Raw genomic sequence first — 72,089 nt, forward strand, 5'->3', positions numbered from 1 at the left:
CCGGGGAGGTCGCAAAAACTCCACAGTTCAGTCAAAGTAATGCCGCTGTTTAGCTCTCACACACCGCAGTCTTTTAGCGGAACACACGGCCCACCTCACATCAGCTGTAGCGGACGATGCAGTCAAGCACAGTACTTCTCTAGCCAGCAACGGGGCTCGCAGGGGCTCCACAGACCTCCCTCCGACTTCCTTCTTCGGGGTGGTTCCCGCCCACAGCTTCAGCTCCCGGGTCAACAAGGAGGGGCTGACTCGCTAGTCCCGCCCAATGCAGGCTGGCCTTCCCCGCCCCGGCGCACCACCTCACCTTCGGTCCACGCAGGAGGCGCTCTTCGCAGATGGGGCTCGGAGACGTCCGAGCTCCTCGCGGTAGGCGCTATTCACGAAGGGGGCACTTCAGGGGGAATCACGATCGCGGCGACGTCACTCTCGCCTAGCGACTCGCTTCCACAGCCGCTTCAGCCACCGGGGGGGGGGGAAGAGGCACTCGAACTTGGCCACAGTCTTTTGGGGAATTCAAGGCGGTCGCTGGGCAGGCGCTACAGGCGCTAGGTCACCGCCCACGCTGTTGACTGGAACGCCAGTCACATCCAACGCCAGCAACCTTAGCTGCACTATTGCCTTTGTCACCAGCTGCCTTAGGGGTCAACAGGGCAGGTGTCAATCTGGTGTCAGTCTAGAACTCCTTCCTTGTCGAGGTCAAATCAGGAATCAGGAATCAACTAAAATGGCCGCCAGGGACTGGACCTTATATAGCCAGTGCCCTGGGGTGCTAGCACGAGCCAGGAGGTTCTAGAACCTTCTCTGGGTAGGCCCATGACATGGCACTTTTGAGGTACTTTCTGGTCCTTCAGAGCCACCATCCTGGGGTTCTGGAGCAGCCATTTTGTGTTCCTGAGGAAACTAAAGGGATTCCTGTCAGGAATGCGCGCCAAGCAAAAGGGCGCCAAAACCTCAAAAGGCCAGCGTTCATGTAGGCTCCAATGGGAGTCACTCACATGAGGGAATTATGTGTCCACCATTTTAAGTTTGAACACACACACAGGTTGTCAACCTCAGTTTCCAGGCTCACAGGTTTCGCCAGGTGCCTTGTACATAGGTGCCAGAAACCTCGTGAGTAACTGAGTGTCAAGGAACATCTAGCCCCATGAGACAATCACACAAAAAGTCCTGGTAGACAAAAATAAAAAGCGACAAATTTTTGGAGGTACAGGAGAACAAAATAAATCATAGTGGTGAGGGGACTCTCAGAAGCAGACGGGTCCAACAGGAGCGTATTCCAAAGTCTGGGTGCAAGGAAGCGAAAGGACCTTCCGCCCCATCTGGCCTTGGCTATACGGGGGACAGCGAGCAAGTTTTTACTGGAAGAGCAGAGTGTTCTACCAGGGATGTAATGGGCCACCAGGGCACGAATAGCCTCCAGTCCAGATTCATTGAGGGCACGGCTAATAGGGCATAAAGCCTTGAAATTAATCCTTGCCTGCATGGGAAGCCAGTGCAGGTATTTTTTGATGGTGGTGCCCGAGGAACGTTTAGGGGCGCCGACAACAAACCGGGCAGCCGCATATTGCACAGTCTGGAGGCGCTGGATCAGACCATTGCTAATGCCAAGGTATAGGGCATTGCAATAGTCCAGTCTGTAGGTAATGACCGCTATTGCTACCTGTTTGCGTGCCTCAGTGGAAAGATAATGAGTGATTTTTCTTAAAATCCTCAGGGCATTGCAACAGGTGGACACAGTCCTACTGACCTGCTTGTCTAGGGAGAGGGAGGTGTCCAATATGACCCCAAGGTTGCGGGCAGAAAAGGTCGGCAGAGGACAGGCCCCAAGGACAGACGGCCACCAGTCCATGGACCAGGTCTCACTTTTGCCCCCAAAAATGAGGACCTCCGTTTTCTCCCCGTTCAGCTTAAGGAAGTTCTTGACCATCCATCCGGCGACCGCCTCCATACAGTTTTTAAAATTAAGCGCAGTTATGCTCGCAGATTGAGAGATGGAAGCCATAATCTGCGTGTCGTCGGCGTAGGAGAGAACTTCCAGCCCAAAGGATCTTATAAGCCTGGCGAGAGGGGCGACATAGACGTTAAAAAGCGTCGGGCTCAGTGAGGAGCCCTGGGGGACCCCACACTTCACAGCCTTAATGGGTGCCATGTACTCGCCTAGCTTAACCCTTTGCTTCCGTTGGTCAAGGAAGGAAGCGAGGAGGTTGAGTGCAGAGCCCTTGACTCCCAGCTCACTGAGTCGGCTGACAAGAATAGTAGGGGACAGGGTGTTGAAAGCCGCCATAAGGTCGAGTAACACCAGTAAGGTGGTCTGTCCGGTGTCGACCTTAGAACGGATGCTATCGACCACCACTGTAAGTGCCGACTCAGTGCTGTGAGTCCTCCGGAAACCGTGCTGTGAGGGGTCAAGAGAGTTGGTACTGTTGAGGAAAGCACTCAAGTGGAGATTAAGATGAGTCTCCAGAAGTTTAGCAGGGGCAGGGAGAAGAGAAATGGGACGAAAGTTCTTTAATATCCCAGGGTCCAGGGTAGGTTTTTTCAATAGAGGCTTGACAGTGGCCAATTTCCAGGAGAGGGGATAGATCCCCTCTGAAATGGCCAGGTTCATAACCTCTATCAAAGGGGGCAGGATAGTCTGTCTACAGTCTTTGAGGACCTTTAAGGGACATGTGTTAGAGACATGTGCTGTACTCCAAGCACCAAAAACGCGGAAGAATTTACAATCACTACTAGGTTTCCTGAATTTCTGAAGAACATACATTCTAAATTATGCTGATAGGGTTAAACCTCTCTATGAATTAATAAAATCAGATTTCAAACAAACCAATTGGACTCAGAAACACACAGAGATTTTGAGATCATTGCAAACAGACCTGTTAACTAAAACAAAATTACAAACACGCGAAAATACACGCAATCTTGTCATCCGAGTAATCCCAGGAAAATACGGATTCACATACCTGATCTCTAATGAGGGAGAAACGGTACCTATAGCTTACAAATCACATTTGTACACTGAAGCTGAAATGAAATTCAGCTCCACAGAAAAAATTCTAACAGCAGTTAGAACTTCTGTAGCTAAAGAAAGAGCCCTAGCCCAAGGCAGGAGAATATCTGTTCTTTCAGCAGAATCAGCCCTTGAGGCATAACCAAGTCCACGTAATCTGATTAAAGTGGCCTTAGATCCAAAATGGATAGAATGGGAAAATTCTTTTGCTACAGAAGACGTGAAATACTATTTTGACCCAAAACTGAAAAACTAGATGATCTAGTACACGAACGCGAATATCCTCTGCCAGCTGAAATTCTGCCTCTAGAAAAATATACCTGCGTAATCTATATTTATCATTATTATTATTTATTTAGCGATTTATAGAGCGCCTGGTGGCCCGGAGGCATCCCCGCGCTGTGAAATTATTGGAGACCGGAGGGGAGGGGGAGGGGTACTATTTGGGGAAGAGGAAAGTTTTCAGTCTTTTACGGAAGAGGAGGTAACAGGACTCCAGACGCAGGCTGCGGGGGAGTGAGTTCCATCCTGAGGACGCTTTTACGGAAAAGCGTCGACCACCGGTGCGTACCTTCCTGAATCTAGGGACAGTGGCCAAGCGTTCGTTGTCCGAGCGCAGGAGTCTGGGGGCTTTGTAGGGGGTGACCATATCTTTCAGGACAGCGGGGCCAACACCGTTGATGAGTTTATGGGCAGTGCACAGAGCCTTGAATTCTACCCTCTGACGCACAGGAAGCCAGTGTAGGGCCTTGAGGGCGGGTCTGGCCGAGGCTCTGGGGGGGGGCTCATAATGAGCCGCGACGCCGCATTTTGGGTGCGTTGGAGTTTAGCCAAGGTGGATTCAGGGGCCCCGAGGTAGACGGCGTTGCTGTAGTCTAGCCGGGCAAGAATGAGACCTTGAACCAGTAGTTTCCTTGATAAGGGAGGAAGAAGTGGAAGGATCTTGCGGATGGATCGCATGAGCCCAAAACAGATTCCTGCTGTTTTGGCTGCCTGGGTCTTCATGGTCAGCTCAGGTTCCAGCCAGACTCCCAGTGTCTTGATTTCTTTTTTCGGGGTTGGCACCTCACCGAAAACGTCTGGCCAGGCCGAAGGGGGGATGGTTGTCCATTTCTTGCCCATGAGCATGATTTCAGTTTTCGCTCCGTTGAGCTTCAGAGAGGACTCGCTCATCCAGTTGTGAATGTCCTGGAGGCAGTTCAATAGGTTATCTGGGTGGTTGTCAAGGTGAGATAGTGAGATGACCAGTTGCGTGTCGTCCGCATAGCTCACTATTTTTATCCCGTAAGGGGCAACGACATCCTCAAGGGGGGCCATGTAAACAATAAACAGGGTGGGACTAAGCGAAGACCCCTGGGGGACTCCGCTTGAGAGTGGAAGAGGGGCAGAGTGTGAGTTGCCGTCCCAAACCTGGAATGAGCGGCCTGATAGAAAAGAGTCTATCCAAGCGAGCGCAGTGCCCATGATTCCTGCCCTGGCCAGCCGATGGAGAAGGACACAGTGGTCCACCGTATCAAAGGCTGCGCTGAGGTCCAGGAGGATCACCGCCACTGACCCTCCTGAATCCAGAATGCACCTTGCCTCCTCGATGACAGTGAGGAGTGCGGTGTCCGTGCCATGGCCAGGGCGGAATCCAGTTTGGGACCGACGCAGGAGATTGTTGGCTTCGAGGTACTGGGAAAGTTGCCCATTAACCAATTTCTCAGCCATCTTGCTAATGCATGGGAGAAGCGAGATCGGTCTGTAGTTGGCCATGTCCGCGGGGTCCAGTTGAGGTTTTTTGAGAAGAGCCTTGACAACAGCGCTCTTCCAGTTCGGAGGAACAGAGCCTTGCGAAAGAGAGATGTTGATTAGTTCCATGATAGTGGGAGCTATGCTAGGGGACACAGTTTTTAAGAATCTCACAGGGGCCGGGTCAAGAGGAGAGCCGCTTTTCATCTTGGCCAGTGTTGAAACTACTTCGTCCAGAGATATTGCTCTAAATGTGGACAGCTGGGGATGTAAGCTGTTACCCATAGGATTAGTGGCCGCCTCTTTGTCCATGTGGTTGGATGGACTAGGAGGTGGGAGGGAGGCTAGTATCCGGGCAATTTTGGAATCGAACTAGGTTGCCAGGTTGAGGTAAGATTCTCTAGCCGAGTTGGTAGAGTTTTGTATTCTGGCCTCATAGTAGGCGGCTTTAGCAAGCTTCAAGGTGGATTTATAAATTCTCACCGACCTGCGGTAGGCGTCCTTACTGGCATGGAGCCAGTCCTTTCTCCACAGTCTCTCTGCTTTTTTGCACTCTTTGCGGAGAGATCTGAGTTCAGGGCTGTACCAGGGGGCAGAGCCAATTTTCCTGTTTTTCTCCTCACGAGTTTTTATAGGGAGGATGGAGTCGAGGGAGGTGGAAATCCACTCCCTGAACTGTTTGTCGGCGGTGGCCGGGTCATCCGGAAGACTAGGGGTTGTTGAGTTTAGGGCTCTGATCCAGTCCTCCGCCGAGAGTCTGGCCCATGCCCTGTCCCTGGTATAGGTAGCTGGTTTTTGGGGTTTCCTGAATGACCCTGGTAAGTGGATAGTGACCAAGAAGTGGTCCGTCCACGGGAGGGCCGTCCACGGGAGGGACAGATTCGCACAACACTATGATGTTGAAAATAAATCCTATGATGCAGCGTGCGCGATTGTTAAAGGTCACTGGCGCTCTGGTAAATTCAAACCAATGATTACCAGACCTGAATCACTCAGCGAGCTGAAATAAGAACTTTAAAGATGGCGCTTGAAAATGCTGATCGTGAATTCCCCACACTAATAGTGTGCGATTCGTATTTCTGCATCAAATCTTATAACAGTGACATGCAGACATGGATCAAAAACGGTTACAAAGATGACACAGGTGCTACAATAAAGCATAAAAGGCTTTGGGAACAGGTAGTTCTTTTGCAGAAAGAACTACGAAGGACTCACGTGATACACGCATTGAGTCATCGATGTGATGGCGTTCAAGTTGCAGGGAATTCATTGGCTAACACAGCCACAGCGAAAGCGGTTCACCCGGCTTCCGTAGCCACTAAAAAGCGTTCAGAAAAACACATAGATAGGGAAACCATGCTGGCGGTAAAAGCCTCATTAAAAAGCCATTATGCAGCATTACCTCTCAACTATCCACTCAGTAATACATACATAATTGATGCAAACTCCGTTCCATTTGCTCGAATCCCTGGAGTGGGGGATAGGGTAATTCCAAACACAAACCGGAGAATCTTCTTACTACAAGAAGCACATATGGGGTTGGGTCTGAGGCACCAAGAGATCATGAAATCTCTGATGGAACTACAAGCGGGGTACTGGTGGCCGGGAATGAGCGTATATATCTACTATTTTGCAAACAATTGCAAGGACTGCAACAGAGAAGGCAGTTGTGAACCGGTCCAGCCTGTAGCCCAGATACCACTATTAGATAGCATCCGGTTATCAATAACGCAGAAATCCAGTCGAAGATATGCGTCCCCATAATAATTAAGACTGAATTCACTTAATAATGTAGACCCCATTACTCGGCTGACGCCAGAACTGATATAAAAGATTTGCGAGTCTTTATCGGCACATACGCAATTGGCATGCTACATTCTGATCAGGGTCCTGCGTTCAGCTCTCGAGCTTACAAAGAGGCCATGAACAGTATGGGCATTGCATTGCGGTACTCTTCTCCCTTCCATCCTGAGGGAAATGCGGTTGTTGAAAGAAAAAACCAGGACATAAAGCAATCTATAACAGCGAGGGTATTAGGTTCGGGTGATGGGTGGGTCAAACATTTAACAAGTGTCCAACGTAGTCTCAACAATCTGCCAAGAAACTCTCTAAAAGGTCTCACTCCATACGAACTATTGTTTGGAACTAGAATGCATATTCAGGACCTTGATAGTCACACTTCAGTGGTAGAAGAAAAAACTTTTGATATCAAAGATCGTTTGGCCTTTTTACAGGATTTAAATGAAACAAGAAAAAACCTGAGTAACATAAAGTTGAAACAACAGTCGACAGCACTGAAGAAAAACCACCTGTCCCAGCAAGACCTGTCTGGATTCCAAAGAATGGGGATCTGGTCAGAGAAAAGATTGCGGTAAAGAAGGAATTTGGGCCTTCTTACAGAAAAGCAGTACCTGTCTTAGCTATCAACGGAACAAGATCAGTTGTATTACCGCCACTTGCTGGTAAAAAGGAGAACCACGTTGTATCCATCGACCTGGTAAAACCACAATCATGTGGCCGATAATAAGTAGTAGGCCCAGTGGACTCCCAAGAAATAGCAGAATACCAAAATTTGCAACTATCCAAGAGGTTCAAACTGAGAGACTAATCACATTTGATAAACCTACAGTACAGAAAAAAGGACTATGCAACAAAGCCATGGAACTTGTGCCTTTTAAAACACAAATCTCACCAGTTCGTCATGAAACACCTGTCTACTACGATGTAGCCTCGGACTATGCAAATGAAACAAATAAAAATGCAAAAGAAAATGAAAATCCGGAAGCAATTCCAACAATTGACAGAACTGCATCAGGCTACTTCATCAATTTCAACAATTTTTCTAAAGATCCAAGCGAGCATGAAGAAACGCCTCCAACAAAAACTTTAAAAAACAAAGTAATTGAACTTTTTCAACAACTAAAAGAAACATATCTAATTTCACCATGGATTGAATTTCGGATTGTGTTAAGTGTACCTTTCCTCCTGCTTTGGCTCATCATGGTTCTATGTTTGGGAAAATTCATTGAGGGGAAATATAGTACAATGTACACAGCAAGTCAGAACATCAACTTGGTCCTAAAGCCACACACATCCTCTCACATCGAGAAAAGAGAACTGTCATCAGTGAACATCACAGCCATTCCAATACCCGGTGGGGTAGCATGGGACAGAACTGATTATGACATTTTTGGCCCGGTCTAGCTCTTAAAGTATCCTCACCAACTCAAGATTTCATTAACTGACTTTGTGACACCTAGTACAGTCTCTGATGACTGGGACTTTGAAAACATTAATAATATGATGTCAGATTTAGTAATGTCAGCCAAATTTACAGAACATGATTACTTACAAGGTTCATCCAATTATGAAGAGCTATACTGCTACAACCATTATGGTGATCACTATTTACATAAAACTGCTCAGCCTAAAAATGTTTTATCTTTTAACCAGTGGGAACACTGTCCAACTCCACCAAAAGGCAGTTCGAAAACATTTTTTGAGAAATTCCAATACTTCTCAGGGTTTAATAACAGTGATCCAGGAACGTTTTATTTTAAAATGTTAAATAGAACAGGAATGAAAATAATGTTGACAAATACTAAATTGATTTATTCCGAAAAATGTTATGACAAAATGTCTACAATTTTAGAAAAACACCATTGAAACAAAAACAATCTGGAGTTCCAAAGATTGGCAAGTACAAGGCCTAGAAGCACTATTTAGGGCCTGCATGATCCCAGAACAAATGATATTTTTGAATGACACTATTCAACAAACTACTTGTCTTGGACTAGCTAAGATAAAAGACTTGAATACACCGTCTATTCCGAAACCCAGACCTGATAGTGACAGCACTACTGATGTGGAGATAGACGTATCTAATATTTTACACCAAAATAGAACACATACTGATTGGAAAAAGTGGTTGATCTGGCCAACAGACACGAATAACTGTCAAGATAGATTCCTGAACAAATCACAGGGGTTCAAAATGACCAGACCAGACCCTAGATACTCCCAGAGACAACATCCAGGGATAGTTACAACATACAGTGTAGGGAAACTATGCCTTGAGTGCCTACAGAAATCCACACTGGCTGAAATTATGCAACACTTGACTTTACTTAAAGACGGTGCTGACTTGCGTGATTTCATAATGGGACCACGCAAACAGCGTCAAAAACGTTTCATAGCGGCCGGTATATACGCTGCATACAACGAAGCATGGAAAGTAATGTGAATTGAGACAGCAGAAAAAATATGAGAAATTGATCGTATAAATTTGGAAAAATCACTTTGTGGAGAAGTGTGGCTCACTGGTTAGAGGAGGCAGACCTGGAAGCAGAGGTCAGCCCGGGACCAGGGTTCAATTCCCTGCTCTGCAGGGTCTTGAGTCCTAAAATGTCCATGGACTCGACAATTCTCGCTCCGGTGCCTACTTGACTCATGGGTTCACACTCTGCGACTCTGGGCAATAGCTTGCTTAATCTCCACAATGGCCCCTCGCGGCGGGATGCCGGCTTTCACCTTGCGGATACCCTGCCGGGGTTATCTCACAGGATACCAGGACGGGTTCCTTAAGCAGTAGCTTCCTGGATAACTTGACTCCAGTGGTGGGGAGAGCCTGGGACTCACGTCTGAGTATACCCAGCACACTTGGTGTGAAAACTGCAAAAAACACAGTTGATGGACAGAATGTAGAACAATGTCATACATTCACCCCAGTACAAGGATCTGGGCCTAAATCCATCGTTTTTTTTGCACTCCACACCACCCTGGGTTAGACACTGGCTATAATTCACCCCAGTAAAAGGATCTGGGCCTAAATCCATCGTTTTTTTGCACTCCACTGGAGTCAAGCTATCCAGGCTGATGAAGGCTGATAGCCAGAAACCGGTCCTTGGATGCTTGATTCCGGTCTGGGAAAGACATGGCTTGGTAGTTCGGACTGGACTGTTCCCATGAGGCACAGGGTCAGAGCTGATTTGCATATAGCCAGTGCCTAAGCCAGGGTGGTGTGGAGTGCAAAGAAACGAACAATGGATTTAGGCCCAGATCCTTGTACTGGGGTGAATGTATGACATTGTTCTACATTCTGTCCATCAACTGTGTTTTTTGCAATTTTCACCCCGAGTGTGCTGGGTATACTCAGACGTGAGTCCTAGGCTCTCCACACCACTGGAGTCAAGCTATCCAGGCTGATGAAGGCTGATAGCCAGAAACCTGTCCTTGGATGCTTGATTCCGGTCTGGGAAAGACATGGCTTGGTAGTTCGGACTGAACTGTTCCCATGAGGCACAGGGTCAAAGCTGATTTGCATATAGCCAGTGTCTAACCCAGGGTGGTGTGGAGTGCAAAGAAACAATGGATTTAGGCCCAGATCCTTGTACTGGGGTGAATGTATGACATTGTTCTACATTCTCTCCATCAACTGTGTTTTTTGCAATTTTCACCCAGAGTGTGCTGGGTATACTCAGACGTGAGTCCCAGGCTCTCCACACCACTGGAGTCAAGCTATCCAGGTTGATGAAGGCTGATAGCCAGAAACCCGTCCTTGGATGCTTGATTCCGGTCTGGGAAAGACATGGCTTGGTAGTTCGGACTGGACTGTTCCCATGAGGCACAGGGTCAGATCTGATTTGCATAAAGCCAGTGTCTAACCCAGGGTGGTGTGGAGTGCAAAGAAACGATGGATTTAGGCCCAGATCCTTGTACTGGGGTGAATGTATGACATTGTTCTACATTATGTCCATCAACTGTGTTTTTTGCAATTTTCACCCCGAGTGTGCTGGGTATACTCAGACGTGAGTCCCAGGCTCTCCACACCCCTGGAGTCAAGCTATCCAGGCTGATGAAGGCTGATAGCCAGAAACCGGTCCTTGGATGCTTGATTCCGGTCTGGGAAAGACATGGCTTGGTAGTTCGGACTGGACTGTTCCCATGAGGCACAGGGTCAGAGCTGATTTGCATATAGCCAGTGTCTAACCCAGGGTGGTGTGGAGTACAAAGAAACGATGGATTTAGGCCCAGATCCTTGTACTGGGGTGAATGTATGACATTGTTCTACATTCTCTCCATCAACTGTGTTTTTTGCAATTTTCACCCAGAGTGTGCTGGGTATACTCAGACGTGAGTCCCAGGCTCCCCACACCACGGGAGTCAAGCTATCCAGGTTGATGAAGGCTGATAGCCAGAAACCCGTCCTTGGATGCTTGATTCCGGTCTGGGAAAGACATGGCTTGGTAGTTCGGACTGGACTGTTCCCATGAGGCACAGGGTCAGATCTGATTTGCATATAGCCAGTGTCTAACCCAGGGTGGTGTGGAGTGCAAAGAAACGATGGATTTAGGCCCAGATCCTTGTACTGGGGTGAATGTATGACATTGTTCTACATTCTGTCCATCAACTGTGTTTTTTGCAATTTTCACCCCGAGTGTGCTGGGTATACTCAGACGTGAGTCCCAGGCTCTCCACACCACTGGAGTCAAGCTATCCAGGCTGATGAAGGCTGATAGCCAGAAACCGGTCCTTGGATGCTTGATTCCGGTCTGGGAAAGCCATGGCTTGGTAGTTCGGACTGGACTGTTCCCATGAGGCACAGGGTCAGAGCTGATTTGCATATAGCCAGTGTCTAACCCAGGGTGGTGTGGAGTGCAAAGAAACGATGGATTTAGGCCCAGATTCTTGTACTGGGGTGAATGTATGACATTGTTCTACATTCTGTCCATCAACTGTGTTTTTTGCACTTTTTGACTTACTAATGTTACAACATGGTCAGTCTCAATTACGTTCTATTGTACAGCTTGGCTGGACGTTGCAAAACCTAAGTTCAGGCTACGTGCCATGGCGTTTAATCAACACAACGTCATTATTTTCTATCTTTAACCTTAATGATAAACAAACCAGTTTGGCACAAAAAGGAGCAGACTATATGATTCTGAGCATTGAAAAACTCGAGAGATTACCATTGACAATGTCAGAGAGACCTGTCTTCGAATGGATAATACATGGAACGATTACAATTCCGATAACAACTTTCCAGTTTAAATACTGTCAAGAGTATATACCAGCAGGCCAGTATGAAAGGTTGGGTAAAGAATACATGAAATCAAACTGGGATTTACCTTATACTCACAGATGTTATAGTGAAGGAAACAAGGAGGTATTTCTTAGTGGTAAAAATTGTAAAAAGTCACTAAGCGGTACACTTCTGTGTCAAGGAATTAATTTGCATGGAGCCTGCGAAGGATCTTCAAACAACCTTTCATGTCACCTGCATGACACGCCCGCAAAACAGATAGAGCCATTTTCTAGACCTTTTTCTAACAGTAGTTACATTTTAATAAGTGACCACAGCTGTTGTGGCATGCTGCCAGGAAAAGCCTATCTGACAACTATAACTTCCAGGGCCATTTGCTGTATGCAAGTATTGTATCCACACAGAAATCCAGATATGGGGGCTGCGTTATGGCCTCGGTTGAATATCTCTTCTATTCGAATTGATACTTTAAGCAGAATGAAGTCTATTCTTTTACAAACAACTGTGCCTCTAACGTCATCAAAAGAAACATATGATCTGCAAGTTGCAAGGATAGCAGCAGAGATACATACCCTTTCATCAACAAATTGCCCCGTACATTTCGTAGAAGTGTTAAGCCAAATCTTAAACATGTCTGATACAAGTGGGATCGCACATGTATTTAAGACAATATTTCGGGACTGTTAGCACCCTTTGAAACAGTTCTGGGCATCTTCCCAAATTTTGTCCATTCTGTCTTTGGCGGCCTACCCTTAATCTTGGGACTCGTGGCAGGAATTTTATTTTTGCTCCTTCTGCACCAATATGGCAAGCCAATCCACAGGCAAAACTCTAGCAACGATGGAAGAAACTATAATAGCAATACGATACCGAGACCATATAACTAAGGTCCTCGGATTGGCTCTGCAATGCTCACAGAAGGCTGTACCTGTTCGGTGCTGCTTTCCTCTCGTACCTCACCGCCACCTACTCATACCTCACCGCCACCTACTCGTAATGCTGAAGTCTCAACGAATGCCGTCATCAGAATCGGTAGCCTCTGGGGACAACACAATGCATGAGTTGTTACCGGACTTAGCAAAGTATCGATTTCCATTGGTACTGCTGATTGTAGTGTATGACAGACGTCCAACACGCATTCTTCTCCGCATAGCAGACATCGAAGCACAGGTATGATGCAATCTTGCTAGATCGGTCTGAATGAAAGAAACGAGGTTGTACTTAGATCTCTTAGCATAAGAGATCTAAGTACAACCTCGTTTCTCGGTCTGAATGAAAGAAACGAGGTTGTACTTAGATCTCTTAGGCTAAGAGATCTAAGTACAACCTCGTTTCTTTCATTCAGACCGATCTAGCAAGATTGCATCATACCTGTGCTTCGATGTCTGCTATGCGGAGAAGAATGCGTGTTGGACGTCTGTCATACACTACAATCAGCAGTACCAATGGAAATCGATACTTTGCTAAGTCCGGTAACAACTCATGCATTGTGTTGTCCCCAGAGGCTACCGATTCTGATGACGGCATTCGTTGAGACTTTAGCATTACGAGTAGGTGGCGGTGAGGTACGAGAGGAAAGCAGCACCGAACAGGTGCAGCCTTCTGTGAGCATTGCAGATCCAACCATCGATGATAGCACTCACACAGAGAACTGCGTAGTAGCAGTATTTTCAAACTTAGCCGAACTTTCACCTGATGTGGTAGACCAATTTTTTGCAGGTCTGTCTGAAATAATGTTCTCTCCAGTCAACGAGAATAACTCTTAATAAAAACAATGAGCACAGAGCGTTCCCTGAACTCTGAATTCGGGCTTCAATTTTTGATAAACAAAGCTAAAGAAAATATTTGGAAACCTTTTCCCCTGAAAGCAAAATTATTTTTGCCCATTTTTCAAAATATTTACCTTTTTTCGGCACATGATACTCTGCTTAAAGTAGAACTATTCTTAGAGAACAGAGCTTCTATTTTTAGGATACTAGAGACAATATTTTACCTCAGCCTCTAGCACATATACAGCAATTTGTATAAATATGTGATGAAATGGTCTCGACCTTCTTTTCTGTATTTATTGCCATTTCATGTGTAATTTTAGCAATTCATTCAGCTGATATATATATGCATTTATCTGAATGATGACACTGCTTGAATAGCGTACAGTACAAACACTCATTTTTCGTGTATTTACCTTATACCATTTCAAATGCGAAATATGTATTTTGGGGTGGGTCGGAAAACACACATGCATCATTGAATGTTTACTATTTTCTTAGTTTTTAGTAATGATGGACATCAATCCGTGGAGTGGGTGTTGTGTTCATATCTAGGACCCTAATTCTATATTCCAGATTTATGCCCTTGTGAGGTTCTAATCAATAATATCCTGATAAAGGCATAAGAATCAGATTCATATTCAGTAATAGCCCATGCAATGCAAAGCACAGCACGGCTACTCCCATAGACTCATAGAAAGCACAAGGCGTTCTTTAAACAAACCAAGCCTCCAGCAGCCCGGGAAAACCCCCCTTCTTTTGTTTTGATTTGAACAAGAACTTCTGAAGTCCAGAAAGAACTGTTAGTTCTTAGTGACGTCTTGTGTCCAACCTTACGTCAAATCCGGCACCTTCCAGGTATAAAATACCAACAGTTGCCTTAAGCAAGCACACGGTGGTTTGGAGCAGAGCGGCCATCTACTTGCCCGAGAGCCCAGCTGATGTGAGTGCCCACGAAAGCCGCCCCTCCTGTTTGACGCACTGAGAGAGACGCTGTCTTTTTCTCCAGTTGAGAAAATCCAGCTCCGGTGTTTCCAGCCTATCCTTGCGGGTTGCTGGAATATCGAGTCCTGAGGAAAGAGATACCAGCCCTCCCACATTCTATTACCAAGTTACAGAGCTGACTAAACCCTTAAGAGAATTCTTGATGCAGATTCTTGGCAAAATTATCTTAACCAACTTAACTTAAAACTGCTACTTACTCATCCTTTCCCATGTATTAGGCTTAGGTCAGGTACACCGGGGTAGGCTTAGTTAGAAGCGCCAGTTGAGTACGGTAGTCAATGTATTTATGTATGTATATATTTTATCCATTTTAAAGTATCATATGGCTAAGAAACCATACCACTGCTTTTACAGTATTATTTCATAATACTACTTTTACTGTATGCACTTTACTTTACTTTAAGTATTGCAATTGTGGCAATTCACTTCTCTTGCATGAGAAAGAAGACTGCTCAATAAATAACACCTTTTTATTGAAAACGCCCGTCTCTCTATTTCTCTGCACTCTGGTGAAACTAAGTATGCACTGCTGGAAACAAATTCCTATGCACACACAATGTCAATTGAAATACAAAGTATTATAATCATTCGTATGTTCAGTATAATCTTAGAAAATATTTTCCACTTCTTCTTGTATGAGCAATTTTTTCTTTTTATTGCTCAAGCAATCTCACGCCAGCCAACACGTGTTTCGTCAGAGTACAGATTGCTCTGACTCTTCAGGGCTGAAAGTAAAACAAAATATACATACTTCTGAAAATTCTGTCTTACAGTTAAGTATACTATGCACTTTTACATACAAATGGCAACATTTTGAGAGAAAAAATCTTAATGTTGTATACCAACATTTTGTGCGACACAATCACAGTAGATTCAATTACGGGGTTTAAAAACTACTGGTCCAATAAATTTACACGAATGCAAGTTTATAAACAATATTGAGTTAAATAAAATTACCACACTTGTACATTTCACTCGTGTAAGTTACATGCACATGCACATGAAAGGTGAAAAAGTGACCAAAAACACGACGCGTCATCTATACTACTATAATAAAGGAAGAACTTTGCACCTTTGAGGCGGGTAAACTCGGGAACCACAGCGCCAATCCACACACCCGATACATCATTGTAATCGTCAGGGTGTGCAGATGGACATAGGCTATATAAATAAAGAAAAATATACGTTATTTAAAAAATTGACTATATAACAAAAGTAGTCCCTTGCAAGTAGCGCCGGCCGCGACCTGCGTGGTGACATCAGGAGCGCGGGGAGGAGCGACATGCAGGAGCGGCGGACATGGCGCGGGGGAGGAGCAGTCACGAACGGCGGAATGGGGTGAGGACCAGCAGACAGGCGGGAGGAGCAGTAAGCGGCGAGGAGCGGTGGAGCGGTGAAATGAAGAGCGTGGGGGAGGAGTGGCGCCTGAGGTAAGGCTCTGGGCAGGCGGGGGTCGGGACAGGCGGGGGACGGGGCGGGTCAGGGGCCCGAGCTGCTTGACAATGTCAGGGCGGGCAGGGGGCCGAGCTGCTGCACAATGTCGGGGCGGGCGGGGGTCCGGGAAGCCTGATTGCTCACGAGGGATGTGGCGGGCAGTTGCCCGAGCTGCTTGACAATGTCAGGGCGGGCAGGGGGCCGGGCTGCTGCACAATGTCGGGGCGGGCGGGGGTCCGGGAAGCCTGATTGCTCCTGGACAAGGTCGGGACGGGCTGCTAGTTGAGCTTAATGAGCTGAAATTGTACATATTCTCGTACACACCTGCCTGTAACAGCCAAAACATATCTGAAATCGCCTAGAACAATGCATGTACATACTAATTGTAAGGCCATGCAGAAATATTGTGCTCATAAAGGTGAAGACGCAAAGATAAAGATGAGAATGTTATAGCCAACGTTAAAAAACAAACAAGAAAAGACCCTCCACCTCTGTTATTGTGTGTAATGTGAAGGATGTCAAGTAATATCTGGGCCAAACATACCTTTCTTCTAATGGTGGCGTGTGTTATAATCCCTATAAAGAATAATAAACCTAAGTAATAGTATTGATGCGACGGTGAATGATATGATCAATATCAGGATCCGAACCGATTCGTTAAAACAGCAAAACTTACCACTTGACCGGTGATAATTCCAACCCGGTAAGGGTATCGTGAGTAGTAGCTTGTAATAAAGATCTTCACTCTGTTCTTCATTGATGTAGCAATTAACCCGTTTTGGTGTGTATGGCTGCAGTTAGATGGGTTCTAGGTGTGAGGTGTTGCTCGTGCTGCGCTGATATTCTTGGTCTTCTTTGGTCTGCTTCTCTGGTCTGGTCATCCAAGATCGTCCCCAAAATATTGTAAAAGTTTTGAAGTAGGCAGCAGGACACTTCTTAGTAGTTACAGGATAGGTTTATTAAGATACAGCAGAGCAACACAACTCGCCAGCTGACCAGACCATCAACTGACAAGTGTGGAACATTCAAGTATAACATAGAATGTAGACAGGCATTCTGGAAGGCTAGTAGCAGCATAGAGTTAAGTGTGATGATAGCAGGTGGCCATGTTGGGAGGAGAACCAGTTTACTACATTCACCTATCACAGTGTAGACTGCCACTCCGCGCTCTCCAGAAAACAAAATCACCAGCTTGTCCGAGCTCTGCAGAAACTTGTGAGAGGCAAACTGCGGTTGGCTGAACTACGGAGCTGAGTGTGGTAACTTTTATTTTAAAATGGTAGCTTTGTGCCCGCCCCGTTTGGGCCCTTCTACACAAATACAGCGTTTCCCTTAAACAGACGGCGTACCGGTCTCTGCTTCCTCCCACCCTTCAACACAAATACAGCAACTGAAAACATCAAGGTATGCTCGGATCCAACACAGGCATACTGCATATCAAGTCAGCTTTTTCTTTTTATTCACACTCTGTTGTTTTATTTATTTTTAATTAAATTTGCATGCATATGTGGCCGCTCGACTTCAGTGTTATTAGCGGCACACACTTCGCAAACGCACAATGTTCACATATCACAGCGTCGTAGATGTGCTTTCAATTTTTAAAAACATCACCTGTGGTATAGTTTCATTTAAAATAAACTTGCGTCCTGTCTCTGGACCTTTGCAGTCTCTGGTTTGTTTTGTGCTCCACTTATGCCTCACTCTTGAACTCCAGTCCCTTTTCCTCTTCTACTTCTCTCCTCTGTCACGTCCTAATTTGTCTTTCTTGCTCTATCTCCCTTCAGAACATTTTCTTTTCTTTCTTCTGCTCTTCTTTTCCCCTCCACTCTTCCTTCATAATATTTTTATTTACTCCGCAATCTTACTTCTGGACACACACTCCAGTCTACAATCTCTCCAATTTCTCATTTTCTAATCTAGGATGTCTTGCTTCAGGCTCTCCCAGCCTTCACCCTCCACTCCCAAACTCTGGTCCTCCTCTTTCTCCACAGTCCCCTCATTTCAAAGCCCTCTTCCTCTGCTTGCTCCAGTCTCCCGCCCTCCAACCTCCTCAAGCTTGGAATGTCTGAAAGGAGAGTGGAGTCAAGGGATCGCATGCCCCTCACATCTCCCCTCAGTACAGTCTCTTGTGTCCTCGTGGAATTCTCGCACACCCTTATGCAGTCTCTGCCTGTTTTTGTCTTACCCCTCTCTCTCCCCACTGCTCTATTCTCTTACCTTCTTATCTCCCCTATGCAGTTTCCTCACTCTTCAGCCTCTAGCATTTTACTGGAGTCTCTGCCTTGCTCTCTCTCTTTCTTGCTCTCTCTCTCTCTCCCTCTCTCTTGCTCTCGCTCGCTCTCTTTCTCCCTCTCTCTCTCTCTCTCTCTCTCTCTCTCATTCTTCCTCTCTCTTGCTGTCTCTCTCTCCCCCTCTCTCTCACTCTCTCTCTTTCTCCCTCTCTCTCTTACTTGCTCTCTTTCTCCTTCCCTCTCCCTCCCTCTCTTTCCCTTACACCCTGCCTCCCTCCCTCTCTTGTCTATCCCTCCCTCTCAAGTCAAGTCAAAGAAGTCTTTATTCGATATTTCATCATAAAAGACATGCTACACATCAAGCTACATAACCAGTAATATATCAAAATTACACATAAATGTACAGATAAAAAAGTGTATGCAGTGTGTTAAGACAATAAATTAATATACAATTAAGAACAAGCTAATAGTAATATTAAATCACGGACATCAGACTTCATTAACATGATAAAAATCCAGTTTAAAAGAACAGTTTAAAAAAGACAATATCATTCATTAATGCAACAACTACTATTCCTACTTAACAGTTTACACAGCAGTCGAAAAAGACTTGATCAGCCTTGCCCGTAGGCTTCATGACCAGCCCTGCAATTTCGCCACTCCAATTACAACCAGTGGTGATGTATCTGTTTTTAAAATTCTACTGGCTGTTTTTGCTGAGCGTGTGCCCAGTATTTTACATACTGGGCGTAACCACTTTTGTCTTGGTGCATGGTACAAAGGGCAGACAAATAGAAGGTGACCAACTGATTTGCCCAACCCTAGCACAGTGGGCAGTCGCCTAACCCACCATGACTCCTAGACCTGGTTAGGCCCCTAAGCGGAAGAGACTCTACTCTAAGTTGATGGAATAGCTTACGGTCCATAGGCTTAGTGATGACATCCCAATAATTTTCCAGCTGGCTGACATCCTTCACTAGCACAAAGGATGCCGTAAGAGAACCATCTGCCATTATGGAATGCCTTTTACAAACGATCCACTCCCAGTACATGCTTCTCAACACTTTTTTCGTAGGAAAAGTTGCTGTGTCCGGATTGGACCACAGTTCCCCCAGCCCCATGTCATATAGGGTAGATCTTAAGTCTCTCAACCAGCCTATCTTGTGGGATCCCTGGAGAACCTTGACTTCCAGACACGCTTTCGCATCAAGTGAGAGTTCTGGCATAATCCACAGGCGCCGCCATTATGCTATGGGTCTGTATCTTGCTGTATCCTCCACTGATTGACACCCTAGATCACATAAAGCAGGGGTATACGTGGTGTGGATTGCGGTAATCCTACCGCCGCCCTAAGAAATTTGTTTTGGGCCACTTTTAAGGGATCTAAATTACTAAAACCGCATAGCTCTGCACCATACAGCACTGAAGGTAAAATATTTAAGCCATAGATTTTCATAAGTGGAGACATAGGCCTTGTAAAGGAGCTTTTATGTTCTTTAAGTAAAGCTCCACCAATTTGGGCATGCTTTAAAGCTAGAAGATCAATCTGCGGGACCCAGCTAAGATTCTCACTAAAGGTTACGCCGAGGTATGTAAATAGAGAGGTCTGCTCAATGGTGGTTCCACCCATTGTTACCCTGGCTTCAACAGAGTTCTTCCCACGTAAAACCATAAACTTGGTTTTGGATACATTTACCTCTAACTCATGTTCACGACAAACAATTCAAACCTAGACAGGGCCAACTGAAGACCCTGTCTCGTTTTCGATATTAACAGCGTATCGTCCGCAAACATAAGGAGAGGCATTTTTATCCCTGCCAGGGTTGGGGCGTCTGTGGGATGATTAGAAAAGTAATTTATGACTCCATTAATAAATAGCGAGAAAAGAGTAGGGGCCAATACACACCTTTGTCTTACACCTTTTGCCACTTCAAATCTCTCAGTCACCTCTCCGGGTTTGCCCCAGCGCACTTGTGCGAATGTTTCGGCATGTAGATTCACCAAAAACCTCACCAGTTCAGCAGGCATACCCAATTTTAGTAAAAATTCGCACAGCTTTGCCCTCGGGACAAGGTCGAAAGCAGACCTAAGATCTACAAAGGCCGCGTATAGTTTGCCCCCTCCAATAAGAACTGACTTCCAGTAAAGCAACACAAACCGGAATGCTTGGTCAATTGTGCCCACATGGCTGCGGAATCCCGCCTGCAATGGTGTCAGTATATCAAATTCGGTAATCCATAACTGGATGCGTTCCAAGACTAGGCAGGCAGTTATTTTTTGCACTGCATCTATTAGGCTGATCGGCCGATAATTGGACAGGACAGAATGGTCACCCTTCTTGTAAATCGGTAGAATTTCTGCCCCGTACCAAGAATCGGGGATCTGCGCACCAGATGCTAATGCATTAGCCAAGATAGTAATATAAGGCACCAGGAGATCCTGCTCCTGCAGAAAAAGGTCAGCAGGAATGCAGTCAGGGCCTGGAGCTTTCCCACTCGGAATAGATTTCATGATAGATTTAACCTCAGAGTGGGTAAAGATAAGCGGTTCATCAGAATCTGGGGGGGCAGAATTGCTACTGCATCATTATTCATCCTAAACTGTTTTTCAAAAAAGCTCACCCATTGCTGTTGGTCCACAAAAGAGGAGCTTGGTCGATCATCTGGGCATTTACCCCATTTAAGAAGGTGCCAGAACTGTTGCATGTTTCTACCACCACATGCCTCGGTCAGGGCCTTCCAGCATTCCTCATCCTATTTTATTTTAGCATTTTTGTGTGCTTCTTTGTAGGCAGCTCTACAGATTCGAATTTGACCAAGAGCTTTGGATTTAATTGCTAAGAACAATTCTCCTTGTGACTGCCTGCACTTCTCATCATACCAAGTAACAATTCTTGGTGTGCTTTTACTGCCCCGATTAGATATGTTCTTAGTAAATATCTTTTTAAGCCCCTGAAATAGTTCGCTGTGGACACTTGGAATTTCAGCATTAATCAAGTTCTGTGACCCACAGTTCTTTAGTACTTTCAGTGTTTGAGATACTAGGAGTCTTCTCTCTGATCTGGCTACTTCATCTACAGCCACCTTAGGCCACCTAACCCTTGTCATATCATTTTCTAAACATACCTGGGCTTGGACAGCATTCGAATCAGCACACTGGACCCCCTGGAAACTATAGTCCAGTAGGGCCAACACCAGCGGAACGTGGTCGCTTTCAGTTCTTGCCACAACTTCCATATCAACAACGGCAGACCACAGCTTCACGTCCATCAGGATGTAGTCAATACGGCTACTGTGTCTGCCGTTGTTGAAGGTAGGTCTGCCCAACCTGTCAGATTTGACCCTACCATTCGCTGCCCTTAATCCTAGATTTACGCACATTCCTTTAATGTACATAGCCGATCGTGACCACTTTTTTATGGGTAAAAATTCTAACTGGGGGATTCCCCACAACATATCTTCTGCCTCGGTGAGTATACTATTCAGAAAAGGGGGTGGTCATGGACAGAGTATCTGAATTAAGCAGAACACTCCTACCCAGTCAACAGATCAGGGCTTGATCCATCACCGTTTTTTAGCTCACTGCAAAATCCCAGCTCAGAACCTGGCTACATGCAAATTAGTCTGTCCCTGGCCCAGTGCATCATGGGAACAGGGCAGACCAAACTACCAAGCCAATTCTTTTACTGGAAAGGAAACAAGCTTCCGGGGACCGATTTCTGGCATTACAGCCGTCTTCGGCCCGGCTTGCATGAATCCTGATGGTGCAGTGAGCAAGGGACTCATGTCTGAGCATACCCTTCCACTCTTATGGTGGACAAAACGATTCAGAAAAGGGGGTGGTGATGGGCAGAGTATCTGAATTAAGCAGAACACTCCTACTCAGTCAACAGATCAGGGCTTGATCCATCACCGTATTTTAGCTCACTGCACCATCCCAGCTCAGAACCTGGCTACATGCAAATTAGTCTGTCCCTGGCCCAGTGCATCATGGGAACAGGGCAGACCAAACTACCAAGCCAATTCTTTTACTGGAAAGGAAACAAGCTTCCGGGGACCGGTTTCTGGCATTAAAGCCGTCTTCGGCCCGGCTTGCTTGAATCCTGATGGTGCAGTGAGCAAGGGACTCATATCTGAGCATACCCTTCCACGCTTATGGTGTACAAAACGATTCAGAAAAGGGGGTGGTGATGGACAGAGTATCTGAATTAAGCAGAACACTCCTACCCACTCAACAGATCAGGGCTTGATCCATCACCATTTTTTAGCTCACTGCACCATCCCAGCTCAGAACCTGGCTACATGCAAATTAGTCTGTCCCTGGCCCAGTGCATCATGGGAACAGGGCAGACCAAACTACCAAGCCAATTCTTTTACTGGAAAGGAAACAAGCTTCCGGGGACCGGTTTCTGGCATTACAGCCGTCTTTGGCCCTGCTTGCTTCAATCCTGATGGTGCAGTAAGCAAGGGACTCATGTCTGAGCATACCCTTCCACGCTTATGGTGGACAAAACGATTCAGAAAAGTGGGTGGTGATGGACAGAGTATCTGAATTAAGCAGAACACTCCTACCCAGTCAACAGATCAGGGCTTGATCCATCACGGTTGAAACGGTGTGTGGTAACGGCAAAGCAGCAGTCTTTCAGGCAGCAAGGTAAGACCCTCCCTCTCTCTCCTGTCTCTCCCTCTTTCTCTCTAGCTCTCTCTCTCTCTCACTCTTTCTCGCTCTGTCCTCTCTCTCCCTCTCCTGCTCTCTTTCTCTCACCCTATCACTCACTCTCGCCCTCTCTCTCCCTCTCTCTCTTTTTCTCTCTCTCTTCCTCTCTCTCTCTCTCACTTCCTCACTCACGCTCTCTCTCTTTGTTTTTGCTCTCTTTCTTTCCCTCTCCTGCTCTCTCTCTCTCTCTCCCTATCACTCGCTCTCGCCCTCTCTCTCTCCCTCCCTCTCTCTCTTTTTCTCTCTCTCTCTTTCTCCCTCTCTCTTCCTCTGTCTCGCTCTCTGACTCCCTCACTCTCGCTCTCTCTCTTTCTCCCTCTCTCTTTGTTTTCGCTCACTTTCTCTCTGTCTCATCCTCTCTTTCTCCCCCTGTCTCTCACTCCCCCTCCCTCTCTCGCTTTCTCTCTTTCTCCATCTCTCTTTGTGTTCGCTCTCTCTCTCTCGCCCTGTCTCCCTCTTTCTTCCTCTCTCTCTCCCCGTCTCTCACTCTATCACCCTCTTTCTCGTTCTTCTCTCTCTCTTTCTCCCTCTCTTTCTCTCTTTCTCCCTCTCGCCCTTCCTCTCTTTCTCTTTCCCTCTCGCTCTCTCTCTTTCTCCATCTCTCTGTTTTTGCTCTTCTCCCTCTCTCTCGCTCCCTCCTTAGCCCTCCCTCTCTGTCTCTTCCTCCCTCTCTCTCTCTCTCTCTCTTCCTTGCTCTCTCTTACTCCCTCACTCTCTTTCTTCCTCTCTCTATCTCTCTCTCTCTCTCTCTCTCTCTATCCCCCTCTCTCTCTCTTTCTCCCTCCCTATATTTCCTTCTCTCTTTCCTCTTTCTCCCTCCCTCTGTCTCTCCCTCTCTCTCCCTCTCTTTCACTATGCCCTCTCTCTCCCTCTCCTTCTCTCTCTCTCTCTCTCACCCTATCACTTGCTCTCGCCCTCTCTCTCTCCCTCTCTCTCTTTTTCTCTCTCTCTTTCTCCCTCTCTCTCTTCCTCTCTCTCTGCCTCACTTCCTCACTAGCGCTCCCTCTTTCTTTGTTTTTGCTCTCTTTCTTTCCCTCTCCTGCTCTCTCTCTCTCTCTCCCTATCACTTGCTCTCGCCCTCTCTCTCCCTCCCTCTCTCTCTCTTTCTCTCTCTCTCTCTTTCTCCCTCTCTCTCTTCCTCTCTCTCTCTCTCTCACTCCCTCACTCTCGCTCTCTCTCTTTCTCCCTCTCTCTTTGTTTTCACTCTCTTTCTCTCCGTCTCATCCTCTCTTTCTCCCCCTGTCTCTCTCTCTCCCACCCTCTCTCGCTCTCTCTCTTTCTCCATCTCTCTTTGTGTTCGCTCTCTCTCTCGCCCTGTCTCTCTCTTTCTTCCTCTCTCTCTCCCCCTGTCTCTCACTCTATCTCCCTCTTTCTCGTTCCTCTCTCTCTCTTTCTCCCTCTCTCTCTCTCTTTCTCCCTCTCTTCCTTCCTCTCTTTCTCTTTCCCTCTTGCTCTCTCTCTTTCTCCATCTCTCTTTGTTTTCGCTCTTCTTCCTCTCTCTTGCTCTCTCCTTAGCCCTCCCTCTCTGTCTCTTCCTCCCTCTCTCTTTCTCTTTCTTGCTCTCTCTTACTCCCTCACTCTCTTTCTTCCTCTCTCTCTCTCTCTCTCTCTCTCTCTCTCTACCCCCCTCTCTCTCTCTTTCTCCCTCCCTATATTTCCCTCTCTCTTTCCTCTTTCTCCCTCCCTCAGTCTCTCCCTCAATCTCCCTCTTTCTCCCTCTCTCTCTCTCTCTTTCTCTCTCTCTCTCTCTCTTTCTCTCTCTCTCTTGCCCTCTCTCACTCTTTCTCTCTGTAATCTCCTCTCGGTGTCTCTCTCATCCCCCCTCTTTCATCTCCTGCTGGTTCTCTCCCCTGCCTCAACTCTATCCTTGTGCACCCTTCCACCTCAATCTCTTTCTAGTCTTCTAGTCAGTGTTTGTAAACTCTCCTGTCCCTCTAATACCGCCTCACACTCTATTCTGCCTCACTTGTATCTCACTCACTCTCTGTAGTTTAAAATGTGTCTAGTCCCTGCCTCAATCACTACTCCTTACTTGGCGTCTGTCGTCTTTAATCTCGACCCTACTGACCCGCACCCCCTCTTCCACCTCTAACCTCTTTGATGTTTGGTGTCTTATTTGCAGGCTCTGCTCCTATGTGTCTTTCTCTCACCCAGCCGACCCGCACATCACCTTGCCCTCCATCTTGTGGCCTACTGTCCCCCCCATGGCCCCTTGCTGTCCTCTCCATTTCTCTCCAAGCCCTTTCTGCCTCTTGGGCCATCGCCCCCTGTTTCCTGCAGCCTCTCTCCTACCAGGCTGTTACATCTCTCCAATGCAGACACTTCCCCCCTTTGCCAATGCACTCAGCACAACTGCCTCTTATCTCCCTGCCCCCCTTCTTGCTCTACCTCTTGCCCCCACCTCTTTAGTCCACCCTCTTCTCTTACTCCCCATTCTTAGCATCCCCGCCCTCTCTCCTCCAGCTCTAGGGGACGAGGCCCCATCCCTGGCCCAGCTGCCTGTAAACAGAGGGTGTTTACCATGTGGTAAGACAGGTTTCCAAATCTCGGCACAGATAACTGCTCATTAAAAAGTGAAATATAATCACCGGGCCTGCTTCTCTGCCTCTGATAGTTTGTTTCAGTGTTTTTCCACTATGTACCTGTGCTCCAGGTCTTCACAGCTAGAGTTCTGTTCTCAGGGTGAGATTCTGTTCTTCATTATGTCTAGCTGCTTTTCTGGTCCCATCAGTAATTCCTCATTGTGAGTCCTTTTGACAGCCCTGCAGCTTTGGTTCTGTCAGTAATTCATCTTTCTAAGTCCTCCAGACAGGTCTGTAGCTGCTTCTGTGGTCCAGTCGGAAATTACAGCATTTTAAGTGCTCCAGACAGTGCTGAAATTGTGTCTCTGGTCCCAGTGGTAATTCCCCATCCTTCATCCTCTAGACAATGCTGCAGCTGTGTTTCTGTTCTTTCATCCACTACACTCCAAACCAAAACACATAGGTAAAAGACTTTTTCATTTACAATGCCGATAGCTCTAAAAATTGTGAGACTTATTGCTTTGCAAAAGCTTGTTCAGTATGCAAAAGTAAATGACCTTTTCTCCATAAAAAAATAAATCCTGTTTATTAATTTACCGACAAAAATTTCAAGTGTATGGTTACAACTTAAAGTCACAATATACAAGGCACACTTCATCTTATAGTGGTCGGACTCTTAAAATATACAGTTATTGAATTTAACATTTTGGACATTGTTCGACATGTTTCTACACCCACTTGTATTAGCTCGAGTCTGTCTCTGATTCACTCAGGAGTGGAGCACAGATGTTCCCCCTGTATGTGTTCCACCTTCCCCACACTCTTTCCCTCTTTTTGGGGCATCCTCGATGTATGTTTGCCGCCCTTTCTGCAACCATAGTGATGGAGCAGATTTCCTCTGCAGTCAGGCATTGTTTTATTTTTGTGCTTCAGACAGACTGCATTTAAATTGCCACGCACATTTTGGTGCAAGTTAAAAACATGGCACAAAAAAAAAAATATGAAAGTGAGGCCAATTCAGTCTGACATGCTTTTGCTGAATTAACATGTGTTTTTGCAATGTAGAGAAAAGTGGCCTTTTTAGCTTTGAAGATTAATAGAATGTGTTTCTCTCTTCCCAGCGCATCCCATGTAATCTAAATCCACTATTTCTGTCTAAAGAGACTTTGACTTGTTGCATATTTTGATAAATATTTTCAGTTAATAACGCCTCTTTTACTTTGTTACACATTGCATATTTATTTTGCATGTTGTACATAAATAATAGAAAAGCTGCTTTACGCTAGTAGCTTGGCTAGGTAAACATTTATAAGGAGTATTAGTATGAATTTGGGAAACATAATGGGCTGATTTACATGAAATGAACATTATCTTTTTGATTATTTTATTTTTGGGGCCTACCATTAAATGGCTGCCTGTGAAACCATCAAAAGCTATGGCTTGCTTTGAATGAGAAGGGAGCATGCGCAGACTGTGGCAGCTTTCCTCATGCCAAGAAGTGAAGGACAGCTTGAACTGTACTTTCTTCTGATTGTGCCAATGTACCAGCTAACTAAAGTATCCGTCCTACTGCGCTGAGAAAAGGAAGGAAGAATTAAAATGCAACATTTTCCCTAGTAAATGTTGCAAATGTTTATAAATGTATTATTCATGTATGCTTCTTTTGTTAAAACTGTTTTTTTTAATGCGTCAGGAAAGTGCAAACTCATGCCATCATGATTGACCAATCAACGTACAGGTTTTCCTGAAATGCAACATTTTGTGTAGTCTGCCAAAATTTTGTGTATAAAAACTGACAGGAGCTGGCTTTCTCAGCTCAGCTGGCTTCTAGGCTCATTAGGGGGTGTGTGAGCTCTTGAAGAGAAGGAACAGATTAGGCCAGACAGCCTATGGGTTAGGTACGAGAACGTCCCGGGAGATTGCTGAAGGGAGGGTTTGCGTCCGAGGAGTATCAGGGGGAGGTTTCTTGCTTCCACGTCATATCTTGGCCGCATTCCTTTGAGGTCTGGTGAAGGAGGGGCTATCTCACTCCCTGCTTGCTCTTTAGACACAGACAGATGCAGAAGAACAGCTGATTAAATAGAACTAGATGCTAAACTTTCAGTTATGCTTTACTAATTTATTAGGTCTGAAATGATTTATTTGTCTTATGCATTTATTTCTCTTTATGGGAGATTTTTGCAAACTATTTGATTTTTGATTAGCCTTGCAAGACTATTTTTCTTAGAAACTCCTTAAGAATTTTGAATGACATTTTGCGCCACATTTTCTATCCTATATGTAATGGTTATATGCAGACTGTAAAATGTTCTGTATTAATGCTATTTTTTCTGTTTTCCAAATTCTGTTAACCTGATTGATATTTTACTAATGAATAAAGGGTCAGAGAAAAATTAACTTTTGACTAGAAAATAAAACCCTTTAAATACTCAACAACTCTCTTTATTGGCTTAAAATAATAATTGCATTTTTGACTGTTCATGATTATTAAAGTCTCCTGAAGGTAATACATGGTGTGAAGGGCCCAACACCTTTTGAGCGGTAAATTAGAGGTAGCATGAGGGTTTTGCATTGAGAAATTACCAGAAGAAATTACCGCTCCATCAGTTTTTGGTAATCAGAGGATGGTTATTATTGATTAGTTTGGTGATTAATGATTATTGATTTCACCATCAACTACTCAACTAATGGATCATTGACCTTAAGAAGGGAAATAAAATAGTTGCCCAAGTTAGATAAATGTCCAAGTCCTGATTCCTGACTCCAATGCTCAGAACCTGAAGGCTGGCAAAGCAGTACTGGCAGGTGATGCAAGAAGTGGTGTGAGTATGAATAGGGTTGTGAAATGTTGTTAATATGCTAGCATGTATGTATTTTTGAAGTGTTGAAAATAGTAAGGATTTTTTACTGTTGGTGACATTTTGCTCATTTTGAATTGATGGTGTTATTGAAATATATTGGTAATTTCATAGGACATACTTTTTTGGTTATTGATTACATGTTTTAACTTTTCATGTTAAGTAAGTGTCGTGTTCTATGTTGTCTGGAACACGCAGGTATGCACACCTGTGGAATCCCGGGAAGGAATAGCGGGTGGTAAATGGAAGCCACACTGCACTGAGGTTACTCGTCTGTTGGAATAACACTGAGAAGCTGGGTAGGGCTGGCAGTGTTAAATTAGGGACTATTTTCTGTGTGAGTGATTGATAGCAAAGAGTTCGCTGGTGAAACTTTAGTCTGATATCACCTAGAAAGGGTCACACTGAAGGAGTAGCAGGTTCTTCTGAGCTTGAGTGACAGCAAAAGGGTTCGCTGGTGAAACTTTGGCCTAAGATATATCCTGAAGGATAAGGCCAAAGGAGTAGCAGGTTCTTCTGAGCTTGATTGATAGGTAAGCGGAAGGGATTTACCTGTAGTATTTGAAGAGTAAACAGAAGGTCTTACTTTGTGAAGGGTAAGCGGAATGTGTTACTCGCAGTGAATATAAATCTATCCTTTATTTAGCACAATAGACAGAGTAGCGAATGTATTTATGTTGTTACTAACAGAGTTATTGATTCAGATAAATATTGCAGTAAGATTTTGTGGAGGGTCAGTAGTAGGAGCAAAACTGACTGATATTGAGACTGACAGCTTTGGAAAAAAGAAATTGCATTGAACTATTGCAAAAATGAAATTGTTTGAAGGCTTAAAGAAGCTGTTAGGAGGTAAAGTGAAAAATTCGTTTTTTATTGGTGATGCTCCTGAAGGAACACCTGTGCATTTTATGTCTACCAATTTGGGGCAAAATACATGTATGTAGGTTCACAAATGGTGCAAGATTACTGAAAAAGAGGGTGTTTTGAGGTTTCCAAAAGATGGTACTTTTGAATTGCAAATTATTGACAAATTAAGGGAAGTGTTATGTGAAATAAAGACACCATCTAAAGCTGCACAATTTGAGGCCTTAAGCTTGTGGGAAAAGACAGCAAGAGAGAAAGCAAGTGAGGATAAAAAGGTAAAGCGCCAAATGCAGGAGAAGAGAATTAATGATGATAAAGAGCTTCAAATAAATAATGATTCAGGGGATGAAATAATGGATGCATTGTTAACTGAGTGTCCACCACTTTATGTGGTTCCCTTTAAAAATGCTGAAAATAGTGCACCAGTAAGCACTACAGTGGCTACTGCTTCTGTTGAACAGAGAGAAATACAGACTGAGAAAAATGTGCAGACATTTTATATTGACCCATTACCTGTTGATTCAGCACTGTCAGTGATACCTCCAGGTGTTACTGCTTCAAATGTGCCTGATTCAGTCCAAGAATTGCTAACTGCAGATACACAGATAATGCCTATAAAAATTATGACTGTCCCAATTAATATGGTCCCTACTGAAAAGGTTCAAAGAGCTGCAGAAGGAGTGATTATGGCAGAGTTTATTTCAGAAACTCAAAATTCACAGGTTATTGAACAGAAATTACCCCAAGCACTGAAAGGTGAGGGAAACATGGTATTTACAACATCTGCAGCCCAGGATAAAATAAATGTAATTGAAAATGTGATTTTTCAAACCTGCTTAGAGGAAACAGCAGTGAGTAAAAAGATTGAAAACATGGGAGAACATATTAACACATGCCCTGAAAAAGAGAAACAGCTTAGTGTTTTAAATTCAGCACTTGAACATGGAGAAAATAACAGTCCATGCTGTTTAAATAATGAAAATGTGAACCAGTGTCAGGAAAAAGAATTAATTTCCCTGAGTAAGGAAACAGTTGCATGTGCATTAACTACACATAATGGCCTGGCAGATTTGGCTCAAAAATATGAAATTGATGTTTCAGGAAGTTTCCCATTTCAGAAAAGTTTTAGGGTACATATGGATGATAAAGCAAATGAGAAAATGTGTTCTTCAGAAATGCCACTGCACATTGCAGAAATAAAATATATTTTTAAATGCAATGGGTTTGAGAAATTAGGAGACAAATGGGCAAGAAAACATGAGAAGAAAAAGAAACCACCAGACCTAGCAAGGAAACTGGATAAGGAAAAGAAGCCACCAGATTTAGTTGAGAAAAATAATAAGCAGAATGAGGGAGAAGCTTTTGCTTACTCATTGAGAGAAATAGTGGGAGGAGTGCATGTTCCTATGCCACAGAATAAAAGTGAACTTGCAGCATTTCTGAACACAATCCCACAATTGAGAGACAGAATTATGTTGTGGTACCCAAATGTTGATGGATTTGTTGAGATTTTAAAAGAGCTGTGCAATATTTTGGAAATGTTCTTTTACATTGCCATGCAGACTAAATTGTGGTTTGAATCTAAAGTTTTGCAAAGGCCAGGTGAGGAGACAGTGAAAAGGGTTTGCATGAATGCACCATTATTTTCTGTTGTTATGGAGGAAAATATAGCAGTGATTATTTTCCTGAAGGTTGGAGTGCCAGTAAAGGATGTTGATTGGGTACAGATTAAAAGAACACAGGATGGAAGTAAAGGTGGTTTGGTATGTGAAAATGCAGGTATGGATGTTGTACTGCTGGAAAATGTGTCCTTTTGCCATCTTTATAGCAGATTTGAGCATTGGAAGAAGAAAAATAAATGTAAACATGATGCACAAAAACATGGAGAAATGCAGATGCAAAATATGAAAGCTAAGCAAATGCAAATGTCAGTTCAGAGACAGGTACCTATGGCAGGATTTTTCCAAGCAAAGATGGTCCCACAAAATATGGAAAATGCTAAAATTAATTTAAATAAGATGTCCAGAGAAAATGTGAATTATTTCCAGAGACAAAATCAGAACCCAGTCCAACAGGTTGCTGTGTTTGAAAATGAGAGTTTTAACCCTCACAATTCTGAATTTACCAGGTCCATTGTGGAGGCAGTGGAAAGTCCAGACTTAATTTCAAGAGTTTTAAACAAAGAAATTACAAACCCAGTTTTAGAAAAATGTGCACCAAAATTAGGCCCATTTGAGGAAGATTGCAAAACTGTTGTCTGTGATTCAGGCCTAGCAGAAAAACAATTGTTTTGTAAATTAAGCGGCAGAGATTACTGTGCATCAGATAATGTTATTCTTCAGATTCCTGATGAGGATGTACATTTTGAAATGGCCCAACAAGAAACAGTTGTAGCATTATCTTCAGAAAAGACAGTTGAAAAATTACCTTCTGTTTTTGAAAAGGTAATAAACACAGAAATAAGAGAGTTCACAGAGAAGGATGCCAGATTAATAAAATATGCAGAACATGTCTTATTAGAATTAGAACCAAATGACATGTATTCAGGAACACCATCAGTTGCAGAAATTTTACAAATAAAAGGATTTTTGATGGAATTGATTGGGAGTTTGTGTAACTTTCTGATCACAGGCTCACAGAAAATAAATGGAAAGAACAGAATAGTGCAGGAGATTAAAAGCATATTTTTTCCATGTTGTCCTGTGGTACCGAATCCAGCCAATATCTTTTTTCACATTCCAGGTGCTGAAGAATGGCTTACTTTTATTGATTTTTGCAAAGTCCATGTAACAGTGCCATTGCATGAGAATAGTCAGGAGTACTGTCAAAAAGCAGATGAATATCTGGGACACAAAATTGGAAAGGGAGGTAGAAAGGTGTCACCAGAAAGGGTGGAAATGTTTTCCAAGAAAAATCCACCTCAAATTCAGAAAGAAGTCAGGACATTTTTGGGAATGGTTAGCTGCTGTAGAGAGTGGTTACCAAACCTTTCCCTAGTGGCTAAGCCTTTACTGAGGCTGACACATGAGGATGTGTCTGATCCGCTTCCATTGGACAACAATTGCACAAAAGCATTCCTAGAGTTGAAAGAGAAAGAATGTTGCGCCCCAGCACTAGGAATGAAAGTTTATTTAAAGGAAAATACACCAATTTGCAGTGAGAGGGAGGGTTGCACTCTCTCATTGCCTATTCAAAAAGATGACTGTGTTCAAAGGTCTGTGATGTATTGCCCAATGACCTTTGACCCTAACCTCACAGAAATGTCAGCAAATGATTTGGTTTGTGATGAAAATGAATATGAGTGTCTAAATATCATGAAAATATGCATAAAGCCAAATTCAGACTTTAAGGATGAACACCTGAGTCAGCCCAGCAATGTCCATTTTGTAGATGGCCCATGTTTGAAAGGTGACACATTAAAAGCAGCACATGCTGTGCTCCTTATACATTATGTTGTCAAAGCTTCATGGCTTTTAGTAATTTCCCCAGCCCAAAATTCGAAATTGATTGCCCTTACCATAACATGCAGTATATCTGCTCAAACGAGAGTCACTGTTGTCATGGGAGAGAGAAATGCTTATTCAGTTGCACAAATTTGTGTTCTGTTAGCATATACATTCCATGGAATCTTCACAGGTGAATTAAAAGAGGCTCAAGAAAAGGTTTTTGAAGCAGCACAACAGGGTTGTATCAGAACTGTTTTTGAGAAAAGTGACAACTGCATAGTGGCAAAAGTGTTATTGCAAAGACTGATGCCCAGGTATAGATTGCCAGTTTCTCTGAAATCAGATTATAATGTGGTCTCAAAGATAATGAGTGCAGAACAACAGATTGGACAAGGAATGGATTGCAGCTATCTGCCTGAAGTGTCAAGCATAATAAAGCAACACAATGGCAGCACTGAGTTACCTTTTGCAAAAGACGGTGTCTCACCAACACCAAAGTGGCTTGAAAATGCATATGCAAATGCACTTGTGGAAAACACTGAGGAGAACACTAGCCATTGCTGTGTAGGTCAGGTTGATGTACAGTGTGCAGTTTCTCACCAGATTGCAGCTGCTACACAAGATCTGCATAATGGATGGTGCAACGGCTTTGGTCTGAGAGATGCAGTGGTGAATCATCTGAATCTGATCAAAGTGAAGATAAGAGTGAAAGGCATTGGTTGAAAAAGTGCAAGAGATTGATGGTGCTCTGTCAGAGTTTCTCAGCACCTAAGTAGTCTAATTTGCATTGAAAAAGGTACAGAATGCCAATGAGCCATTCTGATGGCAAGCTGATGACAAAGAGAAAAGAAATGCTGAAACTGTCCTGTTGAATTCCTTTTTTATTATTTTAGTTACTTATTTTAAAGAAGACTGTTTCAAGAAGCTACTTACAGAACTCTGCACTAAAACATTTGAGCTTGGCTATATATGATCTGATTACAGATAGACTTGTGTTTGCCTTAGAAATAGATGTAAAATTGTTATATGCTCAGCTTTTGCAATTAAAAAGAAAAAGAAAAAAAAAGTCACTTTTGAAAATGAAATGTGTGATTAATTATAAATCATTTTATTATGATTTGAATTATCAGAAGGGTGGATTGATGGAGCAGATTTCCTCTGCAGTCAGGCATTGTTTTATTTTTGTGCTTCAGACAGACTGCATTTAAATTGCCACGCACATTTTGGTGCAAGTTAAAAACATGGCACAAAAAAAAAATATGAAAGTGAGGCCAATTCAGTCTGACATGCTTTTGCTGAATTAACATGTGTTTTTGCAATGTAGAGAAAAGTGGCCTTTTTAGCTTTGAAGATTAATAGAATGTGTTTCTCTCTTCCCAGCGCATCCCATGTAATCTAAATCCACTATTTCTGTCTAAAGAGACTTTGACTTGTTGCATATTTTGATAAATATTTTCAGTTAATAACGCCTCTTTTACTTTGTTACACATTGCATATTTATTTTGCATGTTGTACATAAATAATAGAAAAGCTGCTTTACGCTAGTAGCTTGGCTAGGTAAACATTTATAAGGAGTATTAGTATGAATTTGGGAAACATAATGGGCTGATTTACATGAAATTAACATTATCTTTTTGATTATTTTATTTTTGGGGCCTACCATTAAATGGCTGCCTGTGAAACCATCAAAAGCTATGGCTTGCTTTGAATGAGAAGGGAGCATGCGCCGACTGTGGCAGCTTTCCTCATGCCAAGAAGTGAAGGACAGCTTGAACTGTACATTCTTCTGATTGTGCCAATGTACCAGCTAACTAAAGTATCCGTCCTACGGCGCTGAGAAAAGGAAGGAAGAATTAAAATGAAACATTTTCCCTAGTAAATGTTGCAAATGTTTATAAATGTATTATTCATGTATGCTTCTTTTGTTAAAACTGTTTTTTTAATGCGACAGGAAAGTGCAAACTCATGCCATCATGATTGACCAATCAACGTACAGGTTTTCCTGAAATGCAACATTTTGTGTAGTCTGCCAAAATTTTGTGTATAAAAACTGACAGGGGCTGGCTTTCTCAGCTCAGCTGGCTTCTAGGCTCATTAGGGGGTGTGTGAGCTCTTGAAGAGAAGGAACAGATTAGGCCAGACAGCCTATGGGTTAGGTACGAGAACGTCCCGGGAGATTGCTGAAGGGAGGGTTTGCGTCCGAGGAGTATCAGGGGGAGGTTTCTTGCTTCCACGTCATATCTTGGCCGCATTCCTTTGAGGTCTGGTGAAGGAGGGGCTATCTCACTCCCTGCTTGCTCTTTAGACACAGACAGATGCAGAAGAACAGCTGATTAAATAGAATTAGATGCTAAACTTTCAGTTATGCTTTACTAATTAATTAGGTCTGAAATGATTTATTTGTCTTATGCATTTATTTCTCTTTATGGGAGATTTTTGCAAACTATTTGATTTTTGATTAGCCTTGCAAGACTATTTTTCTTAGAAACTCCTTAAGAATTTTGGATGACATTTTGCGCCACATTTTCTATCCTATATGTAATGGTTATATGCAGACTGTAAAATGTTCTGTATTAATGCTATTTTTTCTGTTTTCCAAATTCTGTAACCTGATTGATATTTTACTAATGAATAAAGGGTCAGAGAAAAATTAACTTTTGACTAGAAAATAAAACCCTTTAAATACTCAACAACTCTCTTTATTGGCTTAAAATAATAATTGCATTTTTGACTGTTCATGATTATTAAAGTCTCCTGAAGGTAATACATGGTGTGAAGGGCCCAATACCGTTTGAGCGGTAAATTAGAGGTAGCATGAGGGTTTTGCATTGAGAAATTACCAGAAGAAATTACCGCTCCATCAATAGCACTATCCATATCTCTGCTCCATTCTCGATACATTGGAGAAGTGTGTGATCCCCAGTGTTTGGCTATGTTTCGTTTTGCGTACATCGAGCCCAGTGTGACCCAATCTTGTGTCGCATGACTGAGATCGGTTAGCTCCCATATATTCAAGCCTTTTCTCCATTTTTTGACACAGACCACCATGACTTTTCAACAGACCAGCCGTACAGTATAATCGACTTCATGCCATTCATTAAGATCTACAATCAGACCTATCAGTACCGCAATGAGACTTTGTTGTTGAAGCCCCTCAATGTACTCATCAGAGCAAACTGTTCTCTTACCTTCTCGAGGAATTTATTCCTTATTATTGAAGTGTATTACATGTTTACACTGCTCAGTCCATACTTCTGAGTCAGACTATAACTTTTCACATAAAATGTGTGCATTAAATATGTTGATAGGTTGACCACCTCCCTCTAGGTCATTACAGACATTGTTACCAGTCCTGGACTTCTGTGTGATAGTCTAATGCATTCTGGGTTGTGTAATCTTCTTCAGCTTTTACTGAAATAATGAAATCAACAACCTGAAACCAATGATTTGTAGGTGAAAAATATTAACTGGAAACAGCATCCATAATGACCTGGGCTGAAGTGGTCACCGTCTACTCCAAGTGTAGGTTTGGGTCTTTCTTGAGCTTCATTCACTACTCTCAGCCAGCATTTTATTGTAGCTATCACTGAATTGTGTGAAACTTAGTTTATTAGTTAATAAAAACGATAAACATAAACACATACATCAAACAGTTTGACATGACCATTCAATAAGAAATATAAAAACGTGATACGAACACAAGTTTAAAAGAATTGACCAGCACTTAAGCCTGGACATGAGAGTACCTCTGGGGGTGCCTCCCCCGTGATAGCAGTGATGATTAGGAAACATGGACCGTGGCGTGTCTCTGTTATTCTGTTACGTGCATAATGCATGGCAGTGTACCACTGAGGGTGCCTCGCCTCCCCCCCCACCCTCCCCGACAATGATATCAGGGAAGATTTTAAAACCTGTCATTCTGTAAAACTCATAGTGCATGGTAAAGTGCAAGGTGCAGCCTACTCCCCTTCTGTGCCCACATCATCATATACAGCGAGATTTATCCATGAATTGGTAAACACCCATCGCAGTTTCCAGACGGACTACCCTACTCATTCACTTCAAATATAAAAACATAATAAAAAGTGGGCTAAAAACAGAACTAACTGACCATGGCAACACGTGATACACAGGGTGCTGATGCCCTAACATGTTAGAAGTGTCGTCGGGATCCCTCTCCCCGCCATAACAGTGGAGCACAGAACATCACCACATAACCTTAAGCTATAAAGATCATGGTGCAGAGCAAACGTAGGGTGCAACCAGATCCCCTCCTGAGAGACAGGGTCTGACCATGGCAGTGTTCAGAAGCTTTGGCCGCCACAGCTTGATGGCATGTGGGACTTTTAGCATACCCCGATTACCCTTCGGGTCTCTACAGACGGGATAGGGGGTGCAGTATTCTTCTCGCTCTCAGACCTAATGTGCCCCCTAGCAGCCCATCTTTCAGGGGTCTTCTGTGCAGACCAACACCTTGCCATTGGCAGCTTCCTGATACAGAGAATCTGGGGCTCTATTTGGGAGAGTCTTTGGCCTGAAGCAAACTTTTAAAAATGGCAAGAAAATGCCCCAGCCAAATGTTCAACATGATGTTTTGAGGATTTAGAGACTCTATTGCAGCTGACCTGCAAGTTCTCATTCTTAAAGATGTAAATTCATTACGTAGAAGGGCCCTGCGTAGGCATGGACAGAGGCAGAGGACGTGCAACAATGTTTCCCTTGTCAGTTGATATACACACCACCTCTTGTCCGCTGGTTGTCCCTCCTACTGCCACTTGGGCTTGAAATCTAGGGTAGGGGACAGTCCCAGTCTCATAAATTTTCTCTGGATTAACCCAGAGTAAGCAGCTTCGAAGTAGTACTGTTCATATTGGAAATGGTAAGAATTTAACACCAGCCGCCCATGTGCTCGCTTGGCTAGTGGTATTTTGTCCTCCAATGAACAATCCGAATGGCAGTAGCGATTGTCAAACACTGCACAGGTCAATATTCCAAATTCATAAAACTTTGATGCACGCGCCCAAAGGTTTCATTGCAAGCAAAACCTAATCCACTTATAAAGAACTAACTGTACAGGAGGGTAATAGCTATATAGTAATGTCAGTAAACATCCATGGAGCATGAGCTTTAGATAGTTTATAATTGTTTTGTGTTCCCACTTACTTATCAGTTTGATACATTAGTACACAACTTTCTTAAAGACGTTCTTCCTTGTGTCCAGCAGCCATAATTCACTGAGGCCAAGAGTCCCTATATTATCCTGCAGATACTTTCCCTTCTTTGTAAGTTAATTTCGGACCATACATAATGAGCCAAGGAATCTTTGAGGGCCTTCCTCACTGCGTGACATCATTTTGCGACCACCCCCGGCCCAGGCTAAAGATTGCTTTACAAGGGAGAATTCGCGTCTGACCTCCGCAGGAGAGGCTAACCTTCGCAGCTTGAGAGGTTCCTTTGTAGGTCTGAGTTATGAGCTTATCCAAGAGGTTTGCATCATGACCAAGCATTATCTTGCCTCCATATGATAAACTCGGGATCCGTTTCGACTTGATCACCTCAATAAGAGCCTTGATGTTATGTCCCCAGAGACTTTTCGCTAGTATTGAAAGGTAAAGTTTAGGGGAATTGCTTTATCTCAAATAACCTCCTTTTGTGGCATGTAGGAGGCCCTCGAATAAAGCTTAACACCAAAATAGGTGTAAGTAGTTGTTTCTTCTATCAGTAACCCTTTGTGTAGCCATTTGCCCCGCTTGGAGAGGGGCCGATTTTAGGGGATTACTTTTGTTTTCTTGAGATTGATCTCTAGCTGGTTTTTGGCAGTGTATCCCACCAGGCTGTTGATCAATCTTTGTAGCCCTACATGTGTGTTACTGAGAATGAGCAGATCATCTGCATAAAGGATGTTAGACAGAGGCAGACCACCTTGGCTCAGAGCATGGGAGACTAGTTCATCCAAGGAAGGTAAGAGGTCATATAGGTTACGCAGGAGCGGTACAAGCACACCACAGTGTCAGGCCTTTTGATGTACCCGCTTCCCTGGACAGATGACTCCCATTCTCCACCTTGATCCTAACTCAGGTCTTCATGTATAATAACCTTATTGCCTTCAGTAGGTTTAGCGGGATCCCCAGCACTGTAACTGTTCCCACAATTTATCACATGGGAATCTACAAAGAACATGAACCATGGTGTGGGGGTGTTGAAAACTCTTTTAATAATCAGGCCCACAGCCATTATGTTGGATAGGATCCCTTGGTTCCTTGTTATCCCCATCTGGCTCAAGGTCAGTCTCCCAACTTCTAAGGCACACTCAGACAAGTCTTGAGCACCAGGGTTGAGAAGCATTTGAGATCCACATCTAACAGCGTGAACAAACGATAGTTGCTTTGAGACAATGCTATCCCGCCTTTGAAAATAGGGTGAAAGATTGAGTCTTGCCAACTGTTTGGTATGTTACCAGAGGCCAGTATGACATTAAACATCCCAGAAAAGTTGCTCTGGTTGGTATATTTTGTTTTAGGAGGGCTTGAGGGATTCCATTTGAGCCAGGTGCACAGTTGGAGTGTGAATTCTCAATAATCTTGATTACCAACAAAGCAGAATATTCCAAAGGAACGAGGACATCGGATACCATATGGAAGTCCTCTGGGAATAGCAATTAAACCTTCTTAGCTCCTTGTGAACTGTGACTTCAAATACTCCACTCAGTCACCCTCACTAATGTTCTCATTATTTACTGCCCTTAGGCCTTTTCAATCCTGTTGATTAGCTTCCAGAACTGCTTTGGTGTCTTTTTATTTTGATGAATATATAACAGCTTGGTCCATAGGGGTTTGTGATTGCTTTTGTTGAGAGGCCAAAAATCTCTTTTAAGACTTCTCCTGTCACCATGTAGAGTTTTGTGCATAGCTGAGTTCTGGGAAGATCTGCAGATTCCTATGCGTCAGATCGCCCTCAGCGCACAGGTTTTTTTTTCAAACGTAATGCTTTGTGGGATCATTTGCCTGTATATTTTGCCACCAAGCACTCAGTGAAGCATTTTCGGGCCTTTATTGGATTTGAATCATTGGTTGTGGCATTTTCAAGGATCTCTGCTGCAACAATCGCCAGTTTGTGGATGGTATCTGCATTTCACTTCAGGCACTTAATGAGCGCCTTCTTGCAGTATTCTAGCTGGTCTGAGTCTGTTCAAGTTAGCTCTTTTCCAGATGCTTTGCGGGTGATGATCACTCTCAGTATGGTGATCAATTTTAAAGTCTATGACTCGGCCATATTGACTATAGCTTGCCATACTGTAAGAAAATGCTTTATACAACAACTTGGTCCATATTGGTGGGATGTCTACTTGGAGGTGACCATTCAAATGTATTTATCCAGTCAATTCCCAGGCTCCCAGCCATTTTCCCAATCTTATTTTGACACCTGTGGTGTGGATAGCTTTGATCCGGCAGAGCTCCAAGTGCATCGTTATGATCCTCATCTGATGGCTGGAATCATTTTGCATTGAAGATTCTAGTGATTAACACGTTAGCTGCCAATCAATCGCTTTTCAGCTCCAGTTAAAGGTTGATCAGCCTGCCCATTATCATAGATTTTTCTGTTGGTTTAATGTAGACATGGACAAGGATAAAAGTGTCTGCAAACTGCTTTCGCCCGCTATCCAAATGAAGAGCCGGTTGCCAGGGTCCTGCATATCCATCAGTGTAACTTTTGCAGATAGATAGATACTCAAAAATGGCTAATCTAAACGAGATGTTACGTTCTGGTCGGGTCTTCCGTTGACACTTCTGGGCAGAGCTGCACTCTATAAAATGATGGCGTTGCCACGTTTTTTATATGTCCTCGAGAACACGCCCTATCCTGTAACCCCTAGGTTTTTCCAGAAAGTGGCAGCGCTGGTTTCTAACCTTCTATGGGGGAACCTCCCTGCACGCATTGCACAATCCAAGCTGCACAGAGGCTGGTACGACGGTGGTATTGCATTACCTAACTTAAGACTGTACTATTGGGCAGCACACCTTAAGCCGATCAACCAGTGGATTCACGCACCTCAAACTGAGCCAGCATTCCAGTCCGACAGGGCGCAATTGGGCACAAACAGCCTGTTGGGTACATTATATGATCACCGTAACGTTCGTGCCTTACTAGGGCCCACTAGACTGACAGTACAATTGTGGCATACAGCAACAGCAGCGCTGGGTTGGACAGGGAAGATCACCAAAATGACCCCGCTGTGGGATTCTCGTATGTTGGGCAACATGAGAAACAGTAAGGGTTTTACACACTGGGACACTATAGGGATCTCCACGGTGGGTGATCTCTGGGAAAGGAACGGGGTGATACCCTTTAACCGGCTAAAAGACTTATACGACCTTGGTGACAGGGAACTTTACAGGTACATCCAGATACAACATGCATTGCTCGCGGCCCTGCCCCCTGACACGACGCTGCCTGAGTCTTCGCCGTTAGAAGACCGCCTCCTTACTGATTTTATGATGGAAAGGGCAACATCACTCACATACCGCAAACTGCTTAATAACTTCCCAGACCCGACACTCCTGTTAAAGGCGAAATGGGAGGGTGACACTAGCGAAATGGACGAACATGAGTGGAATGAGGCGCTTGGGTCCCCTAAGGAAGTAGGCATCTCGGCCCGACTGCGGCTAGTACAACTCAAGATACTACACAGGGTTTACTACACCAGGACCATGCTACACCGCATCCACAGGATACCACATCCTTACTGCCTTTGTGGGTGTGGGGAGGAAGGAACATTTTTTCACACCATATGGGAATGCCCCAAGATTCGGGAATACTGGAAACAGATACTCCGCACAATCTCGCAAACGTTAGACCTGTCGCTGTTGCCTGACCCACGAAGGTGCTTGTTAAACGTATGGGAGCCTAATGACCTTTCCAGATATGAACGGCTCTGGGTCACAGTAGGATTAATGGTGGCAAAACGAGACATCGCACAGCGCTGGGGTGCGGCAGAAATGCCGACCAAGTCACAATGGTGTCTAAATATGGACAGGGTAATGGTAACGGAAAGGGTAGTATATTCTAACCGGGCCTGCCCAGGGAAGTGGAAAAAGATTTGGACAAAATGGAATGTGTAAAGGGGGGAAATTTGTGACCCCTTGCTGGAGGATGATCAGGATGTCTCCGACGAGGAAGAGGACGAGGGGTAAAACTAAGTGAGAATAGCGAGGAGTGGGGAAGCCAAGGTTACTGTACGGGATCTCCTACTTGAATGGCTAAGTGGGTGGCAGGGGGTGGATGTAAGGGTAAGATTAGTGGGGAACGATCGAACACATGGGTATAGAACTAGAGTAGGCCTCTCCCAAGAGGCACTTGCAACTCAAACTGTGTTGATTCATGCAAGACCATACTACTATTCCTAACGTTTGAAGTTGGAAGTTGTTGTTTTCAAAAAAAGTAAAATCAAAAACCTCATCCAGCGTCAATACAGATATCTGAGATGCACTTTTCTTTCGCAGCGACCTTCTTTGGATTTATACAGAGCTGATGGTTTAATGTCTATTTTGAAATGCTGCATTTTGAATCACGAACTGTGTTAGCGGCCGGCCCATTGGGTTGTAGGCATTCCGCTGTGTAATATACAATGTGCAATAAAGGTTATTAAAAAAAAAATGGCTAATCTGCCTTTTGTTCTACCAAAGACGCTACTTTTGTGAGCATACCTTTTATATTCCACAAACCCTATCAAGGGTATAGCGGATAGTGCCATGCTTCATGGCCCGCTATTATATCAAAGGTTTTCAGATAATCTAGCAGAGTGTGCATCCTTGGTTTTCTCAGGTTCCAAGAACATATTCTTATTTTGCCCTGTTCTATTGTACATAACATAGATTGCATAACTGTTCAATCCTCAGGGTAACCAATTGTCATGGCTGAGCTCCAGTTCTCCATGTCCTTTTGCTTGATTACAATTCTTCTCTATGTGGCGACTGTTTGATCCATTATTGATCTGATTGTCAGCCCAGTTGGCCGAGAAGATGATTGCCATCCCACTGAACCTTTCAGAATTTAATTTGTGGTTCCCTTTTCCTTGGTTGATTGGTCTTGCTGTAGAAAGAGGGAGGTAATGATCCTCCTGGAATGTTACTATCTTTATACCCAGCTTTTCAACAGGCCTTTATTATCTAATATTTTGGTTTGAAGACTCGAGGAGTTGAATGTATCCAGGGTGGGTTCCAATGCCTGCTTACCGCTATTGGGTAGAAATTTAATAGAGAAGATGTCCTGTTACACCGCCTGCTCCAGTCCCATGAGTGCCCTGATTAATTTAAGAACCTTTGCTCGATTTAAGGTGTCCTGGACTCCCCTGAATTCTCAAATGCAGAATAGGCTTGTCTTGTGACCATTTTTTCCAGGGAGTTGGGGTGCATGCCTTTATTCAGTATCTGGGATTCAATGCTTGCTTTTCCTTGCATGCCTGAAATACAAGGGGGCCTGGCTGGGCAGACTGTTCCTCAGCGTGAGTTCTGCACAGACAATAGGATTACTTATCATATCACCTGTAGTCAGTGAACTTTAGGAGCTAGGCCCAGGCGGCCTTCAAGCTTGAGTGTCTTGAGTGATTTCTGGTCCAGAACACACTGTTGCAACAATAGATTGACTGTGATTGTCTTCTGCTAACTGCGATGACAGATTATGGCCTCTGAGAGGTTTTGATAAGCCTTGAGGGGTGGAGTGTCCACTGTGTTCAGGAATACAGTGGGCCTTTCACTGGCCTTCGTCCTCATTAACTGCAGAATGCCCTGCTGCTTTATTGGTCTCCTTTGACTGGCCGCATTCCTCTTGATGCATCAAATGTTCTGTTCCACTCTCATACTGATCGGAGGTAGCCAGCTCATGATAAACCAGCACAGTTCCTGTACTTCCAAATTGTCCCTTATTCATAGACTTGCCTTGTTGCCTGGAGAACTTTACTTTCTGCCCACTTGCCTCTTCAGCGCTGCGAGCGCTCGGACTCCCTTGTTCGCTGGTCCCCCCCGCCGCCGCCTACTACAGCCTCGAGCGGCCGCTGAGCGGGGGGACTACAGCCCCCAGAGTGCCTCGCGGGACATCCCCGCCCACCCACATACACCCCAGTGCCCGGAGGCGCACCAAACAACGGCGCTCCCTCGGTGGAGCGGGGAACATCCATAGACTTGCCTTGTTGCCTGTAGAACTTTACTTTCTGCCCACTTGCCTCTACAGCGCTGTGAGCGCTTGGACTCCCTTGTTCGCTGGTCCCCCCCCGCTGCCGCTAACTACAGCCTCGAGCGGCCGCTGAGCGGGTGTACTACAGCCCCCAGAGTGCTTCGTGGGACATCCCCGCCCACCCACGTACACCCCCGCGCCCAGAGGCGCACAAAACAACGGCGCTTCCTCCACGTTGCGGGACGCGCGCGGGCGGCGACGGGCTGAGCCCGGGCAAAGGGCGGGCTGTCTTAGGCTGACACAGGCCAGAGAAGGCCGGGCTGGGCCACCCCTCTAACGTGCAAAGCAAGATAAAGCTAAGGATCTGGAACTTTTTCTAACATTGTGCATCTAGGTGGATTACACGTACTGGGAGTTGTACAGTTGGCCACAATATTAGGGGTGTAAACTCTGACATAGAAACTCTGATATCAATCCTCAAATATGGCTTTGCAATGTGGGAATGGGAGAAAAGCGTCACGGATTCAAATAGGAGGTAGCGTAGTAGGGACGCTTGATAATTTTATCACCCGAGCGTCAGTGGTGCTAGAGCGAGAGGTGGTACTCGCAGAAAAACGATTATCGCTGGATCTCTTAAGTTCCAAACGGTCATCGTTGGGTAATATCCAAAATGCCGTCACGCCAGAAAAAGTCATCATGTCTAGAACTAGTGGAATCAGTTTGAGAAGCCCAAGCTTAGGTCCGGGAAGCTACAATGCCGCTTACTCCTCCCTTATCTCCCTTGATAGTTCAGTATCATCTGAGGCTACTTTCCCCATTGCTATAACCCCAACGAGGGGACTTGAGCTGACAAATGTTCAAGCATCAGAAAAATCCAAGACGCAATTAGGAAAAAGGAAGAGTGTTGGGGATAATCAAACAGGTAGTAAGCCAAAAATTGCAAAAATCTTTGATAAGCCTGTAAAATCAGTTTTTAGAAAAGATAAATCTCACGTTAATAGACCTTTGGTCCAACCATCTGTCCAAACTAACAACATTCTGAGTGATGCTCCAAAAGGTCCTGTATGTGATAGGCAATACTCTAGTGAGCCAGGGGACCTTCTATCTCAGGTGGAACAACTGATAAAATCACTTGTTCTCCCATTGATAGAACAAATGAAGGTCATAAATCAGAACCTGGATAACATCCAAAGGGAAACTACAGAGAATACACTCTTATTAAAAAGTCTCTGTGTTGGCCCCCTGAAGAGGGAGATTAAGAAGCTGCATAGCAAGGCGAATGCAGTTCCATCTTTACCCCCATTCTTGGAGACAACTGTTGGAAATGTGGGTAACTCCAATGGTATGCAGGGCCCTAAACAAGGGAGTTCCACTGAACAGAGGGTTGGTAGTAAACCAAACAGTAAATAGAATAATATTAGGACTGCAAGATCTGCCACCCCCCTGTTAACTAAAGCCAAGGGCAAGGATGTTAATAGTGTCATTGATCTACCTCCACAGGCAACGCCTCTGGTAATAGTTCTTGGCAATGTACCACCTTTAGCCGAAGGCCATAAAGAGGACTATAGTCAGTTAAAAAATAAAGTGACCCACTGGCTACTCAATAACACCAGGGAAGGGAAAGGAGTTGGTCATAATGTCATTATGGTCTGTCGAGTCTCACGGGTGGGTAAGTCTGCAAAAACAAAAAATGGTGACTGCATAGTGATTAATTTTAATTGCAGGCTTGTAGTAGAGAGGATCCTCAAGGATGCAGAAATTTTGGGGGGATCCATTGGCTCTGGTATAAACATCCTGCCCCTAGGTTTTTTCTACAGGCCTCACATCAGAGATCATCAGAGGAGGTGGGAAAAGGGGCCAAATGATAGACCACCCATTCTTAGGGGACACCAGGGATGGGCCACTCCAATGATGAGTGTGCCATTGGCACCAACATGGGGTGGGCAGGAGGATTATCTCCATGTAGAGGTAACTAATCGATATGCAGCCCTTTCTGGTTTAAATGACTTTTACTGACTTATAAAGGATGGCACTTTCGATGTCCACCCGACAGCCCAGCTGGTGACAATTCTCTCGAATTGGTAGTAGTGGGTAGTCCTGGGGCTAAGTCTCCAGGAATATCGAGGAACCCCGATAAAGATCGTCTCTTGATGGACAAGCGGTTTAGTAATGAGTCTCCTGTGGCGGAACACTTGGTAAATGATGAAGCATATTGTACGACTACTGAAGTGTTTTTTTTTTACCACTAACCTAGTCCCAAGAGCAGGAAAGGTACCACCCAGGATGATTGGATTAAAACCACCTGATCTAGACTGCTGGGTTAAACAAAGCGGATAGTGGGGTAGGAGGGAAGATCATGTCGTGGAATATTGCCGGGCTGTGCCCTAGATTACAATCCCCAGATTGGCTTACTTTGTAAATGGTTTTGACATTTGTCTCTTTCAAGAGTCTTGGGCATGTGATCCCCAGTTTCTTCAGGGTTTTTTGAACTTCTTTATACCTGCAACCAAGGGTTCCAAGGGTAGGTCAAAAGGTGGGTTAACAGCATGGGTACGCCAAGACCTTTTTGAAAGGGTTATAGAGATACCATCTAAGAATAGGGACATTCAGTTGATTAGGGTATCACTGGTCTTCTTGGGGGACCTTGACATTTATAGCATATATGTTCGAGGGTCGGGGGGAGCAAAGTCCCAGGTTTTGGCGGCCCTGGATTCCCTGATAGTGTCGCAGCCGAGCGAGAACAACTTAATCATTGCTGGTGATTTTAATATGACTTATGAGCCACTTATAACGGATGATTGGCGTGCAGGAGATGAAGAGGATTCTCAGTGGGGGGTTCCTAATCTAGAGTTAAAACCAATCTACAGATAACAGTATCCATTTGAATGGGATATGATGTGAGAGAGGGCTCAGAGCATTGAATGGAAGAACCCCGAGCGATGGACAAGGGGAAAATACCTTTGATAATGTTCGCTCGAAAAGTCGGATCGATTATGTTATCTGCAACCTGCCAATCTGGCATTTCATTAACAACATGATTGTGGTGGCTAGACAGGAGAGTGGCCATAAACCCCTATGCACTACCCATAGCTTGTGGAGGAGAGAGGAAGGGGGGCTGAAAGGGATCGAGCAGGCTTTATCTGAGATTGTCCCAACAAACGACATGAGGCGGGTTAGGTGAGGACTAGTAATGATGCAAGAAAGTGTTCTGATAAATATTAACGAGGAATTGGACAAAACCATTACTGCCATGGCTGGTGTTCAGGGAGTAGAGGCCGATCTGTGGCAAATTACTAACCTCAATGATACATTCTTTGAAACCATAAGGGGTCATTTTACCAGGGAAGTACTAAAGACAGCAGGTAAAAAAATACACCCGATAAGAGTGGGGTGGTACAACAACGCGTGTAGAGTGGCAAGAACATCCCTAGTTATAGCCCTAAAGAAGAGAGACCCTAATGCTGTAAGAATGGACAGGCAGAATTATAAGAAAACCATTTATCTGGCAAATAAATTATGGGACGAAGACCATTGGTAGGCCCTCAAATCAGCGTGTACAGTAAAGGAATCCAAACTCTTCTGGAATATTGTTAGGTGGGGGAAAGGAAGGCGCCCTGAACCACCTGTTAATTATGTATCACAGAAAAGTTGGGTAGATCACTTTGGCCCACAATATGCATGCACCCATGAAGACAGGCTTAGGGAACCGATAAATAATATCCTTAGTTCAGAACCACCCTTTACTAATAACGATGTTAAATTGGCATTGAAAGCTGTTTCAAGGGGAAAAGCACCGGGACCCGACGGGGTCCCAGCACATGTCTTCCTGCAAAATAAAATGCCTTGGGATCGGTATATCATGAAGTTGGCCAATGCTGTGGCCCTGGAGGCCCCAGTACCAAGGTCATGGCAAGGGGCCATAATAATCCCAATATATAAGAAGGGTGATAAAACGCAGGCTGGGAATTATAGGCCCATCAGCCTGATTGATACAATACAAAAGGTGATTGGGAAAATGATTTTAGATAAAATTTTAGACTGGGTTGAAGAAAAGAACATCCTGTACCCATTTCAGGCTGGCTTTCGTAAATTAACAATCAGATTTTTCGTTTGATCCTATTGCGCTGAAAGACTGTATTATTAGGGAAAGGTAGTATCTATGCCACTTTTATCGATTTGCGAGCAGCTTTCGATTTAGTGCCACAGGCAAAGCTCTGGAATGTACTGAATAATCTAGGAATGTCATCAGATATCCTCACGCTAGTTATGAGACTACATGAGACGACCCATGCAAAAATCCAATGGGGGGGGGCATGGGCAAGTCACTCCTGAATTCCCTGTGGAGCGGGGGGGTCATCAGGGCTGCGCCATGGCCCCAACGCTCTTCTTACTATATATTAACCGGGTAGTGGGGCGTATGTTGACAGAATCCGTAGATGCCCCAACTTTGGCTGGGAGGAAAACTCCGATTCTGTTATTTGCGGATGATACTCTCATCATATCAAAGACTCCTAGCGGCCTACAGCGAGCGCTGAAGTTATTTGAGGATTTCTGTATTGACTAAGGGCTGGAGGTAAATATGTCCAAAACCAAACTTATGGCGTTCAACCCACACAAAAGTTTTAAAGGAATTTTTTTTATGAATGGGCTAAAAGTGGAATTGGCGTCAGATTTTGTGTATCTGGGCATACATGTGGCTAAGGACTAAGTGGGGGAAACATGTCGAAATGGCGGCCCTGAAACTCCGCCAAAATGCGGGGGCAGTACTTATCGAGCATAAGAAATCCTTGACTAAACCTATCCAGCCAGCTCTCCAAGTGTACGAGACAAAAGCACTAAGTTTGGCACTATATGGTGCTGAGATATGGGGATATGACAACCTGACACCCCTTACTCTTGCTGAGAACAAATTTTTGCGTAATCTTGTTAGTCTACCCAAGAGCTCACCAATGAAACCACTGCGATACGATCTAGGCAGGAAAGCCCCGGTAGATATGGCTAGATTGCGCCCAATATTATACTGGCGACGGTTATGGGTAACACCCGAACTTGCCCACTATGCCCAGGGTTTTTTGGATGTAATAAAAAATGAACATTTTCACAAAATAGCCTGGTAAAAGGCTCTTTATAAAATCTAGCAGAAATGGTTATGAAGGGGTTGTGGGAGAACCCTGAAGTAGTCCCATTTCCATCAAAGGATATACTAAAATAAAAATATTGGGAAATGATTACATATCGAAATTGGAATACTGCTGATCCCTCCTCTATGGAGGGTCGTTTCCTTGAGTGTAAAGTTGTGCCTAAGTTAGAGTCATATTGGGACGGTATTACAAAACCGGGAGATAGAAAGCTCTACTTCCAACTTGGAGCGGGGTCCCTTCCAATAAGATCGTTAACAGGAAGGTGGTCCTCTGGTAGTTCCAATCTATGCCCGGCTTGTCAGACTGATAAAGAAACTATCGCCCACCTCTTCTTTGTATGTTCAGCTTATAGTATCCCGAGACGAGTTTGGTTAAAAGCTCCTTGCAGACTCCTAGGCACAAGGAATAGTGCAGAGGCACTTAGATTAATTTTCACCAGCACTTTACCCATTATTTCATATGCAGTTGCAAAATATCTTGGATGGGTCTGGGCTATTAGAAATAAATCACATGACTATCTTGATTTCACACAGTATTTTAACGATTTTAGAAATTTTAAAAACAATGAATTGAACTTATGAGTGATGTAGATTGTATTTATTTTAAAAAGTGTAATATCATTAACTTGTCTTCTTTGTGCTTTTAAGTATATGTGTTAGTCGGTCATTGTTAATTCAATTGGATCTGTATTACCAAATGGAAGTTTTAATAATCATGCTTTCACGAGTTTTTTTTATCTCGAATAAAGCTACTTTGAATTGAATTTAAGAACCTTTGCTCGATTTAAGGTGTCCTAGATTCCCCTGAATTCTCGAATGCACAATAGGCTTGTCTTGTGACCATTTTGTTCCAGGGAGTTGGGGTGCATGCCTTAATTCAGTATCTGGGATTCAATGCTTGCTTTTCCTTGCATGTCTGAAATACAAGGGGGCCTGGGCAGACTGTTCCTCGTGGTGAGTTCTGCAGAGGCAATAGGATGAATTATCATATCACCAGTAGTCTGTGAACTTTAGGAGCTAGGCCCAGGCGGCCTTCAAGCTTGAGTGTCTTGGGTGATTTCTGGTCCAGAACACACTGTTGCAACAATAGATTGACTGTGATTGTCTTCTGCTAACTGCGATGACAGATTATGGCCTCTGAGAGGTTTTGATAAGCCTTGAGTGGTGGAGTGTCCACTGTGTTCAGGAATACAGTGGGCCTTTCACTGGCCTTCGTCCTCATTAACTGCAGAATGCCCTGCTGCTTTATTGGTCACCTTTGACTGGCCGCATTCCTCTTGATGCAGCAAATGTTCTGTTCCACTCTCATACTGATTGGAGGTAGCCAGCTCATGATAAACCAGCACAGTTCCTGTACTTCCAACTTGTCCCTCATCCTGCTTAGGAAGCTGAAAAGAAGCAGATCAAGGAAGACGCATACATTCACTGAGGTGGAGAAGTAAATCTACTCTATCTGAGTCTCCATGGTACAGCCAACAGGGCGGCAGGGGAACAAGCAACTGCCAAGCCCTTGAACACAAACATTCTAAATTCCTCCCTTCCACATTCTAAGTACTACTAACCCCTTAAGCTAAGACCCAACACATCAACCCCCTACACAAAAAACAAACTAATAAAACTAGAATTCTATACATAAAAACAAAGAACACAAGCTAAACAAATCCTGCACCCTAAGGTGTGTAATTAGTATTCAGGACACATAATCATGTAACCATCTTGGTGCCACCTTCTCCCTGGAAGGTCTTGTGTGCACCAACAGCGGTGTCACCATTCGCCCTGAAAGATCTAGCATGGGCATGAAACTTGCAGCCGGAAACAACACCAGAAAACCTTTCCTGTCCAAGCGGTTCAGTATCATCTAGAGCGGCATTCGGTCCCCTTTGACTAGCCAGCCTCTCCATGTTCCACTATTTGCCATCCTCCAACCACATTCCTCTTCACACACACAAACTTTTTGGGGTCTGAAAATTTTGAATGCCCTTTGGCAATGATACCCAGCAATCTAACTCTCACCCACTCCCTTTCCTTGGCCTTCAAACGTCGTTCACTCACCTTTGAGACATACGTACTCTGCACACTCACGTGTTTGACACCCACACATGCCCCTTCCTCTTCTGTCAGTTCCAAACCATTCATCCATTGATGCACTAGTTTATTAGCTGCTAGTCTTTCTTTAAGTATGGCAAAAAGTGATAAACTTGTAGATGTACATGACGTGGTGCATAATGACCATATCAAATCCTCCAACTCCGTATTCCAATCCAATCCACACGCCAAAGACAATTGAGCATTGTCCTTGATCACATGGTTGCACCGCTCCACTAAACCATTACTCCTGGGATGGTACAATGAGGTACTCATATGTTTTACACCCCACTTGTCCATGAACTTACCAACTTCTTCAGCCGTACATTGAACGCCATTGTCAGTCACTTCTTTCATGGGAGGACCTTCCTGCAGAAACACATCATGCAAAAACTTGACTACTTTAAATGTATTGCTATTCCAAACAAATTTCACCTGAGGCCAGTATGAATAACACAATTCCATACCTCTGACCCTCCCTTGTCACATATATGGGTCCAATTATGTTCATGCCTTGTTTAACCCAAAGGTTTCTCCGGCACCCACACAGTTTCAACAGGACTAGGAATCATCACTTGTGACTTATCACTAAGAGCACCCGCCACACACACTCTTACCTAGTGCACCAAATCCTTGTCCAAACTTGGCCACCTAAAATAATTTCAAATTCTTCTTTTCATGGCTTTCATTCCAACATGCCTCTCATGAGCTAATTCTAACACCTTATTGAGAATCATTTTGGGAACCACCAGTAAACTGTCTATTCTCAATATGCCATTCGAATTACTCAATTCTTTAAAATCCTCTTTGTACTTTTTTAATGCATTTTCCACCTTCCCATTTGGCCACTCTTTTTTCAAATATGAGATCAACTCTTGTAACAGTAGATCTTGTTTCAATGCTTCCTTCCATTCCTCCTCCTCAGTGCAACCAGTTTTACCAGCAGTGGTACATGCCATTATGCACACATCATCATCCTTACTATCCTCCTCTTACATATCCACACTCGAAGGCAACCTCGACAAACAGTCCGCAAAAATGTTCTTTCCCCTGGTAAATACACTAGCTTAAACTAAAAATCCTGCAAGCGATAGTGCAATTTAGAAATCCTCAGAGTTGCTTTGCCAGCTTCCTTCGTGGTGAATAAATTAAGCAAAGGTTTGAGGTCCATATGTAGGGTGGACTCCAATACCCATAAATACTGCCTAAAATGGTTCAATCCCCACCAACAAGCCATAGCTTCCCATCCTATAATGGAATACCTGCTTTCCACCCCGCCCAAAGCTCGCGGCACAAAAGCCACAGCCTCATCATTGCCATCCCTTGTTTGCATTAGCACCACACCACAGCCAAACCATACTGACTAGCATCTGTTACAACACATGCATCACGAGTGTCAAATGCTTTGAGTGGAATTGCCCCTGCAATTGCATCCTTGATCACAGCAAACTCTCAGTTCATTTCACTTGAACATTCAAATTTGACATTATTCTTAAGCAACATCCTCGTTCCTTTTGGCCTTTCAGCACACATAGGCACAAATGCGCATACATTTCGAAAAACATACCATAGAAAGATCGCAACTGGTGTTTATTTGGGGGTGCAGGAAATTCCTTGATGGCCTTAACCAAACTTTCTTTAGGTTCCCCCATATCAGCCGACAATTTGTGTCCTAAATAAACTACACAAATGTATACTTGCTTGACTTCAGAGTGACACCTTTATCCTTAAGTATAGACAACACTTATGCCAACGTTTTATCATGCTCCCTTTCATCCACTCCATAGACCAAAATGTCATCTTGGAAACACTTCACTCTGTCAATGCCCTTGAACATTGGGGTGAGGATGTGGCCTACCGGCTAGGAGGGCTTCGATGGTCGACCTCACATCTGGGGAACTATGTTAGATTCTCTGCAATGACAATTGACATCTTGTGATTCTGGGCAAATCATTTAATCTTCTTGTGCCTAACAAAAATGAATATGTTTGTCTGTAACGAAACTGGTGCTCATGTAAAGCGCTCTGATACCTTCGGGTCAATTTTGCACTATATGAAACTCCGCAGGGTTAAGGAGGGAACATTGCCCTTCAACATTCCCTCAATCACACACTGAAACATGGATGAAGCCAAAGTCAATTCAAAGGGCATGTGTTTAAATCTATACACTCCATTAGGTGTAACAAAATATGTTAAATGATGTGAATCCCTGTGTAATGCTATCTGGTCATAATCTGAGGACATGTCAAGGGTAGGGAAAACTTTTGTCCCCTTCACCATTGTCAGCATTTCAGTAATGTTTAGTAAAGGATGCCTATCACCCATATTCTTTCATTGAGATCTCTTAACCCTTTAATTGCTGCTGTCGGCCAACGGTCGTCACGAGCGCTACCTCCCCAATGCTGCGCACGACCGTTGGCCAACGGGCCAGCATTCGTTCTCCGAACGTTCAGCACTGGGCGCTGAACGTTCGACGCTGGGAACGGGTTAAATCAGTGCACATCCTCAAGGTTTCAACAGGCTTTCTAGCCAACACTGCAGGTGAAAGCCATGCTGAGCTCTCTATGGGCTCAATTATATTTTGCTGACATCATTTTTTCAGTTCTCCCTTCAATTAATCCTTCATGGCAACGGGAACTTGTCTCGCCTTATGCACTACTGGCTTAACTTCAGTGATCAACTGAATTTGGTGAGTAAAACCTTTGATCTTGCCATGCTTGCCCCCAAACACTTCAGGAAAAGCTTCTGTCCAGTCACTCTTTCCTACTGACATTACCTGTACCATATCCTTATGTAACAGAACTTTTTCCTGGCTGTTGGGGTCCTACAAGATAGCCATGTTATGTTAGTCCAACCAACCCAGCAAATTAGACCCATCAACAGCTACATACACAGTATTATCAGCCTCACTGCCTTTAAAATTTTAACAAGCATCAAATTCTCCTAACATTTCAACGGGTTTTCCTCCATATGCTACAGGTTTCACCCTGGACTTACTTAACTGCACACTTCTCAACTTTTTCCACTCCTCCACACTTACCAAAGTAAACAAAGACCCTGAATCGGCTATCATGTTAATGTTGATACCATTGACTTTGATCATACAATGAGGTTTTCTGGTAAGAGATTCACTTACAGAAAAAACATCACTGGCATGTTTACTTCACTACTGTTTTTATTCTCACCCACCATAAACACCACACGCCCTTCATTTGAATCTGTTCGACTGCCCATGTCAGGACAGCTTCCAAATGTTAGTGACTTTAAATTCCGTATTCCACATACCCATAGACACCTAAATAAAATGCCCCTTTTGCCTACATTTACTACACCATTTATCTATAGCAAGGCACTTGGGAGACTTCTTCAAATGAAACCTGCTACCACAAGGATAACATACAAATATTTTTTCTTTTCCTCAAACTTAGGCCATTTTTTCCTTGCCTTTTCTTGTAATTGCAATGCAGGTATGTGCATATTAAGAGACATCTGCTCATGAAGTTAGTTGTTCACTCAATTCCACATGCTAACTCAAAGGCTTTATCCAAAGTTAGATTAGCAACCGTTAGTAGTTTTTCCTGTACCTTTTTACTATTGGATTTCTCCACTACTTGATCACGTATAACTTCTTCCTCAAATATCTTAAAATCACAGGTGGCAGCTAGAAATCATCACTAACGACATTTTCAATAGATTCATCCGATGCCTCCTATAAAATTCATGTTGTTCCATTATTACATTTCTTTTTATTTTAGCACAAATCCAACACTTTTATGGCAGATGAATACTAATCACATCTCCCTCTCCGAACACAGGCACAGCAGGAAGATGTTTCAACACCTTCCTCCCTTCATTACCCAAACAATGACATCAAATTGTGATTTTTTTTCTGTGGGGCGTGCCTATCGTCACGTAAGCACAAAGCACCAGGAACATTAAAATTGTCCTTCAACTGCTCCCAACTGTTCTTGTGCCAAATCCTCTAAGGTTAGCCAATAGTCAAATATACACAGCATAATCATGTGGAACACAGAAAAAATACCTTCAAATTGACTCCTGTCACTGTTTAGCAGCAGGGAACCCACAGCTTCCTCATAATATTACAGCCTGATGTGCATGCCTATTTCCGAGAACACCGTCCTCGCCATTCAAAATGTGCAAGATTATCCCAATGACACAAAATGACCGCAGACACGTGGTACAGCATAGATTTGAATAGTATCTGTTCCCACGCATGCAAAAACTACGCGTTACCACGAGTTCCATTACAATGCAAGTCATTACAATGACTTGCTTTAGGGAAGCACAGGATTTTGCAATAGTTTAAATAACTATTCCAACTCCAGTCGGTGTTTCAGTAGGAAAGGAGTTGGACTTAAAATCCAACACCAGTCCAACACCACATTCCCTAGAGCAAGCCGTTGTAATGACCTGCGCTGTAATGGAACTCATGGTAATGTCGCAGTCGTGGTACTGGATGTGTTGTGAAGAAACTATGATGTAATGCCTGTGTTGTAATAGATGTTTCCCCGTCGATTTCTGTGGTGAGTGGGCCCATTTCCTTACGTTAGCATGCTTCAAAACGTTGATGACTGGATTCCTTACGTCACACGTACCACTGGTTCAATGCATGACGCTCAAGACCGCTAAAATCCTCCGATGACTGGGTTCCTCACATCACACACACCATAATTCAATGCATTTCAGTGATGCACAAGGCCACCAAGATCCTAAGTTTCTCTGGAAATGCTTCGCCACAGCCGTTGACTACTCTGTGGTGGGTCACACATAGCACGACCCTCAAACACCAACAACAGCTGCTAAGGAGATGGATCTTCCTAAATGCTCCTTTAGGAGCAAGGCAAAGTGACACCCTGCTGGCTGTTGTGGATTCAGCTCCGATCGTTGCCAATATAAAGATACCAATCAAGGAAGACACGTACACTCAGGAAGGTGAAGGAGTAAGTTTACTCTTTCTGATTCTCCATGATATAGCCAATAGGGCGGCAGGGAAATGAACAACTGCCAAGCCCTTGAACACAAACATTCTATTGCCCGGTTATATTGTCCAGGACGTTATTTTGTATTTTCCAGGTAGGATGCCTATTATTTATCTTGTGGGCATTTCTTATTTCTCCCAGGATTTCTTCAAGTGCTGTTGGTAGCTCTGCCAGCTTGTCAATTCCATCTCTACAAAAGCATATGGTAAAACTGGTATTATTCTTTTACTGAACTTGGGTTATAAAGGCGTTTAATTTTCCTAGCTTTTCATCAATACCTGACACAAAGACTGCCAGAGTGTTTAGTTGGTCAACTCGTGTGTCCATTTTGTTGGTGTGGTGGTTAAGTGCCATCATCATTGCTTGCTTGAACATATGATAGCCCTCCAGAGTTTGTTACAATTTGTTGGTGTGACTTTTGTATCCTCACCCCAACGTGCATCTGGCATCATGTGCAGGCAGAGTTACCCAACTGGCTGGGGCCTCCCTAAATATTGTAAAAGAGCACAATGAAAATTGATTGCCTTCTAGGTCTGGGCCAGAATTGAAGGGGTATTGGTGCCCAATTCTTGTTGCTGTATTGTTAGATTTGGGGGTCTATAGTTGGCACAGGTAGGTACTTGTGATAAATAGGGCCCCTCGCCTCTAGTCAGGATGAGGGGATTACACTCCTCAAATAACCCCTGCTCACCCCCTTGGTAGCGTGGCACAAGCAGTCAAGGCTTAGCTCAGCAGCGTTGTTTGTTAAGCATTTGTGACCACATACAGTAACCCAGTGACAACACTACAGATGGACACCACACAAGGTTTTTATATCAAAAATAGGTATACTTACTATACAGTTACCACAAGACCATAAACAACAAAAATACACAATAGTATTACTTTAGGATGGTAGATTTAGCTTAGTTCGGTTCTTAGATGCAACACTTTGCGTCAGTGTACCATAGGTTGCGTTGCGCTTCCATGACAAGCAATGTCGCAGAGATGGGAAGTGCGGCAAAGTTCGGATACAAAGAAATAAAGATGTGAAGATCTTCCAGATGGGGCACGCTTCTCGGGGATGTGAGAAGTTCTCGGTTCGATGCGACGCGATGCAACGGCAGCAGCTCCAGCGGTGACACTCTTCTCCCACAATGCGTGAAGCTTCCGCGCGATGCGACAACTACACCGGCGACATTCAAGATGGGATGGCAGCTGCTCCGATGGCAGCGCGCTTCTCGGGGATGCGAGGTCTTCTTCTTCAATGTGGTGCAGTAAGACAGTTCCAGCGGCGACACCCTCCTTCGGAGTTGCGATGGCAGGCACAGCGACGACGACACGCTCTGTCCTCGTTGCAAGATTCTTCTCCTGATGCGGTGCAGTGCAACAACTACAGCGGCGACATCCTCCTTCGGAGGTGCGACGGCAACAGCAGCGACGGCGACACGCTTCCTCTTCCTTGCGGCACGCTTCTCTCCGATGCGGTGCAGTGCGACAGTCCCAGCGTCAACACCCTCCTTCGGAGTTGCGACAGCAGGCCCAGCGACGGTGACATGCTTCTTCCCGTTGAGTCGAGCTTCCAGCTCCTTGCGACACTCAGTCCCTCAGAAGGCCCAAAACAGCAGCAAGCACTTCCAAAGAACTCTAGGGAGCTGGGGTTGAAGTCTGTTGTTCCTGAGACTTCAGCAGGAGGCAAGATCTTTTCCAGGCCCTTGGAGATCCTTCACAAGTTGAAAGCAAAGTACACAAAGTTCCTTTCTCCTCCCTTTGGCAGTAAGGCAACCACTGCAGGCCAATCCCCCAAACAGCACTTCAGCTTGGGAATAGTCTCTCCTCAGTTTCTTCAGGTTCCTATCCTCAGTAAAGGGTTCTTCTTGTAGTCCAAAGTGATCTAATTTTTAGGGATCAGGGTCCCAATATTTATACCCAATATCCTTTGTTCTCTGAGAGGAGAGGGGTCTTTGCCCAGTCCAAACCAGTTCTGAAGCACTCTGTTTACCAGACTTCTCCTTTCCTTTCACAGTGCAGGGCAGGCACATCAGACGCCCCACTGGAGGTGGAGCCAGCATTGTGGAAGGCAGGCACAGCCCTATTCAAGGTTCAGGTGCAGCTCCTCCCTCCCATCTAGATGCAGATCTCTCTATTCACCACTGGGTGACTCAGCCTGTCTCTTGGAATCCCCAGCCCTGTCACTCACAAAACCAGACAAAGGAATGCACAACCTAGTAGAGGCAGGTTTGAATGGTTAGACAAGCAAATACCTACTTTCTAAAAGTGGTATTTGCAAACACAGAATATTAAAATAAACTTCACTAAAAGATGTATTTTATTATTCTGAGTTCAGGCATACTAAACTCGAATTTCTACCATGTTCTCTGAGCCTGTTAGGATTATAACATGTAACAATTCTTACAGCCCATTCTGGCCTATGGAGAACATGTAATTCACTATTAGGACATACCACAAACATCAGGGCTTGTCCTACCTTATACTTACAATGCACCCTGCCCTTGGGCCTACCATTGGGGTGACTGATATGAAGAAAAGGGAAGGTTTAGGGACTGGCAAGTGGGTGCACTTGCCCAGTCAGCATGACAGTATCAGACTGCACACAGGATCTGCAATAGCAGACCTTGGACACATTTTACCAGGCTGCTTCTGTGGGTGGCACAACCAGTGCTGGAGGCCCACAAGCAACATTTGGATTTACACGTCCTGGGCACACTCAGGGGCATATTACCAACAACTAGCGATAATTATCGCTATGTTGGTTTAGCGGCGATATTTTTATCGCCGAGCTGCGTCGATTTTTATCGCTTAGGAACCTTGCTATTATCAAGGTATATCTCCTAAGCGATAAAAATCGTCCGAAATGCATGAATATCGCTGAAAAATATATGAGGCAACAACAAAAAATGGAAGGGAGACCCACGCCAATGGAGCCAGGTCTAACATGTATAATCAGTGATCAGGCATGTTTGGGGGCATCCAAGCACGGCCCTCTTGAGACTGCAGCTTCTTGGGTAGGTTAGGAGGGGATACTTTTTTTCATATGTAAAACCATTGGGAACAAGGTAATCTGGTGTGGACCCTCAATGGTTTTATTGTATTCTACTAACAGTGCACTCTTGGTTGCGGATTAACCCAGTGGGACTTTGGTTTAGGGTTTAGGGATGTCACTGCAATGCTGTCCTCAACCCTGATACTACTGCTGTGGTCGGGCCATCTGGCGGCAATACTATTCAGTGACAAGAAGAAATCGGATGTTTTTGAGGCCTTGAGACTTTTATCCGGCACTATAGGCCAAAAGGGTTCCTGTCCAACATCACAAGCTCCCTTTCAGCATGTTCTGTCCTCACACCCACTACATCCTTCATGTAATGTAGGTTTGATGTGTTTTAGGAATTGTTTTGACATTTGGAGCTTTGTGGGCTTTTTTTTAAGCAGCCTCAGAATGGGCAGCCAGGCACTTCCTTTTTTTAATGCTGGCTGGTGAATAGATCTTAGTTTTCACAGATCTTATCATGGGGTACCACTCTCAAGTCATGATAGAGGCAATACACAGTAGGCAGGCTAGTTGCCACTAGGTTTAATAATTTTCTACTCTAATCTTCTGCGTACTGCTCTGAATGCTTAGCAGTCTTGGTTAGCACCAAGTCTTCTTTATCGTGGTGGTCCTTAGCAGGGTCCTTAGCCACTGCTGTGCCTCGCTACACCGGGGCGCTTCACTTTCCACCGCGATTCAAAGACAGATCTAATCCCTACATTACCAAATGCAGGGGACAACCAGAGCTGTTAAAGATGATGCATGACTGTGCCCAGAAGACCGCCAATGATCACTACTGTCCCCCTCTTCCCGAGACCTTTAGTAGGCCATTGGTGCTCTGGCTGTGGGCGTAGAAGGCACCAGTAGCCTGTTGCAGGATAAGGGGGACCCCTGATGCAATACTGATGTGCTAGCGTGAGATAAAAAGACGTCTTCCACTGAGTTACACAAGACAGGGTGTGAGAGGGGATTGGAGCTCACCTGACACAACACCCAAGCCTGTTCAGGCCACTTCAGGGGTGCACGTGCTGGACCGACTGCTGTTAGTCTACTCACTGCTCTTCCCTCTCCCTACTCCCCCATGCTCTCCATGCTCCTTCCCCGATGCTTACCCATTTTGTGCTCTGCACAGGTTTGCTTCTTGCGCCTCCTCCTTTTGCACCTGTTTTGGACCACTTTTTGGACTCAGGCCGGTCCCAATTTGCAGGTCTGAGGGGGGCTGAATGATCCCAGAGCGTGCAGCTGGGCCAGGGCCATGGGATATTTGTGGCCGAGGTAGTATGCCAAGGGGTATGCCAACTTATGTCACCAGACTCAGCATGGCTGACACCTGATTTTATTTTTTTTTATAATTTATTGGAGCCATTGCTTTACTTTAGAATCTGGTACATAAGGGGCATGCCATATTGATTTCCAGATACGTTGTTAAGACCCCTTCTCATGCTGTAAACAGTGTCCTGTTTTTGGTGCATTCACTCCTATGTCGTCTTTTCCTGCTCGAAATACAAGATTTTCTTTCAGGTCGCAATCTTCATTTCATGTGAATCAACACTGAAAAATTCCCATACTTTAAAAGTGGAATTTAAAGGTATTTTGAAAAGGATTAGTAAGCAAAGCTGAAGAATCTTCCTACTTGTGGAACAAAACCAAGCTGAAGAATCCTCCCTCCTGTGGAACAAGGCAACGCTGAAGAATCATCCTACCTGTGAAACAAAGCAAAGCTGAAGAATAATCCTACCCGTGGAACAAAGCAAAGCTGAAGAATCATCCCACCTGTGGAACAAGGCAAAGCTGAAGAATCATCCTAACTGTGAAACAAAGCAAAGCTGAAGAATCATCCCACAGTGGAACAAAGCACATCTGAAGAATCATCCCACCTGTGGAACAAGGCAAAGATGAAGAATCATCCTACCTGTGAAACAAAGCAAAGCTGAAGAATCATCCTACATGTTAAACAAAGCAAAGCTGAAGAATCATCCTACCTGTGAAACAAGGCAAAGCTGAAGAATCATCCTACCTGTGGAACAAAGCAAAGCTGAAGAATCATCCCACCTGTAGAACAAGGCAAAGATGAAGAATTATTCTACTTGTGGAACAAAACAAAGCTGAAGAATCATCCCACCTGTGGAACAAGGCAAAGCTGAAGAATCATCCTACCTGTGAAACAAAGCAAAGCTGAGGAATCATCCCACCAGTGGAACAAAGCAAAACTGAAGAATCATCCTACCTGTGGTACAAGGCAACGCTGAATAATCATCCTACTTGTGAAACAAAGCAAAGCTGAAGAATCATCCTACCTGTGAAACAAGGCAAAGCTGAAGAATCATCCTACCTGTGGATCTGATAGGGTGCGCAGGTCACCCGACTATAATTTTACCATACTCACCTGGGCCCATAATCAATAACTTATAACATAATCAGGTAACCTTCGCTCTACTACCAGTCTATTTTATTTACTAGGTCCTATACCATTAACTTACCAATCCTTGTCGCTGGTACCTGTAAACCTATTGGATCAGGGTGTTAGCATAATAGGAAAATAACATTTGCACTCATATAATAACCACAGACTCAGGAAGTTTTAAACTCTTTATCTAAATTTGTTAAATAGTCACGATCCAAAGATTAAACACCAAAAGACTTTTGATAATGAAAATAAGAATTAATGTATAACTATGCAAAAGATATATTATACTGATCATTTAGTAATAAGGGAAGGTAAGAGAAGGGACATGCTATGTAATCAAAAAACGATTTGAGCATTTATCAAAGGGAGGGTAAGAAAAGGGAACATATATATATGCAATCAAAGCTTCACGTTAGTGAGGGTAAAGAGAAGAAACAAAACAATGACAAACCCACACTGATTCATATTTACCTAGTATGGTGTGAAGACCAAACCTGGCCAAGGGTCAGTTAGAGGACAGAAAACCCCCAAAAGTTGCAGTCGCCAGTAGGCCAGCAGGTGCAGATCAGAATCAGGGCAAGGATAACCAGATTTGGATCAGGACAGGAACACCAAAGGTTAAGACCAGCACCCGCAGTTTAGTTGCAACGGCTGTGCTACTCCCTCTCTGCAGCTAGCAGTCAGAACACCGATTGGGTTATCGATTTCACCAACAAAGTGCTTAGCCAGCACCTCAGCTTCCTGGACCCCGATTGGGTCAGCAAATCTTCTGACAGAGTGCTTCGCAGCACCTCTGCTCTCGATCACCTATTGAGTGCGTAGGGTCAGTCAGCTATTCGGACAAGTGGGACAAATTAACTAGCTAAGCATACCCTAGTTATACTACTTTTCAGGTCAGTGTACCACCCCCCAATGTTGCAAGTGTAAGGATCCCCAATTTTGATTGGACAAGGAATGAGGAGAGGTCGTCACACTATAGCAAAAGAAACTTTCTGCATCTCATATTTAAATTAACGTTCCCGCCCATCATTTTATTTTTTCTAATGACATCTTTATTCCACCCGACAATGAATGTTCTATTAGTAAATACATTGTAATAACTTTGTATATTAGAACTTCCTCTGACAGAGGTAAAGGGTCAGCTTCCCAGGATTTTCACAGTTCATTCTAATGTTGGCAGTGGTTCAATGCCATAGCTTGTAGACTCGGGTGAATTTCAGCACTTGCGCAGTGTGAGTTTCCAAGATGGAGTTACAGCACATCCGAGGCCCAAAATACAAAACATGCAAGAATAGAAAATAAACTATTTTAGAACAGTGAAAAAAATGAATGCACTGTATAACACTTATCTCTACTTTATTCCCATTATTTTATTTTAACTATTGCGATAGAGGTTAGGTAGAACGAACAGCTAGGCAAAAGGAGCAGTGCAAGCTTCATGCATGCGGTTATACAAAGAAGCCATTTTAATTCTAGTGCGCTGAAGCGAAAGTTTCCCTCCAAGCGAAAGATACGCCATGTCACGTTAGTAGAAACACATATGAATGCTTCTTCTAGATACCCAATGTTTATGTGAAATGCGATATTAATAAAACAAACATGTTGATCAATACATTAACGTTATGTCGAGAGGGCTGATAACAAGCAAGTCGCGTTACATGCAAATCCTTGCTCTATCAGAACAATCAGTGAAGCTTAAATGTGGGGTCGTCTATGGGTTTATCCTAGTTCCTGTAGAAATTGCAAAGCGCCCTAAATGAGAAACATTACAAGTCCTCTTACTCACTGCACAACAAACAGCCTGAACATCACAACGTAAAAAAGTAGACATCCTCCTAAAGCCTCAGGCTGAACATTAATAAAATCTAGTTTTAGGTAGAGTCTTTTTTGTTGTCTCCCTTCCATAAGATTAAAAATAAAAGCACAAAAGGGATAATTGTACTTCTTGAAACCGACTTTGACTTGTTTCTTGCGTCTGCAAGTGGGAGTTAACACTTTCCTGACTGAAGATAGATCAAACAACAAAAAGCTTTCAACAGCGGCTGACCAGAGGTTCAGCACTTCAATCCCTATACACAAAAAAATGTGTGTCCTGTGCATCCACTTCTTTAGCGTACCGCAGTTAATCTCAACTGGTGTCCAGCTGGACAGATTCTGTTGACAAAAAGAGGGTGCACCAGGAATGAAGTCAGTCATCAAATCAGTCCAGCAGTTTCTTTTATTGTGGAAAATTTAAAAAAATTGGACATCAGCCAAATTGATGTCCAATTTTTCGAAATTTTCTACAACAAAAGAAACAGCTGGACTGATTCAATGACTCTGACTTCATTCCTGGTGCACCTTCTTTCCGTCAACTGAAGATAGATCTAAGTCGAGACAGGGTTCGACAAGTTTGTGTAGACATCAACACCAGTTTATAGTTTGGGAGTTTATTGGGGAATATAAGACTAGTTCGATAATTGCTCCCAGTCCTCTTCTTCCTCACCCCGAGGCTCCTTTGTCTATGTATGTATGTGTAGGTATTTCTATAGCGCAGACCCAGCCAAAAGGCAGTGGTGTGATGTACTTGGTCAAAGATTAGTATAAAGCCAACAAGTCATAGTAGAGGAAGCTGGGTTGTGGACAGTTAATGCATTATAATGTCGTTAGTCTACAACACTTTCTTAAATTGGAGCAGGGTTGAGGTGGTTGTGATGGATAATGGGATAGTGCTCAGATCCCGAGTGCATAGACGGAAAAGGTCTGTTGCCTTGTTTTAATTTTGTTTTGCACTGCACAGTCTGTAGTCTGATGGTATCCTGGCTGCAGGTGCGCCAAGACCCACCAGAGATCATGAGACCCACCAGAGATCATTTTCTGCACAGTAAGCAAGGGTTTAAGGCAGGGACAGGTTGTAATGACTTTGTAAATGATGCAGCTGGTTTTGAACATGGTGAAGGCTGACAAATGGAGCCAACGCAGTTCCGTCAGGAGGGAGGTGATGTGATTATAACTCTTCGGGAAATGGATAAGATGTGCTACGGTGTATAGGATTCCACTAATGGGCATACTATTCGGATCTAAAGATTCTTTAAGAAAATAATTCTACAAGGTCTTTTGGCTGGGGAATCAGACGGGGCACTCAAGATCACAACCAATCAATAGATTGAGGGATTTTTTTTACATCAAATATTTATGTTCTTTTATGCTTATTACTCACTGTGCACTTAGCAGGAGGACTTGTATTGTTTTTCTTTCATTATCATTTACAGTTTTCACAGGAACTGCATCGTTCCCATTGATGACCGCAACCGAAGACCTATGAACGTCTACGCTTCGCCTTTTTTCCAGAGGGCGCTAATAATTCATGCTCTTAAAATTCATGCCCTTCCTTCCTTTATTTTGATAAATGCCAAGTATGACCACATATGAAGGGCATCACCTTCTTGATGTTAAACCGCAGCAGTAGGACTACTGCCAAAGTGGAGCCAGGATGGGAAGATTTTAGGATGCTGTCTCCCAATCCACCGTTTGGCAATAGGTCAGGCTTGATCTGGTCATCAGTGGATTAGGAGGTGACACTGTAATGGTCTTCCTCTTCCTCACCGGACAGTCTCGATGGTAGTCCTCAGCCTCATCATCAGTAGCACCTGAAATAAACATGTGGGAGTGAGGAAGTTTGATTTGTTTTCTTGTGTCACTTTATAGATCGCTCCCTGTCCCAGCCTTGGTGTGTTTCAATTTTACAGCTCCCTCCCTCCCACATGACATGCTACTGAGACCTCATCTTACAGTGCCACACCTGCTCAATTGCATATATAGTTCAAAATGGCATCCACAGATAAAACTTAAATGTTTGTACCTCCTTTGGTATGACTTCTGTATCCTCAAGCCATGTCTTCCCTGGATTCAAGCAAGCCAGGCTGAAGACGGCTGGAATGCCAGAAACCGGTCCAGGGAAGCTTGTTTCCGGTCCAGGGAAGACATGGCTTGGCAGTTTTGGCTGGACTGTTCCCATGAGGCACAGGGTCAGACTGATTTGCATATAGCCATGTCTGAACTGGGGTGGCAGAATGGGCTAAACAACGGTGTTGGATTAAACCCAGATCTTTTGACTGGGTGTGAGTGTTTGATTGATTCAGATACTCCGTCCATCTCCACCTCCCTTTAATACAGAAGCCAGCACTGCAGCACGTTTGTGGGCAATGGATGGTTACAAAAGTCCAAAAATTAATTAGTATGCAATGTACGCCCATAAAATATCAGAAATTAGCACTGTAATGTCAGAACCACTATTGTATCATGGGTGCCCACAACATGCAGGCAATTGCCATCATTGTGCCAGGTCGAATATTATGCAGGAGGGCACTATTGTGCAGTGTATGCCCACAATATTCAAAGAACTACAACCGTACATCCAGGATCATGTCATGGGTGGGAACCACAGTGCCATGGCCAAGCACACTATGTCAAGAAAGAACACCATGCTGGCAAGATCGGAAATTCGCCAAGGGTGGGAATCCTGCCATGGATGCCCATAAGTTAACAAAAACCATTATGCCTACACCAACATTTATTAAAAGTTGGCACTGTCATGTGAGAGACAGCAATATACAAGTAGTGGGTAATGGGCCTCATCCCATGTATGCCCACAAGCTAACAAGAATTAACACAATTTTCCTAGGGCCAGTATTCTATAAGGTGGAGTAGTGGAAATCATCCCCTGAATTTGCAATTGTCAACAAAAATTGCCATAATTGTGCTAAGGCCAATAATTTGCAAGGGTGAGGAAAGGGCATCATCCCATGATTGATCACAAGCTGCCAATAATTACCACCATTATGTGAGGCAAGCATTTTACATAGGGTGGGCAGAGGCCATCTTCTCATGAATGCCCACAAGTATTACTACTGTGGGGAAAAATACACTTGCACGACTCTGTCTAGTGTTCTGGGGATCTCCTCTCCCTCACACAGGTGGATGTTTATCTCTGGCCGGGACTCCATCATGAAAGAAGGCGCAGAAGAGAGCGCCACATGCAGGGGATAAATGGACAAGCCTCGACGAAGGTGGCAAGCAAGAATGGCTGAGGAGGCAAGTGAGAGGATTGCCCATGGATGAGAGATAAACAGAGGGGTACCTCTTGAGATGGATCACATGGGAGGAGGGACTTGAGTGGCTGGGTGCAAAGTAGAGATGTACTTTGATTGGCTGGGGTTCAATGGGCGTTCTTGGGTAGACCAGGATCAGTTGATGTGAGCTGTTATGTGGTCATGGGCACTCCAGGGGAGGCAGGTCGTAGCTCCCATTGGCGAGAGCTTCACCTCATGCTGTAACAGGGGGGACTCTTTTTTCACATTTTGCTCTGCAGGTGGAAGGTTTCCTACACCTGCAGTCAAAGAGATTTGTTGTCCTTCCAGAGCAACGTGTTGTGGAGTCCTGCTTTAGGAAGCTCCATGTTGTTGAGAGCCATTGAGGCAAAACCGTCAGTAAGAGAAAATTGATAGTTTAACAATAACTATACAATCAATGTTCCACTTGTTGATACCTGTTTAGGACCTTTTTAATTCTTCATGGTTTTATTTTACTAAAACTACTTTATCAAAGAAAAGCAAAATACAGGATAGGTTTATAGGAATTTTTATAAGAACTGCAGAATAAGAGGTTTTCCTAAACTGACGTTTAGGCAGAAGAAAACGGAAAAAGTGAGTTATTTGCATCACAGTCATGTTCGATACCTTTTAAGATGAACGGGTGACAACGACAACGACGAACCGTAGAAGGTCCTGATCTTATCTTTTGAAATAAAAGTGGTAAATAATACAAAACACTCATTTTGAACACACTGCTAGCTGCAGAGGAGTCTTTGGGGATTAGACGGCTGGCGGGCTCCACACATATGAAAATAAAGCAAAGTGCACATTATATACCTTGAAATGTTTTCTTTGTGTTGGCATAAGATGTCTGTTTGGCAATCAGCTTAATATATTGTTGAACAAATGACCTGTTTGGCAAAGAACTCTAGCGGAAAAGCTCAATGCTAATTAATGTTTACTTTCTCTTGGGGTTAAGTGTTCGTGATTTCTTCCAACTCTTCCTCCCTGATGTGGATCTGTCCTGTATAGTTTTTCAAGCAGGTGGCTTCAGAACAAAAGCCTGTCACCAGCCTGGCATGGAAGAGGGCAGCAAGCTGAAAGATGAGATCACCAGTGTTCTGGAGATGTTTATCTAGGCTCATTGGCTGAATAAAAGAGTTTGCTTCCGGAAGAGAGATTAATTACTATAACAACACAATTCAGTCAAACATGTGGTTCCTTCAGGGTTCAAGATCCCATCCTATGTACAGAAAAACGTTTAAAGCAGAGGAATGCTAAGTGGTATTAGAGGATCTGATACTAGTGATCAGAATCTGCTAAACTGCACAATCAAATGTGCGACCGTGCAGACAGAATGAAGTTGATTACTTTTAAACCCATGGATAGCCCTAGTTAGGAAGAATGAAAGTCACTCATGGTGCCCCCCCCACCCTTGAGACTGAAAGTATGTACTCACTAAACCCAACATTCACTCAAAAGCCACTCGCGTCCACGTTCCCTCCCACATGCCAGCACCCTCCCCATCATCCCGTGACCCCCATAACCCCTACCTCAGTCATTATTTTAATTATTTTCTAACCTCATCAACACATCCACCTCCTAGCCTCTAGCAACCACCACTCGAGCCACAGGTCCATGTCACACATCCTGTGCCTGTAGACAAAACATTTGGGTCTGCTCAGTGCATAGGCATGTCACAGCCTCTTGGAGTGGATTGGTGGGATGCCTACTGTAGTGGACTGGTGCAGAACAGTAGTATTGTCCAAGGTGGAATATGGTAGCATCTGAGGGTATGTCTGCTCCAGCATCTCTAAATTTGTCATCTGATCCCAACATTACTGCCCATTACTTGATGGTTCATAGTTATATTTGATCCTGTGATCAGATTCATAGACTTTGTCATGGAACTTAGTGCAGACACCAAGTGAAAGTGAGAGACCAAGCCCTCTCGTTAATCCTACCTCCGCTACTGGGTATTGTGCACCATATGAATATCTACAGTCACTGTGTCCTGGACCGAATCCTCGCCATTCAGAAGGATTTGCCTGCTGACCAACCTGTATCACTTCCAGTCTGGGCATAGTGAGGACATAGGTGTGGACAGACGCCTAAACACGTGTGAAGGGCAGACTCATCCTCGGACTTCCCTGATGAGCCCACATCCCACCTCAGGAAACTCCACTGGCTCCCCGTACAGAAGAGATACTTATTCAAGCTGCTGACCCTCGCACACAAGGCTCTACACAACCAAGGACCCGCCTACATTAATCACCACCTGAACTTCTACCAACCATCGAGAAGGCTGCGCTCCACCTCCCTTTCACTTGCCCATACTCCCTGCATCTACCAAAGCAGAAGGGGAGGACGCTCCTTCTCCCATATCGCGGCATAGACCTGGAACATCCTCCCCACACACCTCTGGACCATTACTTCACTTCCAGAATTCCCACTTGACCTGGCTGTTCGATTAATCCTCCAAGGCCTGCAAGCACTTGGACACCCTATCAGGTGATTAGCCACACTTTATAAATCCTGACTGATTGATTGATTGATTGAAGGTTGGCCCCTGTTACATGTATGGCTGATTACCATGGGATCTGCTTTACTCCATGACACAGCACCCCTTATTGTATTTATTTTAACTCAGTTTCTTCAATTTAAGAATATTTGTGCCTGCCGGGTAGATCAAGCATTTAGCAATTATTAAGACCTAAAACGTGCGGACAATCGGATCCACAACCGAGGTGTCACTGAAACTTTCTGAGTCTGTGACATTCTGTGGAATGTCCTCAGCATTAATATTATTATTTTTGTGATGGTGAAGATAATTCTGATCATCATTATTCATATTGATTCCTATTAATTATTATTGAATATGATTATTATTATTATCATTATTGTGATTGTCACTAATAATAATAATATCTGAAAACAAGAAGAACAAGAAGAGTGTGTCACTTAATGAAACAAAATTACAGTCCAAAATACCAAACCTTCAAATGGTCTATGCGGATTGCATGTGTCTTATTGGCCTTCAGTGGCAGCCGGTAATTTTAGCAGATGGGGGAAGGTGGGCCACACTCACACACACATGCATACACTCACTCATCTACACATACACTTACTCACGCCCATACATTCGCAAGTACGCACACATACACTCACCATGCACATCCACATGCACACACCCATTCACAACTCACATTTTAGACATACATTCATACATGCACACACACATTCATACTGACACACACATGTTCATACATAAACACACACATGCATGCACCAAACAGTTTAAAAAAAGAAAAAATTACCGGGCCGCAGTGGTGATCTTGGGTGAAGGGAGGGAAGCCTCTGAGGTTCTTGAAGGGTTGAGACTGCCGACTTGTCTCATTGGCTGGCCTTGGCGGCAGTTCCTTACACCTCTGAGAGTGGGATGATATCAATGAGACTGCTGACCCCACCCTATTCTGTGACAAATGTCACTGATGGTCACACAGAGCTGAGAACTTCAGGGCTTAAAACTGTGACACGTCCCCTTGTCAGGACCTCGAGGTGCTCGGCCTTGCCGAGGAGGTCACACCCACAGGGCTTTGAATTCCTCAGCTTGGCAAAATTCAGCTCTGGCAGACAGGCGTCTGCATGTTTAGGTGCATGACCTGCACATGAATAGTGTCCATTAGGCTGACTTTTGCTCAGGTCTACAAAAATGTGGGGAGAAGGGCCAATCCGGCTTTGACGAGTGATGCCTACTGGCCTTTGAGATAATCTCATCGCTATAAACATGGTGACCATAGTACAGTTGAGCCCTCCTTTATTACAGCCGGTATCACAGACATTGCTCTCCCACTTTTAAGAGAATAGCTCATCGTTACTCCATTGCATTGGTGAAACTGCAGGTGGGTATGAAGGTGAGGAAAATGATAGTGGGTGTGAGAAGCAACCTTAATATGAACTGCCTAAAAGGGTAAATACTTGAAGAAGTTGGGGATGATAGACTCTGTTCAGACTTGGTCTCATACAGGGTACCTTGGAGATTGCTCTCAGGAGGAGGAACCTGAGATAAGACTCTGGCACAGGAGAGTGGGCGAGCTCCGGAAGGGAACACTCATGGCCAAATCTTCATTGCAGCAGTCAGAGATATCATCTCTTCAACTAAAACATGAGCCGTCTAAAGGAGATCAGACAATGGATGCATGGGACCTGGCTGACATGGTAACTGCTGAAGGCACAGCGTTGAGTTAGAAAAGGTTCATTTAGGGTGGCTGATTCTCAAAGGGCTGTGCAGGTTAGCTTATCAACAGTGAAATGTTGAGGAGGCAGAATGCTTCCAAGATGCTTTCGACTATTGACTGCTCTACGCTGGACTTCTGCTCTCGAACATAAAGCCATGAAGATTCTGGTAGCCCAATGACAGCAGTGCAACTTCCTGTTGTAACTACCAGGTAAGATACCCTTGGCTCGGCCACTGAGGTCAAGGAGGAAAAATAGCATCTCTGTCATTCCTATTAAGAATCGAATGGAAAGGGGCGACCACTCGGTCCCCCCGAACGTATGGTTGGGGGCCCGGATCCCCCCGGGAAACCATTTTGGGCGGGGGGCGTGTCACGGCTGGTATGCCCGAAGCGGCGGAGCCGGGGCGCGCCTTTTTCCCGCCCAAGAGGGGTTTTCCTAGACACCTACACCGTTGGCCACACCCAGTAGGCGTACCGGAGGAGGGTACACGCCCTCCCGAAGAGGAATAAAGAGAGCAGGAATCCGAAGAAGCATCCTCTTGTTCCCGTGCTTGGAAGCTGCACCCACTCGTTGCACGTGAGCCCTCGACGGAACAAGGAGCAATTTTGAGAACTTGTAATTTTTGTGTTTCTCTTTCAGCGACTTCGAGCCTACGGATCCAGGACCGTGTTGAGCAACAAGGATCGGGCATCCGACAACAATGCCTGGCAAGAAGGCCGGAAAGAAGTCAGGGACTGACCAGATGCTTCGCATGCTGATAAAAGATATGGCGAGCATGAAGAAACAGATGGCAGCGATGAACAATACGAGTAAACCGAAGAAGGTTATAGGACCGGCATTGCCGGGAGTCGTCCCCGCAGGGAGAGGTAAAAGGGTCAGGAATAGGGCGGCAGGGGGGGAGGTCCCGGTTCCCGAGTTACCCCCGACAAGCCCTGTCATTCCAGTCGAGGCCCCGGTACCGATCCCGGACGCGGGCCAACCGATTCCGGTTGTTGTTACGCCCGCCAGCAAGGAGGATATGCCTCCGGAGTTAGCCGCCCAGTTGGCCGCATGGCTGGGCAGAAAAACAGGGGGTGCTACGGCACCGGGAGACACGGCCGAAGAGGCCAAGTTACTAATGCAGCAGTTGCGGCAGTCGCGAGATGCCGCGAAGGCGAATCTCCCTCTTGTCCCCCCACAGGTGACCTCAGAAGGACCAGCAGCTGGCGTCGAAAAAACAGCGGGATCAGCAATGGAGGCATTGCCAATGGCAAGGGAGGGGTCTTTGCCCTCAAGAAGGGAAAAGGTGGTCCAACCTATACCGCTGCCCACGAAAGAATTGATT

At 44.4% G+C, this 72,089-nt stretch overlaps 1 pseudogene; it reads left to right on the top strand.

The window, feature by feature from the left end:
- The first annotated feature begins 7,249 nt into the window (after window positions 1–7,249).
- On the top strand, window positions 7,250–45,204 carry LOC147724781 (uncharacterized; annotated as a pseudogene).
- Window positions 45,205–72,089: the final 26,885 nt, after the last annotated feature.

This window comes from Lissotriton vulgaris, chromosome 4_1 (assembly GCF_964263255.1).
Source record: "Lissotriton vulgaris chromosome 4_1, aLisVul1.2, whole genome shotgun sequence".
Classification (NCBI taxonomy): domain Eukaryota; kingdom Metazoa; phylum Chordata; class Amphibia; order Caudata; family Salamandridae; genus Lissotriton; species Lissotriton vulgaris.